Source organism: Bombus flavifrons, chromosome 8 (assembly GCF_040668555.2).
Source record: "Bombus flavifrons isolate JBK064 chromosome 8, iyBomFlav1_principal, whole genome shotgun sequence".
In the NCBI taxonomy this organism is placed as follows: domain Eukaryota; kingdom Metazoa; phylum Arthropoda; class Insecta; order Hymenoptera; family Apidae; genus Bombus; species Bombus flavifrons.
In genome coordinates, this window is record NC_138449.1 from 1733794 (window position 1) to 1805882 (window position 72089).

A 72089-nucleotide genomic window follows, 5' to 3' on the forward strand; every position below is an offset into this window, starting at 1 on the left:
GACCACCTTGCGAACATCTACAATTAATGGCGCCTCAGCAGGATGTTTATTACAATATCAGAGAGTACGTAAGGGCTGCGCTCGTGGCTACTTCCGGTATTTCTGTGGTACAATGGTTTAACTGCAGAAATTGGGAAACAACGTTAACTTGGATTTACGCTGGCTGTAGATCCTAAAATTCATTCGTTGCTAGTATTAATGGTAAACTGATTAATGGTACACTATTGAGTGATTAGGATCAATAAATCGATGCATCGAACGCAATGATAAAGAGCGAAACTTTAATTAGTTTCATAGGTCAAGGTTCTCTATTCAAAATCAAATACGATTTATGCTTAATCGGACTCCATGGGATGGTATCTCTAAAAGGTAATATTTTCGAATGAACGAATATCGACAACAGTGATTAGTATAACAGAAAGTGTACTTATTGTTTGTTCGTATAATATTTATATGTACCCATTTCCAGCTATTGGTAAATTACGATTTTCAGAGAGGACTTTCTTTAATTGTACCTACTAAATAATAATATAATCCTACTCTATAACATTCTGAGATTTGAAGTTCAACTTCGTTTCCTCTCGAACAATTTGATCATGTAATTTTATTTATTTCGATCGACTCGACTGTATCAACAGACTATAGTAGTGTAAAAGTGTATATATTCAGAATCAAATGAAAATACTGTTCCATTTTCTTTATGATAAATATTATGAGTATTTACGAACGAGCTAGAAAATGCTTGGTTGTTATACGATAGCCTTCCTCTCAATGAAGATTTGGCTGGTTAAAACGGAATCTACTGTATTCAAAACAATATTAATCGTGGAATGAAAATTCTGAGACAAGAATCGCAGCGTTAAGAGATCACCTGGATTCACGGTGGATCAAAAGCGTGCTCCGCACTCTAGAGACGTTAGTACCCAGTTTCCTCTCGGTCCGACTGCTAACGAGTGTAACGAGGCCTGGCCCGTCAAATTAAAGGCGGGCCGCGCGAGAGGCGAAGGGAAATTTATCGCACCGCTTTCGGGAACCGCGGGTAAAGGCCACTTAGCTGCCCGTAAATGCGTCGTCTCTATGACGACACGGCGGCAGATGTCTCGCCAATAGATCACCCCGTACGAGCAGAGAAAGAGGCTTTGTGAACGCGTGTCTCTCATCGCAAGCACCGCCAATGGACGTGAAAGAGCCGCGTATGAGTTATGTCGTAACGAGTCGCGACGTTTTTCTCTTACGCACGTGCTCTTCGGCAACGTTAAAAGATTCTTGGACCAGGAAAGATCGAGATTCATTGCGGTTACGGCGATGAATTTTAATCACTCGCCATCAGACTGCGGATATTTATCCATTTAAAAATTTTAGGAAATTTAAAGATAAAAAAATTCATAGAATATATAAGCTACATCTAATAATATTCCAGTAACGATATTCAGTGGCTGAGATGATTCTCCGTATAGGTTCTACATATCTTTTTACTTGCGCTCATAAAAATACAAGTGTCCATAAACACTTGCATTCTAATTACAATATTTAGTATGACAAAAAAGCTTCTATTTAAATTCCATTATCGTCATAGAAATATGAAGTTGCATTAAAATTACTAGTCTACTTATTATCCACACTTCAATTTTAAATTGATACGATTCAGTAAAAATAATTCTTACTTGAAGAAAATATTGTAATTGTCTCGTCATAAAGTATAGGAAAAGGATGGCTATACCAGCAAGAACATCGTTCGTGTTTTGTACGGGATTCGAAAATTAGTAGGAAGATTTACTAGGAAGTTAAGAAAACGCGATGTTGGTGCGAAGATGGCGAGACGGGGCGTCGTTAGGGTCATTGGTACCGGTTGCATCGTTGCTAGACTGTTTTTCTTAGTAGGAAAAATCGTTTGACGGGAAGTTAGCGACGTAGTAACCGTTTTATTGGCATGCGTGTACATCGACGCGCCAGAAGAAAGCTCTTTGTTCGTAAAATGTCACTTACATCGGTTTAATACTGCATCCCTCGGCTTGCGCCCCCTTCGGTTATCCAGACACCGAAACCAATCGCTTCGTCAAGCAGATCTTCGACGATGCATTACGCACTTTTCTCGTCTCTGACATTTATCGATACAGGATACTTTGCAGGTCATCTCTCGGGACCTTTGCGTCTTAGTTCTTTCCTCACAATGTGTGAGCATCCTTTTAAGCATCCTACTGCGTCGGGATATTTCCTTTGATCGTGTTAGAAGAGTAAAGTAATTTGTTAAGTTGTTTCAAGCTTCTGCGAGAATATTGGCAAATAAAACGTATTTGAAAAATAGAAACGGTAAATGATTCATATAACAGCTACAAAAGTGGAATGAAGATTCTTAGTTTTACGTTAGAAGTATCCATAGAAATTTTCATTTGGTTTTCGTAAAAAAAAAATAGTTTTTCTTACAGCTTCAAAATTGATATAAAGATCGATTTACAGAAATTTGCTATTATTTTGGATATAGGACAAAAACAGTTAAAATAGAAACGATTTAATTTAATAAGTTTATTAGCGTATTAATAATTTTTATTGAATTAAATTCATCAATAATTTTTACCCACAATCGGTCTTTTGATATCGTTAACGGACAAAATAAAATATCGTAGCAGTCGCAATATTTAAATCTGTGATATATTCAGCATAAAATTTAACTATATTTTTCCCGCTAAAGAAATCATTCTTCATTTTTTCCTCAATTACATCGTCTACCATTTAAACTAAACTCCTGAATTGCGAAAGGCAACAGTGTAAATTTCGTAGAACGAATGAGAACGAAACGGAACGTTCATCAGTCGTCGCTACGATCAGCCAGATTAATCGGCCGATTCTTTCGTTTTTGGACACTCTAAATCTTTCTGGAAAAATAGAGCAAAGGATCCAGGCAGATTGCTCGGTTGCTCGATGGCTGTGTGTGCAGGCTCCGCGAATTTTCATCGAGCCACTCTTCTCGAGAGCCGCGTGCTATTTCAGCTCGTTAGGATAACGAGGATCTAATGTCGCGTTCACAGCCCGGCCAATTACGCGTTACGGGCCGAGGAGCGCATCTTTCGGCGGATCCGCATTGCGACCGTGCTGTCCGGAAACGAAACGAAGATAACCACCAGTCCAACTTTGTAATTAATTAAGAGTTTTGCCTGATTTTTTGCCCACTCTGTCGTTCCCATTCGGTTCTACCAATAGAAAGTTAATTCTTTTTTCACATGGCTTTTACAACGACCGAAATTAAAATACTTTTTAATTTCATGAAAATAGTTGATTATCACGATAACGATGCATTTTTCGCATAAAGAGTTGACCAAGTCGCAAGTCGCATATAATGCTACATATAAAATACTTATTGTCTACAAAATATTTAATACTAGAAATGCAATAATCCTAAGGATAGAGAGCTACGTAATTATTTTCTAAATTGTTCATTCGCAATTCATCGTTAATGAATTAAAATTCAATTAGCTAATAAAGAACCCTGAATTCAATGATCAAACTGCCATTACTTGTTAAAAATTTGGTTCTGAAAACGAGACAGAAGGTAAATAGTTCCTGTTTCAAAACAGTGAGACGATACAAGCGGCGTTTCTAGTCCACATCCGACAGTTCGATGAAAAACGGAAAAAGACGGCGTGAAAGTGGGGTGTCCGGGTGGTGCGAAGAAATACGCGGACGCATCTGGTTACCTCGGCCCCCCACGCGTTCCCTTGCGCTTTGTCGCGAGTTAGCTAGCCACGGTACGTGAGCGCCTCGCGTTTAAGGTATAAGGGCATAAAGGTTTGCTTTCGGTTGTCTGTCGTGAAGGTCCCGAACATGGTAGAACGTGCGCACGTCTCTCGGCTATATGGGACCAAGAGTCGGTAAGAGTAGAGAGACCACCCAACGCGATCGCGCGAGACTTCTGAAGCGGGAGAGAACCAGAGGAGAAAGAGAAGAAGAGGAAGAGGATCGTCAGAGAGGAAGAGACAGAGCCGATGGAGAGACAGAACGACACAAAAAGGGGAAGGAAAGAGAAGGAAAGTGGGAGAGGAGAATAAAGCGAAGAAAAGGAGAGGAAACCACGAGGTGGATGGAAAGAGAAGAATCTTAAAGGGACGAGGCGAGAGAGGATCGGGCATCTGGGCAAGGAATGCTTGTCGGGTCATTAATGCTCCTCGCTATGCACGCTCCTTATGGATCTGACCAAATCAGTGACCGATTGCCCTCCCCCTCTTCCCTCTGCTGGTCTGTGGCCGCAAAGTGGACCGCGCTCCATCGCTGCAACTGGTATATTCTGATGCGAGAAAGCTTCTGCAGGCTTCCTGATGTTCGTATTTCCTTCTCTCCATTTTCGTCAATTCTTAATTATCGGTTAACGAACGGTTCCGCGAGTTTACCCCCGCGCGGTTGCCAGTGGTTTTCCATTCTTCATTTCCAGCTACCAGATAGTCATTTACCACGTTTATACGACATCGCATATACATACCTCCGTGATTCTTTGCCGAGTGTTCGTGTCCAGTTTGAGTTCGCGTGTTTTCATAGTTACCGACAACTTTCTTAAGTTTCTCGCGCATCAGTGGAAAAACTTGTATAACACCGTGGATTCAATTGAAATCCGTAAGTGGATTTGGTTGGAGATCCGCGATAATTTACCTTTTAGCGGAACAATTAAGTTTTTATCGAGCTTGTTCTCCCCTCTGGTCGCCGATCGCGATCGTTCGAATGGTTCTCGAGCGGCAAGGCGGGAAAGAAACCGCTGCGCATAAACAGCGCGTTCACATGGCATCCATGAACTGAGAGTAAGAGTGAAAGAGAGAGAAAGAAAGAGAGAGAACCAAGTCTTGCGCGGCTCTTACGCGGAACAGGTGCTGCTCGCGATTGTAACGGCGCGCATTGTTACACTGTAACCCTGTACTCGACGAGATACGTAATCTTAGTACGTGGTCTTAAACTATGTTGAAGAACGTCAGACACGAGGACGATAGACGAAGAGAAAAACGCACGGAGAAAAGGGAAAAATGGTAATGATCCTAGGTTGGTCCTAAATAAAGCTTTATGTCGTATCCATTTCATGCGTAATTGCAGCACCGTCGGGTAGATAGAGCAGCGACGCGACGGGGTGGCGGAGCGTGGATACCTGCCATACGCGCCGGTAATTAAATTCTTTGAGAGAACGATCGTGGAATGTACAGGCCGGAGCGCGCAATTAAAAGGGAAACGTTTCGTTTCGTTGCCCCAAAGGACTCTGGTAATTAAAAGAATACGGCCCGTAATCGAGCCGAATCCTTCGTCAGTTTTTCTTTCTCTCCCCTTCTCACCCCATCCTTTCTCATTTTTGCACTCTTTTCCTCCCTCTTCCTTCGGTTTAATTTCTTCCTTTCTTGCTATCGTCGCCCGAGTCTGCCTTTTACCGTCTGTAACTTTTCGCGAAAACTGTCCGCTAGGGATGGGAACGCAGCTTCGTGGAAAGCTCGTCGAGTAGCATGCTAATATTCTTTTTCACCCCTCTCACCATTTCTCTGATGGTGCTCACTTTCCTTTTTCTTTTACCTTTTATCCGTGACGCCTTTACGAGAAGCGAGGGTACGGACCGATTGAAATAGTTCGCAGCAATTATCACGCAAGAGTACCACTTCGTCGACGACTGTTTTCCACCCTTATCAAACGAAGGACCCCTTCGCCATCCGCCTAACCAATGGCGCGAGAGAAAAAATCATTATCTCAGTCCAGTCGATGGTCTTTCGTTTAACGCGTACGAAGAACCGTGCTCTCTCTTCATACGAATGGTCGATTTACGATAAAACTTTTATGGTTCCTTTCAATTCATCTTCTGCCTTCCCTTTGAATTCTTTTTTATTCGCTTAACTTTTTGACCGGCCATTTCGACATACGGTGCTTTCTCGATCGAAAAAATTTGGAAAGCGTTCGCTTTCCATCGAATCTTCCTCTTCTTTTAAACGAACCTGCTTTGCACATAACGCGTCTCGACAATTAAATTAATTTAGGTTAAAGTCGTGTAATTCACTTATTCGAAAATTTAACGATTTTTGCTGGCCTGAAAATGGAACTGATGCCGAGAGTCGAGTTCAGAGACGAAAATTGTCTACGGGGGGTAGGGGGGGGGGTTGCCATAAACGCGAGACGAAGAGGCGACACTACGAAGCGAGAGAGGGAATACTTTCAAGTTTTATTGGCCTGGCGTGACTGATTCGTCACGCTTTCAGGTGCCGCTCAAAAATTCGACTTGATTAAATTTTTGATCAAATTACTTTCAGTTAAATAAACATGCAGCAGCGAGTCAGCTTTACAATGCTGGTTCTCTCGTCGCTGGAAATTCGAAAGTGGAGATTAGTAACCTTCCCCTGTTCCAATTTCCAATATTTTTCCACTCGATTGATTGTTTTAAAATCAACGAATCTTTTAAAATGATCGATTTCTTAACTTTCTGTTACATAGATAATAAGCAAGAAAATAGGAGAAAAATAGAATTCTCTCGAGATATCTTAATTCCTTCGACTTTTTCTTCAAACGACTGTTCATATTTCTGAACGAAAAAACAGCAGTAGTTCGCCACTAAAACAAAACGCAATTACCCGAGGCCGGTTGCCGGGTGAAATTAAAAAGTCGACGAATCAACAGAAGATAATAGAGGTCCGGGCAAGCCTCCAAGACTAAGACGTACTTACATCTCTACAAGAAAATTGATTTACAGGATCCGTTAATTAATCACCAGACTAATGGCCTGCGAGAATAAAGCTTGGCTTGAATCATGAACTGCGAGAAGGAGTATAAGCTGAAATATCATTCCGATCCATTACTCGACGACTATTCATTTTTTTTTCTTTTTTTCGATGTGTTTGAACTCCGGTGACACAATCTCCATGATCTGGAGTACACTTATCATAACCGCAGTGCGTTATGATTTTAAAATGATTTTGGATACGAATTATTTTATTATATTTGTCAATGGTATCATATTTATGGTTTATGGTAGATGTCAGAAGATTGCGTGTTCAAATCACGTCAGGGTCATCAATTTATGGTGGATGTTAAACGCGTTGTTCCAAATGATGAAACGAGTTAATACTTGATACAGTCAGATGTATTTAAAATTGTTCTAAGCACAGAAAACAGAGTAATAATCACTGAATACGGACTACCATATACTCGAAACTAACTGTCCTAGAGAGTATGCTCGTTTATTTATACTGGCCGGGGGAGTACCGGAAAGTTTGAATTCGACTCCGGTTGACGGTTGCACGTAGCGGCAATATTGTTTTGTCTGGAGTTTGTTTATTATTACATTTCGCACATGGAAACGGTGTCAATGCCCCGAGGCAAAACAACAACATGAGTCGATCTCGATTCGCATCGTCCTATGACTCATGTGCCGCTGCAGGTTCATCCTAACTTTTAAATGGCTTTAATAAAAAATGAAAACACTTTTATCCTGCGCGACTTATAAATGATTTAGACTAGAAATAACGTAATTTCGAAGACTCTATGTGACTTCTGAACGACTTAGAAGAGTACTAATAACGCGACCTCGATAATCATTCTAAACACTAGATTGGATGGATTCTGGATCGCAATGAGTAGGTGCAGGGAAAGGAGTGGACAAAAGCTGCTTCCTCGGCTTAGTTATTCGCGCTTCGTGTAGAGGGTGGAGCGTAACAACCTGCAATATAACGGGTGGCGTCATTTTCCGCCCCAAGAGGGTTGTGCGCGCCAGCGAGGTCTGTTGCGAAGGGCTGGTAATGAGACTAATAGACACGTACCGCTCGTAAAAACTGCTTGCGCGAGTTACTAAAGTTAAATGTTGGCCCGCCGCTAGCTAGGGGCTGGGATGCAATTTTATTTTGCGGTACTTTCTTGCCAACACTGCCACTATGCCACATTGTCGATGAATGCAAATTAACAACGTTTTCGTCCCTACCTCCGACGAATCATTGCCGCATAATTAACGATCATTCAGTAGTGACAACGCGTACGCTTTCACCGAATTTGATACCTGATCGTTTTCGGTTTCCATTGGGTAAACAACAATTTTGATTAACTGGTCTCATCGTTCAATCGCTTCGGATTATGGGAGTCGAGCTACGACTGTCATTCATCGTATACTTAAACGGCATGTGTATATCATTGAGTAGAATTTAATAACTGAGAAAGAAAAATAGGGCATGAAATTTTGTACGATGTGTTGTGTATAATGAAAATTGTTTTGAATGTTCCACGGAACACCGAGTAAACTTACGTCGTTGGAATCTGAAGATTAGCCACCCTCGTTTCACGTCAAGGGGTTCTTAAGGCAGTTAATGAAAAAGCGGCAAAGTCGAATCATCTTAGGGAGCAAAGATGCTCGTGTCAGAGGAAGCTCTACGTTTTAAAAGCAATCAACGTCATGATGTAAAACTTTTTCTTCCTACTTCTACGTTTAAATTAACCAAAGAGAAATAAACACGGAACAGTCTTCTGTCTTTTATGTGAACGATCTGAACGGAATAAAATGTTTGGAAGTATCTTCCCCTTAGAATCGCTCATTGCAATGCACCCCCTCGAAAGCACAAGTCATGCACTTCATCGCTAGTTTCTATTCATCGATGCGGTTATTTAATCAAACATTTCTCCCTGGTCGGTGTTAACAGTGGAGGGTGCGACCCTTCTCAGCACCCATGTACAATCGCGAGGGATAGAAAGCATTTCATCCGCAGAATCCGACCTTCCAACGGCAGTTCACCTTCCCCCGAACCGACTGTTACCAGTGAAACAGACCGATAACGTTGGATCACGATATAACACTTACTTTTCCGGCCATTTGTCGGGATTTGTTGGAACTGGGGTTCGCGTGGACTCATCTTGAGGTCACCAAACAATATGCTACCCCTCGAGGGTAATTCTTCCACCCTCACACTTATATATCGTCAAAATAATCGCAAACCGCGAAGTAGATTTCTGACACTGTTTTGGGATTCTATTTGCATACTAATTTGGTATAATAAAATAATTTATAATAAATTTTTAACCCTTCCATACTTGTATCCTACGTAACGTTGTATTGGATTGCCCGCAGAGTTCTGTGGAGTACGATTAAACGTGTTGGTGTATATAGTGACGAGACGAGTTGATACTTGGTGTAGTCAAATGTATTTAAAATTATTTGCAGTACAGAGTTAGTCGTCGTTCGCTCAGTGTTGCTCGATAGGCATATACAAAGTAATGTTTACGTTCGCTCGATATTAATTCGCTATGAAAATGCTCGATACTCACTGATTGTCTTTAACGATCATGTTCGTTTATTTATATTGGTCGGGGGAGTACCGAAAAGTTTAACCCCTTAACCTACAACTACGGGCATAGCCCGTAGTACGATGATCGGGCCAAATATAATATATAATATAATATACAGGGTGGTTGGTAACTGGTGGTACAAGCGGAAAGGGGGTGATTCTACGTGAAAAAAGAAGTCGGAAATATAGAATAAAAATTTTTCTTTTTTAATTTCTTTTTTTTTTAATTTTTCCATCGAGACAACGATCTACAGTGAGATCCGTTATAATGTACCGCACGCGTACCGAGCGAAAATTCAAAGTCGATTTTCTCGAAAACAAAGCCTCAAACGAAAAATTTCTATTCTATATTTTCGACTTCTTTTTTCGCGTAGAATCACCTCCCTTCTGCTTGTACCACCAGTTACCAACCACCCTGTATAATATCTTGCTTACGTTTTTGGCCCAAAATTCTCGAACGTAAATCGTAGGTTAAGGGGTTAAATTCAACTTCGATTGATGGTTGCACGTAGCGGCGACATTGTTTTGCCCGGATTTTGTTTATCGTCACGTTTTGTACGTCAAGACGGTGTCGATGTCCCGAGGCAAAACAACAACATGAGTCGCTCTCGATTCGCATTATCCTGTGACTCATGTGCCGCTACAATTCGTTCCGATTTTTAAGGAATTTGGTCGACGTGAAAAATCATATTGAAAGGTTCTTCGTCGAAAAACCTGAGAGGTTCTAGAAGAATGGAATATTCAAGTTGCGCGAAAAATGGAGAAACGTTGTGGAAGAAAATGGCACCTATATAATTCAATAAATGTATATAGAATTGAAATGTAAATCGGAACGTGGTTTCCGGCCGACTCGATATTTAATTTTGCTGTGGTCTTCGAATATTTTATGTCTCTTTCTCGCTTTAATTTCTACCGAAAAAAGATTTGTAACTAATTCTTAATTCTAATTTTTGAAAACATTTTTTATCGTAAGATACGATTTAATTGAAAATGATCCAAACGAAAGAACAGAGTTAGTTATTGATTAACTGCACGATAAATGTACGTATTCTCGGCAAATTTAGTTTCAAATTTTAATGCGTTACATCTTCTTTACTAAACACGAAGAGACATGTTTCTATTAATAATTAATAGAAGATCATTTTTTTCGGACTAAAAGAATTTCGGTCCTGAAAGAGTTTTCACCTTCTAAACGTTAGCTTTTAATTTACCAGAAATATGTTTTCGTTCTGTTATCGAATTATTTTATTGATTTAGTAATCGGTCGCACGTAACATTAGAATCAACATAATCGACACCTAGCTGTCGTAAAATCAGGAGGAAGTGTGAACGAAAGGCGTAGAAATTTCCATAAGAAGTCGTAAAAACGTCGGACGCGGAGATAATCGGTTAAATATGTTCCATGCAGAATAGAATTTGGTATTCGACTATTTGAATTTTACGGACATCGTACTTTCTACGAACAGTCGATAGCGAGTAACACGTTTGTTTGAAATTCCTGTTCTTTTTATTTCGACTCACAGCTGGATTCCCAACTGTGTCCACATTTTTCTAACCAAGGTTCAAGGTAAAAATTTACCTCTTAATTTTTAATTCTTAACAATGACAATTCAGATTCGTAGTTCTCTTTTGCTATTATACAGCAATCGAGCCTTGAAGACACAGGAAGTTGCGACGACTATTTATAGTTCGTTAGCTGTTATAAACGGAGCTCGTAAATATTACTCAACAATGAAGTCGACGTAATAATCTTTAATGATACGATAAACGAAGAAGACACAATGGGTCGATAATTAAATTGCCGATAATTTCTAATTTATAAAAATTATCAAATTAGTAGAATCGTTTATTTAGAGTAATTGTAAGTGAATGTAATATGGTCTAGCATATGATACTTTGAGTCAAAAAATATAAAGAAAAACATTATTATATTTTCAGCTTTAGTGTAGACATTTGTCGAGTAGTAACAATTTAGAATTAGGCAAGTAGGTACATTTCAGAAAACGAATGAGCTACGTAACCCGTTTTTAACGATATATATAAATTAAAACGATATAACAAATGCGATCTAACAAATATGTAACAACTGCTAGTTTTATTCACTATTTTAAGAATCATCCGATCATTTTCCTATGTTCTGTCGAACCACACATTCATCGCATCCACATAAGAGGAATGACATATCAGGAATAAATATCAAACAAAAGACAAGTATTCACCCTTACTTAATTGCATAAATGCTTTCTAAAGAAACTCGCGATAGTTTATCTGGCAAATGAACTCCAACCTTTAACAACGTTCATCGTTTCATTTAAACAACAGTCGAAAACCCTCTGTTATACCTATGTCGAACGTCTAAACAATTTTCTATTCGGAATTCGACCAGTGTATTTCCAATGGCCTGGTACTATCGGCGGAGCAAAACGTTTATATTTACCGGCCGGTTCAAGACAATAAATCGCTCTCGGCGAAGCATGTCGTCGCGATGGCGCGCGCTTGCTCGTCGTCGGGGCGGCGATCGCTGAGCGTGCAACAATCAACGCGTCCTCAAAGAGAACGTTGTAGCGAAACCATTAAAGCTCGTTCGGTGACGTTTCACAAGAGGGGTTTAATACGTCGGAAAGCGCATCGCCTGGTGCGTTTGCGAGCGAAGCGAGCGTGCATCGAGGAGGTCGTGCAAAACCAGCGCGATTTCCGCCGATAATTTATGGCGATTATTATTTTCGCGCGGTCTAGAGAGAAAGAACCGAGAGACAGAGGAGACTTGGCTCGACGAAGAGAGTCGAATTGGAAGATAAAGAGAGACAGAGAGAAGAAAAGGGGAAATGGAGGGGAGGTAAAAAGGAGCCCGGTGAATCAGATTTATCGCCGGTTTCTGAGTTATAAGGCGGTATAGGAACCGAGTCTAAGGCTCGTAAGTCATTCTGCATGTACGTGTGTACACGCTCGAGCACTTGGTTATACGCGCGTCTCTTAGCGAGCAGAAAGTAACGAGAAGATCCGCGAGAGGCAAGGGCAAGGAGCTCTTTGTTCCTGATTGCACTGTCGTGCTTATAATTAGCAACGGATCGCGGGAATTCATTGTGAATAGTATCCACGTGTACGATGTCGAATCGCTTTGGTGTCGTATGCAAACGCGCTGTCCCCTTCGGTGTAAATTCCTGTTCGATGTACATAAACGACCAACTAGCTATTCGACGATTCACTTTCATTTTTTCTTTTATTCTTCGTTTTTCACAAAGAATAAAATAACGAAACGTATAATTGTATAGCGTACAGACAGACCAGGGTTCACGGGCTAAATCTCTTCGATGGAATAATAAGACTAGAAGAGTATACGAATCATCGTTTTGTGGAAGGACGGTCGGTCATCGTAATCGCGGCTCGCGGGGTCACAATCATTTATCACACCCCTCCGGCCGACGTAACCCCCTCGATGATAGATACCTGGCGGAGTGTACTTCGAATTTTCATCGAGAAATCAAGAGAGCGCGGCTGGTGTATTCTTCTCGCGGCGGCGCGATAAATCGCAGGAAAAAAGCACGCCGAGCAGAGAAAATCAATTTCTTTGATAGATAAATCATACGTGGTCGCGGCAGAATGCCTACGGAGTGCTTCCTGAACAAATGTTCGTGGAAGCCCGTAATACATAGCGATCCTTCGAGATACAGAAAGTCAGTCACTTATCACTGGGCCCGTACTGCAGCAACAGAGTTTTCTTCTTCTCTCTGGAAGAGAGAAGAGGAATAAAATTGGCCGAGACGTTGCGTGTACCTTGAGAAATCGCGGGGGCGGCTTGGCCACGATAGGGGAGGTAAAACACAAAGGGGGAGGGATAGCGAGAAGGAGGGGGTGTTGACCGCGCTTTACAGATCGGTGAAGTGTAAGTTATTGTTTATGGGACCGACGGGATGATCTATCGCGATGGTTGCTGAGTCACGATAGCGCCCAGCGCGAAACCTAGCCAACGCGGCCACCGTATCTAACCCCATTACAGTCACCGATGCCGGGACACGATCTCAAATACATAGACCCGGGGTGCTCTTCTTATCAAGCGAAGAACAGTCGTATACACTGTGAACCTTGTCATTAATCAGCTGGAATATTGTATTTTCAGTCCACGAGACTGGTTGGAGGTTTTGACAGGTTACAATTTCTGAGATTCTCTATAGGTTTTGCAGCGGGTGTTTCAGAAAGTTGGTGTGAAACATCAGTAGCATATCATTCATGGGAATAATACACAAAGTGTGAATAAACGTGAATCCAAATACCATTAGCTTCGGAATTATAAGACGTTTTAAACTGGGAATCCGTAACACTATCCTAACCCTAACCTAACCTGTAACGCTTTAACTACTTCAGAATCAAAATTCAAACGAGACTTGGACTACTTCGACGGCTCATGAAGAAGGACAGTGAAAATTCGAAAAAGCGACTCAGATACGAATTGCAAGCGTGATTGGTTCGCCGAGCACGAAAATACGCGTGTGTCGTTCCGATCATGAAAATGGTTTCGCGGAAGGCGAATCGGGGCCACCGTGAAGCCAACGGTCAGCTCACGTTGACCTGCGGCCAACTAAAAGAACTCGAATCGCGTAATGCGTGTACTCGACGCCGGACGACGACGACGATGAAAACAATGAGGACGACGATCAAACGAGAGGCGCACCGAGTTTTCGCGGCTGGTTTCTTGCGGTCGTTTCGCGCGGGAACTGCCGTACGTTCCCCGGATGACACTCGAACGCTTTTATTACCCGTAATCGGCAGTACTTAAGGCTCGTACACGTGCGCGATAACGTGCGGCGCCTTGAAAGAAATGCCAACCGTCTAATTCCTGCCGACCGCCGGGAAACATGGCGTTGGATCCCCAACCAATCCCTCCTTGACCAGTGATGTTCGCTTTTTTCGTACACGAGATGATCGCACAACGACACTTTCAAGAGAAAGAAATTAATTTTGTATCAAGTGGAAGAACAACTGGTAAATTCATTGATATACTAAAAAATAATCGATCGTTTCGATCTTGATTAAAATTCTCATTACTGGAACAAGAAATACGGAGAATCTTAACAGATACGAAGCGGTTAAATTCTTTTTGCTACGCTACACAGAACTTGGTGTAAAGTACCGCGTTAGTTAGTCTCTTTAAATCGCAAACATCGGAGGACACACGATACGATCGCACGAAATGATCGACGACGACAAAAGGAAAAAATACAAGAGAATAAAAGAGAGAGATACGGAGATTAAATGGGAGTAAAGAGAAGGAGATCGAGGGAGGCCAAAAATTCTCACGCGGATCTAACGAGTGGTAGGAAAGAGCGACGCATTCCGGTATTCAAATCTCACCGCTTGGCAGTTGGAGGGGGAGGGGAGGCAGTAATGGAATGAGATTTCGCGTGTAGCAATATTTAATAAGGTCCTTAGTAAGGGAGCCACCAAGGGGTATAATAGCGAGAGATGGGTGTTGTGAACGCGTCAGCGGAATGGGACCACCCAACTGGGCCCCGTGCCAAGGCCCGCATATATGCGGCTCTGTATACGTGCACACAGGGCCGCCTGTAACCCGTGGAACTCATGGGGTCCCATGGATCACTGCCGCTTCTCTTTCTTCCTTCCTAGCTGGAGGGAATGTCACTCGAGTCACCTAAGTCGGTAGCCGAATTGTTTCCATGCAAACGAACGGGCTACGATTAAGAAAGTGTCCGACCGCGGGTCTTTGGAATGTCGGGCGGCGAGCCACGAAAGAAACTTATCGGAATGTTCATCTTCGTCGTTCTTTTGCGTCTTCTTTCGTCGTTGTCCGTGGTCGACTCCGCAGCGACGAGAAAATTCCGCGACCTGCGCATTATCCGACCAAACGATTCACCTAAACGAGCCGATTCTACGTAGCTGCGTGGAAGGATTCTGCGTTTTTATTGAAACTCGCCGATCAGGTACATGATACTTTTCCTCGCCAACGACTCAATCGCCAGTTTTCTATCGGACGTATCTCGAACGTATCTTAAAATCGAGGGTCGTCAATGTTTGAGAGTCGGAGATGCGAACTGGATGTGGAACATTAATGGCGGTCATAAACGGCGATCGTCGTAAATACGATAGAAAACGTGCTCAGCTCCGTTTATTTGACTTGCAAATGCGACTATTCGGATCTCCATACGCGACGATTAGGCGCGAGGAATGTAATCACCCCGTTACAATTCGCTAAATACATAAACAGCTCGGAAGTAATTGTTCGTAATGGAATAGTAGCACCTTGAGACTCTGATAATTTTCGTTGAGCCAGTGCATTATATACGCTTTATAAGATAAAATAACCGGTCTTAAAGCAATATACGAGTCAAGTAGAAGTCGAATTGATCAACTCCATCAAGATAAATCGTTTGATTTCTGAGAAGTCAAGTGTTGATCGTATGCTGTGATTCTACGAACTGATACTAAAGTTGACAAATTTTGCAAAAATGAAGTCACTCAGTTTGATTGCCGACTGGTTAGTGTAATGATAGATATGTAATATTCCAGTTCTTGAAGCAGAACTCGAAAGCCAGAAGCAAATCACTGACGATGGATCTAATCAAATTCTCGCGGTTCCCTTCGCCATTGCGAATCGATAATCGACGAAGACGCGGCGAATAAGACGTTGCCGTGTCAAACACGAGTTCTGTCCGCCCAATAACTTTAACGATGTCGAATACTCAGAGGAGAACATGTTGGGTTCGTAAGAACGTCTTGGCAGTGCATGCCACATGCGGGTAATTAAACAGAAAATGGACGTTAATAAATTTTCATATACACCGACCGATCAGATCCAGCATCGTGAAATGCTCCACGGGAAGAACGATGCTCTTTCTCATTGGCACAGATCTTGAAACGAGGATTTCGGTAGTCGAGAAATCGATTTCGTACCTCCTTTGCCAAACGAATTAATGACGGTCGAGGATTTTGCAAAATATGAAAATTCAATTCCGAGATAATTTCACAGGACCTGCATCTGACTATCGAGGAACCTAATTCAGTTTTCTAGGAATACAATATCGTGCAAGTTTTAGGTCTTTATGCTTTATCGAGATGAAGTTTCATCTTTGCGATGAGATTCATTTTCACTTGATCACTCTACCGTTCAATCCTAGTCAATTGAATCAAATCACTTCAATATTCTCCTTTAAATAGCTCTGCTTTTAATCTTAAACTCTCAGACACCACATTGAAAAGATTAATTGAAAAACACGCGAGATATTCTGTTCATAGCGATCAACTAAATTACCTACAAAGTTGATTAATATTATTATAATTTATCGTAACTGAGCTGATGAATTTCTACATGACTCCAATATCTCACCCACAAGTACCAAAATGTTAACGCCATAAGAAACTAAATTCTTTTTGCCTAATAAAAAATCCCATGCATTCGTGTTTAAGGTATATGTCGTTAAGCTTTCATCTCTTTTTCATAGCGAATAGATTAACTGTATGACTCAAACATCTCGTTCATAAATGCGAAACTGTTGATCTTCTAAAAATTAAAATGTCTTATTGCCAATAAGATCGTATTCAACCATTTAAGATATATTTATCCTATTTAAAACATATCGCGTCAGATTTTCGCCCCTTTTTCGTAGCGAGTAAGTTAACCCTTAACACTGCGACTTTTAATTGTGAATATCGACTGGCAACTCCAACTTATTCTCATCATACTTCGACTTGCAAATTTTTAAGTGTCAGATTGTAAATGCTACAATGACGTATAAATTAATATTAGAGTTATTCGAAACAATCTTCATTCGTCTTAGAAGTAATATAATTTTGATTACAATATTTATATTAATTATAATTGAGCAATATGTAGAATTTTTTAAAAAATTCATTGGGATAGACACACACACTTGGAGTAGAGTGCCGTACATCGGTGGTGCTTGAGAGACACACTTGGAGCGTTAACACTTTGACTGCCACGCCGAAATCACATGTTTCGCTCAGGACGCCACAGGAGTATTTTTATTATTCAAAGCATATAATGGCAAAATAATAATAAATTGATGATGTAAGACAACATTCTTCCCCAATGGACCGTTTATCTGATTGGTGGTCACGGGTGACCACCGTGGCGCCTTGGTAACAGTTGATAGCGACGTATTGTAACAAAGTTTCGTTTATTTCAACAAATCATTCGCATTCGTTATTTCGTCGTAAGCAAAACGTGCAGAATATATTGTTGAAACGTGTAGAAGATATTAGTAAACGGTATTTGCTCATTCTACATATAATAGTAAGGTGGAGAGACAAGCGTGACATTTTTATGATTTCAACGAAACATTCGGCTGAGATGGTAGAGGCCCGCAAAAAAAATTATGTTTGTGATAAACCAATGGTAGTGGTAGATCACAACAGAGGAAAATGTGCTGTAGATTAATCAGATCAAATGATAGCATATTCTACACCACATAGAAGAACCCTCAGGTGGTATATAAAATTAGCTTTAGAGTTATTGTTAAATATATCAATTTCCAACGCGATGATACTCTATAAACAAGCAACAAACACAAAAATCAAAGTATCAGATTTTAGAATGGCACTCGCAATGCAGCTTACACAGTGCTGTTTACCAGAGCCGTCAAATATACTTATTCGACAAAAATTGCGGCAGGAAATGCAGAAGAAAGAAGGGCAAGCGTACCTGGCACGAAAATTTTGCAGAGTGCTATAAAAAAAATGTTAAACAGTCAGGATCAAAAATAGCTAAGAATCGGACCAAAAAGGTGACCACCTATTGTCCACATTGTATTGATGAGTCACATTTATGTTTAAACTGTTTTAACACAGTGCACCGTTAGATGCAAGATTCTCATTTCTTTTTTATTGATATTCTAATAAAAATGTTTAATTGTTCAATGGGACACTTTTTATTTCAAAATATCTTCTATTTATCGGTTATATTCAAAATGCCCTAACTGTCAATTTTCATACAATTTTTACAATTAGAAGAAGTTCAAGCGCTCCGATCACCAATGACCACCGTCGCGTCACAAGGGAAACCGTGGCTGGTCATATATGACCAACGTGGCAGTCAAAGTGTTAAGGGTTAAAAAGATCGTCGAAGAGGGCGGTAATCATTTTCAATGGAATGGATCTCGCAGGCGAGCAGCCGACCCGTGTGTTTCGTACCGCGGCTCGGCACATAGGAGAAGAAGGGTAATTGAAAATGTAAATGCCTGGCGAATTAACGATCCGAATTGGAGGTACTCGGAGAGGGCGGGCGGCCCGGGTCGGACGTGCGCGGTGTTCGATGATAATCCGCGGATACCGACGCCGGTGGTACTGGTTCTGTGCGGATAAACGATTGCCAATTACGGAGGTGATAAATTCCGGCGGCGCAAATCGCCGGTTATGCGCTATCGCAGCCGTATACTATGTGCACGCCCGTAATAATTAAGCGATGAACGGAGGAACGGACGATAGGACGATCCGGCGCACACTAGACTCCAGATACTATGGAATCGATTACGGGTATCGATAGATTGCGATCGACGATCCCCGCGAAACCGACTTGGGTGTTCAAAGGATGCGTTCGGTAACCTTGAATGTAACTTGCGGAACACGTTGTTGCGATTGTTGATTAGAGAATGGTTGCGGAGAAAATGAATGTGGGCAGTTTGTTGGGTTTAGATCTGTACAATTGTGGGAAGCATTCTTCATTTAGTTAATTCGAGGTTGTAGGTATATTGTGAATAGCTTCTCTTCTGAATAGATAATTTTGTCTGTAAGGAAATTTTGTCAACGGTTATTGGTATAAATTTAAGATGAATCGTGAATCATGCAGTATCCATTATCTGTTCTTTTCTTGTGTTTTATAACTCAATCTCTGTTGATGTGAAGCGCTAACACGGCTCGTATACAGTAGCAACTGGAGCGAAGAATTTTATCGCAAGATTGCCTCGGATATCGACAAAACATTCTAAAATAACCATAAAAGTGATGAACTTCGAGCTATTCCAACTCCAAAAGCAAGAAACACCACGAGCCAGTGGTCGCCATGAAAAGAAGGCGGCTGGATGAAAGCCGGCGTCGCGGTCGGTGCGAAATCGAAGCGTGAAGTCGCAATTCCCGATCGAAATAATCATTTCACAGGGACACTCTATATATAGTATATCGCGAAAATCTGGGTTAACGAGCGTTCTCCTTCACTCGAATGTGTCTGTATATACACGATCGCGTGCATGTGTATCGCGAACCGCGCTAATTAACTCCGATGCTACCGTTCGATCTCGACACCAACGGAAACGATATCGCTAGTGTAACGATCACCACCGAGAGCAAAAAGTACGACGATTCCTTTTTCGAAGAGATCCACGGTATGCACAAGACTTCTAAGTATCCACGATGGAAACACCTGCTTGCGATTAGCGTGCATCGTTAATCCGCCATCTGAAGAGGGATCGCGAGTTTCAAAGGTAATTGAGAATCGTACGAAACCGTATGTAATTCAGCCTTGAGTCCAAACGTATCGCAGGTAATTACGAATCTTCTGTGCTTGGACGATTAACTCTCCAAGGACCAGTATATGCGTGTGTTTTTTTTTCTTCGTCTTTGGCTACTCGGTAAACAATTATCTTTTGCTCTATTAGTACGTCCATTAAACGAGCGTCTTGTTCCATCATGCTAAAACTGGGAATGATTACGTCCCATACTGTCTTACTAAATAAGCGTCTGATACTTCATCAGACATTAAATCACAAGCCATAAAATGTACGTATCACTGGTTAGGATTAAATGAGGTCCGTTTCTGGCTGTACGATGTTGGAATTTAACAAGAATGTGGGACGCGGAAGAACGGAAAGCACGATAAACGCTAGGAAGAAAAATCGTCGGGCCGAATGATATTAGGAGAAGCGAATCACGATGGGTGAATCGAAACGGATAGGTCGCCGAGTAACTCGGATCCATCGGTGGCTTCGGTCGAGAAACTCGCGAGATAATGGTCGATTTTTTGCTCGATCCGGAGACACAGGCCGAACCGGGGGCTTTTATTGGGGCTTAAGCTGCCGAGAAAAGAAGGTGGCTCCATGATAGATGCGAGCGAACAACAGCTACATGGGTGGCCCTCCCGTCACACGCGACTTACTAGCCACCCCGAAGACATTCGCCGTGGCTGATATCAGACCGCGCCGCGCCGCGCCGCGCCGCGCCGGCTTCGATACGCCCGTCGATCCTAACGACGAATCTGCGTCGACGAAACCTGACGGCCAGGGCGCCGGCGCTTACGTCTCTCGTTTCACTACTTGCCTTCGTAGTTGGCCTGCTCTTGTTACGGTTAGTTTAGATTCTTTTGAAATATAGATACATACAGTATTTTGATTCTGATGAATGATACTAATTAGGTTAATGACTAATCGTGTCAAGGTAGTATAAATTGTTTTAAATGTGAAGATTGAAACTATAAATACGTTGAGAATTCTGTTTTAGTAGAATGGTTCAATTGAAGTCAAGTATATTTTTATAACTGGTCTTTTCTTTTTTTTTACCGAAACTCGATTCTTCAGAAATACTGGTAAATTTGTTACTTTTTTAAAGGATAGAAACTGTGAGTACATTAAGAATCTTGATTTAGTAATATAATTCATTTCGAGTCAAATAATATTCATTTATTTATAGTAGAAATTTATTGTTAACAATACTGGTAAATTTCTTATATTTTTGAAAAGCTGAAATTCTGGGAACATTAAGAATTTTATTCTGATAATATGGCTCAATTGGAGACAAGTATATTGTCTAAATGTTTTTTTAGTGGAAGTCCATTGTTAAAAGGTACTGGTGAATAATATTATCTTGTCTATGGGTTAAAGCTGTGGAAGCATTAACTATCTTATTTTAGTAATACTTTCTAATTTAAAGAAAATATGTGTGTAGTTGTTCCAGTGGAATTGGTTGTTAAAAAGTACTAGTGAGTCTTTTGTACTCTTTGATACAAGCTCTACAATGCGCCATTTTATCAAAAATGGCGGACCACTTCAAAATTTTGTTCGCGTCTAGACAAACTGAATACACGAACGTGTAGGTGTCGATAAATGGACAGCTATAATTTGTAGGGTCAGAGACAAACCTAGAAAGTGGCCCGAGTCGTGACTAAGAACTTTTTTCATAAGAAAAACGAATTGAAGGACAAGATGACAGAAATTTCTTTGAATATGCAGTGAATTTGCAGTGAAAGGAGAAGGATCTACGCGGTTCAATATGTATTATGTATGTTATATTATATACATTCCTTACTTTGAAAAAACGATAGCGTTATTTTCTTGTCTTCGAAACGTCTAAAAGAATTATCATCTACTCAGAAGTTCAAACAGCGAACATTTTTTCGATGCACTATATCGTAAATGATCGTAAACCGTAAATTACGAACGAAAGCGAAACGTTGCTATAACTGTACCGAAAGCACGTGAAAATGCACGCACGCCATATTTACTGCGTTGGTTTCCTGGCCCCTTTGGCGGGCATTTATCTCGCGGACTGTCAAGAAAATTGTAAACAATAAACAGGAGGTTGTAAAAGAGCACTCACCGTTGACTGCGTGACGAATCCATAATCCATGGCTAGCGTTAATCTCCAAGGCATAGTTTTCCTCGATTTAATGGCACAACTTTGCACTTTCATCGAATTCGCTCATTACGTGCGTTTTCTTTTTGGTGCTACTTTAATTGATCGCAACGCCGCATTGTATGCACTGTGTGACGTTGTTATCGACGTATGATAATCATGTCAGTCACGATTAGTCGAATCTCATCGATATTGTCACGAGATCGAAAAGAATAATACAGTAAATACATAGTAGATATATTGGAAAATATTGAAGAAAGGGTATTGAGAATATTGAAGATGCTAATCCGATCTAGTGTGTTATACTTTTCATTTAACGTATTATCGCATCACAGGTTATTAATGATATTATTTAGTTCGATATTACTGAAGGAACGAACACACTAATATACGAGCAGACCGTATCTTGTGACGTATATATGACGGAATATCGAAGATGTTAATGCACTTCATCGTGTTATATTTTTTACTTTCCCGGTATTGTCACTTTACGTAAAAGAACACACTGATAGTTACAACAATAAGTATCGAAGATGTTAACGCGATCTATTGTATTATATTTTTCACTATTGACTGGGTTGCTTCACGAGATCGATAGCATTGTCTTCACGCAAACCGAGACAATGACAGTTGTAAAAATGAATATCGAAGATGCTTACGCGATCTATAGCGTTATATCCTTCATTAGTGTTCACGTATTTGATATCACTTCATGAAAATAAACACATTGATATATGAATCGTTAAGAAGTATCTACTACAATGTTATATACTTACTAGTAGACCATATTTTATATTAACGGATAATAAACGATGCAGATTGTAATGATATTACTGCAAGATGGGAGTAAACTTTAGTATGGTGTATCGTGTTATACTTTTTCGTTTGATTGGGTATCGTCATCTCGCGAGTCTACTATTGTTGACTTCACGTAACAAACACACTGATACACGAGTAGATTGTATTTCAGGCAAAAGTCTAGGTAATTTGATTGAGGACGCGTTTTGGAACGTTAATTGCGCAGAAGGATGCGCAGAAGGATGCGCAGAACGTCAGTCAGGTGGTAAACGTCGAGAGAGTGCGTAAATTTCTTAATTGCTCAAAATTATTTAAGAGTCTGACAGTTTAATTATTATTTGTCGCAAGTGATTTCAGAAATTTGTTGGAGTTATTTTTGATGCTCGAGACGGCGGCAGTCGAGGAAAATTTACTACGCTGCGGAGAATGTCGGTTGGTCAACAACACAGAATTCACGACGCCAGCGAAATCGACATAACCAATTGATTGGAGATCTAAACATACAAATAACAAGTATGTGACTTATTTTACTTCATGATTTCTTTCTATATCAGATAAGACATACAACCAATAACGACTAGCAACTTAATAATAATAATAGCTTACTATTTCTTCTTACATCAACTAATGCACATAACCATTAATAAGAATATCGCCGTGAATGTGTCTCTTAGAAGCCACACTCATCAACTTCATTTTTTATTAATTTCTTAATTTCACTATCCAATATAAATATTCAATCCTCAAGAGATAAATGACTTATTTCTATAAATTAATTTATTATGAGAAGATAACATAAATAACAGTAAATTACAAAATATATTTAAATTTCGTCTCAAATGTGAATGCTATATAGTTGATCACGTTTATCACATGTGTAATTTTGTAAAATATTGTTATAAATGAAACGTTGATGTAGTTGTCGATTCTATAACGACGTTTATATTACAACACAAGGATATGATCTGACTTCGATTTTAAGAATCGAATTAATTAATTAATTAATTAATTCGAAATGTTTCAGGCAAGATTTAACAAAAGAAGTCGAAAATCACTTGGGAATCTTTCACAGCATCGCTGACGGGATTTCAGAGGTTCGTCAAGATAATGATACTACAAAAGCATGAGGATTTGAAGAAATCTACTGTTGCCTGTCCTTTCTTCTACATTTACAAAACCGTTCTACGTATGTATCAAAGATTATATATTATATTTTTGCATTATTTTTAAAGGATCATAACGAATAGTTAACTTGTCTATCACGAATAATCTGCAAAACAAATCCTTAAATTTTACGCCATGTAAATTTTAGTTTAATATTATCGTCCTATAAGCGTATAATCGAAATGCTACTTGCAATTGTTGCATGCAATAATTTTCCTACTTTTCATCTAACACTGGATAATAATACAATTGCATTAGTTTGATTTCACCGATTTGTAAAATAAAAAGATATGTACGGACTGAAATTTTGCTTACGATAAAATTACCGTAATTATTTTCGACGATAGCCTCTATGGGTTAAGGACTATTCAGCAATAAAATCGTTTAAACGAATCATGCATATCCCAAGTGGGATTTAGGTAAATAGATACGTTATTCCGTGCACGCATTAAAGTAAAATGAATTTTGCCGAGGCCTTTTTCAGTAACATTATGTAAGCCTATTAAGCGGACACTAGACATCCAAGAAAGAAGGACGGAATAATGTTTGAGGAATGCCGAAAAGTAGAGGAAAGGGAGAGGTCACAACTCGACCGGCGGAAGCCACGAGGTAAAAGAGGAGAACGAAGAAGACTCGATGAGACTCTGGTTTTAATTAGTTGGAACCGCCGCGCCGCAAGGGAACAATCGATGGCATTAACGATGTTGCAGATAAGAAATCAGGCTTCTGAACTCTTGTTCGTTATCATTGCCCGAATACTTCTGACGCGAGCCCTCCTCGAATTCTTCTTCATCGAATATGATTAAAATCTTCATAAACACCTGCTCCAACTCTGATTAACAAATGCTACGAATCGCCATTTATTTCTTCTTTTCTTGAATGAATTGAAATTTCTTCGTTAATTTGTATTCATTAAGGGAATTTACCTTCTATCTCGTAATTTCTAGTACTTTATTACAGACTTATTCGGTGGTTCTTTAGTTTCAAAATGAACAAAAACATATAACTTTTTTGGTACTCTATTATAATTCTTCGACGTTAAAATTTTATTGATAATGATATAAAAATTGTTCCAAAACTAATTAATGTTGAAAAGAACGGAACATTTAGTGCGCAGTAAAGGAATTAGAATTTCTATTCTATTTCTTGAATTTATTTCGCAGAAATTGTAACGGTAACGATATAGAAATTGCTGTCCAATTAGTCAGTGTTTGAAGAGCAGTGCATGTAGCGACGAACGTACTAATCGCAAAGAAATTAGAATTTCTATCTTAAAATAACTTGAGAAGAGTTAAAATGTATAAACTGAGAGAAGAACTTGAGAACCACTGGGCCGTTTACAATTAAGCAATGTAACCGAGTCGCAGACGCGTGGAGCGTCGTGTGTGGTCCCGGGGTTCGAATCCCACCTCTCCCTTTCCACTCTTTCCAACCGGTACCACCACTCTACCACGATGTCCCCACCACTTGAAGGTTCTCTTCAGCTCCTCTCATGTTCGTTTTTCTCTCGTTTCTCCTCTCTTGCTCGCCGCGGCTCTTTACCTTCTACGCTCGATCCCGAAGGTGGTGACTCATCCACCTATAGGCTACCACGGATTCGGGAATTCCTTCTCGTTTCTCGTCGTTCCTCGATCTAACACGAATTTTTGCACAACCGTCCAGATTTCTATCGAGATCACGAATAACAGACCGAAATTGCGGTTCGTTAGAACGGCGAACTTGCTCCGTGCAACCTTTTTCGATGATCCTGAAGAAAACGTTTGCATACGCTTTAAGAGGATTTTCTCTCAGATATTTTAAATTGTATATTATTAAAGATTGGAATACAGTAGAACTTCATTTATCTCATCGATATTTATTTAAATGAATTAATGAAATAGGTAATGGGAGGCGGGGAATTAATGAACCTTTTTTATGTAAATTCCAGTTACAGTTTGACTTCGACGAATTCAAATAGAACTGGATTTCAAATAGTGATTTTTTGATTGGTGCAGCTGCAAGGTAACTCTACTCCAATTTATCTGCAAGCTAATGAAATTAAACAAGCTAATGAAAACGAAACTATTTCAGAATTGAAACTATCTGCAAAACAAGACAGCTCCTTATAATTTCCCTGGTCGATCTCTCTGTAATCCATAAAAGTTAGCGTGGCTTAGGTTTTAAAACTGGTTCCGATTGTCGAATAGAGCTGTGACGCGCGAGAGTATCCACGGCCAGACATGTTTGGAGTTCGGACTTGTCGAGAGGCGCGGATGCGTAAAGGTGGACATGACACTAGGAAACTAAATACCGGTCGACCGATCCTATGATCCCCGCAGAGAGTTTGACCGCTGTCAAAAAGCATTGGCCCGTCTGGACCTATCTCACTTAATTTTCGTTAAAGTCACCGAATCGGGGATTGGATCGTCGACAGTCCGGAATCGTCTTACCAGTATCTTTCTGTATTCACACTGAGCATCGTGTCGATCGATAGTAACGGTGGTTTAGAATAAATTGGACCCGATGTCGTAAGAGGAAATCTGTAGACGTAATACGAAAGTGTGTCTCTTAGTGCTGTCACCTTAATACTTTTTCACTTGAATTTGAATACTCGCAAACAATATATGAACAGTTCGTTGTCTATTTGTCATCTTTTTTGCATACTGTTCGTAAATGTGTTTGTGAAATATGTTATGTGATATCACTTACTGTAGTCATCTGTTTGCACACAGCTCGCGGACAGTGTTCGTCTTAAGAAATCGTTCAATTGTTCACATTTTCATTTGAATTTCTTTTTTTCAGGGTGAACATTGAAATTCAAATGACGATAAAACCGTACAACTGCAGATTTATACAGAAGATGACAACCTTTCTTATTACTCTCGGATACATCATGGCTTTCATCACCCATATGTTATCGCGGTCCAATTAAAATTCAGATTTACTGGCGGCAGACGTAGTAGCAATATTAAGGACCAGGGAACCATTTCACGAGCGAAGACGACGTTTCGTTCTCCGTAACCCCTTGAACGGTTAATGAAGAGTTCGCTATATCCCGGGATGGCAGCTGACGTTGCATTCATGCATGAGAGTGCCGCGTCCCGGTCATTTGGCCTGTGGTGCGACTAAAAACAAGGCAGCGCTCTCGAGTTTTGTCCCATCGGTGGCCGGTAACGCGCCTTCCATGGGGACCAGCAGCAAAAGAAAATTTCAAAGGGGACCATCGACCCGCTGGCCCACACATCGAGTTGCCGGAACATGCGGATTAAGCCATTAAAGCCTGCTTCAAGCTGTTTCGGGGAAATTCACGAGACAGAGAATTCGTTATTGTTACTCTGTCACAAGCAAAACTGCTGTCCGCTTGTTTCGATACATGCGACGAATGAACCGTCGTGTCGCCACGAAATTATTATTGAACCTGCACCTTGATTCTCTTACTATAGGGTAAGGGAGAGATATTTGAGTCAAGCTAAGTAATTCGTCAAATTATTTTGTTTACCAACAATTTTTACGATTTACATTTGAAAACACATTATTTGGCTTTTTTTAACTGACGTGATATATCCTTGTTAAGGGGGTATTCTGGTCTAGAGGCATGAATTTCGGGCGATTTCTGAAGCTCTGTACAAGCGAAACAAAAAATATTTTTGCTATCCTTCTTTTTAGCATTTGTTTATTGATATTTCGAGATTACGTAAAAAATTCACTGAAAAAACTTAATATTTAAAGAGTTATGAGCTGGCAAAGTGGGTGCTGCCAAAAAAATGGGGTGTCGTGGCGTGCATGATATCAACCCTTCTGGTCATCCGAAGCAAAAAATGCGAACGGATTCTTAATTAGTATGGATGCCGCTATCGTCTGAAATTTGGAAAAGTCAATACAACATTTTTTCACAAAATGACGGCCGTTTGAAAAAAAAATTTTTTATTTCGCACGTTTTTTTGACAATTCCGAACGTTTAAAAAATAGTAATATTAAAGATTTTGAGCTGAGCGTAATCCGGACGATAGAGAAGTATATAAGGAATATTCAGACCAAATTTAAAATAAATCGGTTCATTAGAACTTGAGATATCGTGCACGCCAACTCGAAAAAAGTAGTTTCGAGAAAAACGCGTTTAAAGTTTTGGGACGTAGGTACTCGGGCAGCGTCTACCGTTTATCGCACATTGATCCCGGTCGGACCGGAGCAGATGCTGCGTCATAAAAGTGGCTGTAACTCATAAAATAATTGAAATTTTGAAAAATCCTTTTAAGGGCATATTCTTGAATGTCTAAACTTTGGAAATATGAAAAAAAAAATTTTCGATTTTTTCAAATTTCTAGACCAGAATACCCCCTTAATTCAAATAGGGCTACCATAGGGTTATTTGAATCATTTTCTCATGCATAAGCATGTATGATATTTTCTCATTCTTTCCTTATTATATCCAAGATTAATCACATTTCATTTGATTATTCCATGCAAAATTAAAAATTAAATTTTAAGATGTTGAAGATATTGACACAGGTAACCCTAACTTACTACCATACTTAGCTTTAATATTCATAATTCTACCTTTAAGTTATGTTCTGATGTGCATATAACAATCAGGTACTGATGTGTTTGTGTAATCCACCCTTCGGTTTAATTTCGTGATTTTCAGTAAATTTTCAGTAAAATGTCTATGTACATCTTTCATGTACTAAGAGATACCTTGGTGTTTATTTGAAATTTCTACGAAGATTCTTATCGACTCCTCAAGCTCGTAAAAGTATGCCTTCGTTTCACCGCGTGAAACGACCAACAAATTACACAACGGTCAGACTTTTACTTGAATGAGCAAAGAACCGCGAGAACAGCGATGGTCAAGCACGCGCGAGACCTTCCACGAGATAATTTATTGGTCAATCAAAATGACGCATGGAGGTATAAGGTGACACGTCAGCGTGCACGGTTGACCATTAATTTTAATACCCGTCACCATCAGATCTCCCGACGCTGCTTTCCACGTTGGCTCCCCACTGACGGTGGAGCGTATCCATCGGCATCGGCTACCGTACGACTAATGCTCCGTTCACTAACGACGATCATCCTTGAAGATCTCGGTCTACCGATCTCTCACGGTCGCCACGAATTATTATCCTTCTCTTAATCCTGCGTAGCTGACCCGCCGCACCATCCTATTGGGTGGCGATTTCAATAATGGAACAAATCGAAGGATTAAGCTTTTTGAATATATAGAAAAAAAATTGAGGAACTTAGAGAAACAAACAAATTTTCGAAACGGAGTTAAAGATTAGAGACAATCTTTTATGTGCAACTTCCACAAAATAACAACAAAAGAAATGACTGTGAATATAATACACTGATAAAGAGACAAGAGGATAACGAAGAAAAACGAAAAGCGGAATAAACCAATAAATACCTACAATCTTGTGAAAAATCATGCAATTAAGATACGATCAGACGAAAGCTGCGAGCTGCCGTCCGAATATATCAATGGTACGCCAAGAACGCGTCGAGAGGTATGCAAGCACGGTAAGTGCAACGTCGATTGATAGCGCGCGTCCCCTTATCTATAAACCATTTTCACTTTTTTCCGTTTCTCTAGGTGCTTATCTGGTGTCCGAGGCGCGCAACTAGAGAATTCTAGGACGTTATTTACGGTTGATTAACAGGCTCAATAATTCCCTTCCGCATTACTTTATTGAGTCCCATGGCCCACGCGCGATTTGCCTGCGATTTATGACGCAAGATAAACCGATACCGCTGCCTCCTGATCGGCTCGTTCTATTGGGCTGATCTCGTATGTAAACAGAGGCCGAACCAAACTGACCGGTAATCTCCGACGAATTTGCATCTGGTTCTTTTTCTAAACAGTTCGAGCGAACCAGGTAATATGCAGCGTGTTGCATGCATAAAAGGGAAACACGCATACGTTGAAACAACGAAACAGAATTGTCTTTCACGAGGATCAAATCGTGCGACTCCCGTGAAACGGAAACCATTTGTTTCCCAACGATTCAGGGATTATTCCAGCCGCATCTGTTTAACGCGCATCATCGACGTTTCAATCGGTAACACCAGCATCTACGGTCAACATCTAATCCCTATTCGTTTCATCGACTATTCCAAAGTGGCGGAGTATACGTCAACGTGGAATGAATCACGGTATGCTGACGGTTCTCGAGACGGATGCATAATTTCGAGGCTCGAAGCTCCCAAGGCTGGTTCCTGTCCCCGCCGCGTTACAGAAGGCGCACACGGTTGCTCAGGAATGTCGAACGGGTCGGTCACAGGGTTAATGTTTGCTGCCTCCTCACGTGCCTCTGACTTTTCTCCCTGGTTGTATCTCATTTGTAAAGATTCCGGGACAAAGGAGCCACCAAGAACCGTTTGTGTGGCTTCGCGGCTCGCTTCACCCATAAGTAGTCTCGACTTGGGCCATGTACGCCTGCCGGACAGACAGAAGCGCGAGTCTGTCAAGTGGCGCGATTATAATCTGACAGGGACGTATCGGTTGCCGGCCTTTCCTCCCGATTCCGAGCAATCGACAATATATTTTGGAGTCAAGCGTTACTAAACGCCGAGCATCGAATATTTCCATGACTTACAAGTGACGTATCGCATTACAAACAGGGCCAAATATTTATTTTTACGTATACGTCGCATGCGAAGGACAGACTGCACGAAATATTTGTTATTGCATATTATGATTTGCACTCACTTTAAGGTTGTCAAGTTTAATTACAATGACTTATTTCAGAATATACGTGTAAGTAATCGAATTTATGAGAATCGATGGAGTTGAGCCTACGTTTGATGTTCACGAGATATCGTTTAAATTCAACTGATGAAATATTACGGGATGGTTCAGGTACTCAACTTCTGTCCGTCTCCGACCATCAGTTCTTGTAAAAAGAAATAATTGTCGCTTATTAGTCATCACGACGTCGGCATCGGTACGTTAACGTCGTCTATTACTTACCAGGTACGTTCCCGAAAGCGAGGCTGATCCTTCGGACATCCTGGACGATCCTTGGCCGACAACCTTTGGGCTCCATTATCGAAAAAGAAAAATGGGCACACCAATACACGAAGAAACCAATGAAATTATTTATTCTCCAACGTCAACGAACTCTATCTTCGATCTTCTTATCTCCGGCCCTAACGACGGCTATCTATCTTCAACATGATTTCAACTTTTCATCGGTAAGTTGACTTAAAAGCTTCGAGTCTACTATGAATTTTCAATTTTCAAGGACAAATTCGTACAAACGTCGCGAGTTTCTCATACTTGTAAGGATCGTCTACGACCTATCTTTTGAACGATTCGTGGGAGAGACGTAACAAGGGAGGTTGGAACAACGCTAGCGGAGGTTAAATGATGTATAAAGTGCGTTAACCGACACCATTCACCGTGCAACACACGCATATCGCGTTCACGGTATAAACGTAGGCGTGGCTGGTTTGATATCAACGATGGCCACCTTTCGACTGTAAATCAATCGATATCACGCCGGCAGGAGGGGCTTTTCATAGGGTTTGCACGGGCCTGAAATACGACTCGAGGGTGGAAGCATGCGCCAAATGCTGAATGTGAATCGACCCGCCCCGAAACCTTTTATCCCGACACCGATCGCCTCTCGCCACTGTCTTTCTCTCTCGCCTATCCACCGGTTCGCCAGTGTCGCGCCGATAAATTTCGATAAACATCTGGCTCGATTGATTCCGTTCCCGGTGTTAATTAGCTCGCGTCTAGTACCGCTTTCACAGCATCGATCGATTCCGCCGCGTTAATGTCTTGAGATCGCGATCACCTTGTCTCTCGTTTCTTCTTTAGAGATCTTTTAATTGGATTGTTTATCGAGATTGTTTGCTCTCTTTCATTTCTTTCCTTATTTTTTCCTCATTAAGGTGGATTTTCAGTTTCCTTTCCCATTTATGAACGGAAATACTTTAATTTCCTTTTATTTATCATAGTTTACTTAAGTAAATAACTCGAACTTTGTAAAATTATAATTATATTATTAGGAACTCTACACAATATTGACTCGACGTTTGTATCTTTGATTAATAATCATTGATACCATTTATTACAAAACTGAAATGTTATTTCAATATACACAGATATGTAAACTTGGAGTATACAATTTTTATGAAATACTATTCCGAAATTAAATTTTGACCAGGGTCGATTCTTGATGGTTTACTACGAGGATTTTAATGCAACTTAACTCTTCAATGGGACCTAATTTTGAGACAGTAGATTGACTGCTGAGGAAACTAGTGAATTATTGAACTTTAATGTTGACATCATCTATCGGAGTACGTTTAAAGTACAATTGTTGGTTTTGTTTTTAGCCTAGTGTAATTCAGTTCTTGAACAAAATTTTTAAGTTTAATATGCGCCGTATCTATAAGCAAACATCAAATTCCAAGTTTCAGTATATTGCTATCTCATGCAAAGTCGAAGCCTTTGATCTTGTAAAAAAGGGCCGTATCTTATTCGCTTATTAGAAACGGAACCGCCGTTAATTACTTGGATAATTCGGTTCATTGGTGCCGCGTAATTATTTAATCGACTATTTATCAGACCGCAGCATCGTCGGTGTATTTGTACAAACGTTTGAATAAGGTTTATCCTGACCGGCGACTAAACCATACAATCAAGGAATTATCCAGGAGCAAAGGAACAGGATGGATGTTGAAGATAGAACAAGTATACGTTGATACGTGGCTCATGATAGTGGGAATATTTAATTCGATCTTTAAATAATTCTTACAAGGTATAAGTGCCCGATATTGTATCGAGCCTTCCGTATTAGCATAGGTAAATAAATAACTAAGTTATTTTTAAACAGTCTATCGAGACGACGTTCTCGCTAAGTTGCACTTTATTTACACGACAATTTATATCAATCTTTTTTATATATACATATACGTATATATATGTATATTTATATATATATATATATATATACCTATACATATACGTTGTTTCTATTTACTTCTCTTCATACATACATATATGTATAATGTTTTCTATTGCACGTCGCAATCGTACGATATCTTACATTTTTACAATAAATTAACGAAACGAAACTAGAACTTTACATTTTCACTCTCATTCTCATGCAAACTTCTTCTCATACAAACTTGTCACACTTGTCCTTGGTTAAAGTATCTTCATTCTCTCTTTGTCTCTCCCTCGAATACTGGTTCCTTTATCAGAGAACGATGACTTCTATTCGTTTTTTTTTTTTTTTTTCGATCTACTGTGTTCGCGAGAAAACTGTACAAATGGCACTGTACAACCCATTTCATCATCATTTACACGATTCGCGTGTAATCACGACGATCGATCGATTACTCCGTTCATTCCCCTGGTTCTAAATACGACATTTTTATTCGTGATATAGGAACGTACGTGCTAATTCCTCCCTTACAAACGATGTTGAATGATAGCTATCGTTGCGATCGCCGCGCGCACGACCACCATCATTCGATTCATAGCGCCGGTAACTCATGAGCTTTCCTGTCGCAGGATACGTCGCGTCGCGGTTTTATCGGTCTCAAGTTAAATGGGAAGCTCTAAGACAACGAATTACAAAAATTCGTTCAGCAGTCGCTTAAATATTCGGTCGGTGGCATTGAATTTTCTTTCCACGAAATAAATATCCGAATTTTTAAACATAGAATAAACAAAGGCAACCGACTAAGTTAATCTTAATTTGACTATGCAATGATTTTCGAATTTCAGGAAATCGAAAATAGAATGTAGATGTAGAATCTTTGGAGCGCAAGTGGCTGTGGTCTCGATGACGATCTTTCGTACAAAATTTACGGGAGGAACGTTAAATTATCTAAGACTAACGCATTCATACAACCACTCCCGTTTTCACGGTTCACCAGATATGTTATCAACGACACGTTTTCATTCTCTCGCGATCGACATTCAACGCGAGAAATGAGAGTTCTTACAAGATCTCGAAACGTTGAACGAGCTCGTCGATAAGTTTAGCTTCAATTATTCGATCGATCCTATTGCCGTCATTTTGCTTGAAGTTCCGCCGCTTGTTCCTCTTCCTCTTTCGTTAGGGGCACCGTCGAATGATTGTAAAGGCCCTGGGCCATCAGCTGAAGGGCGAGAGGATTCTTCTGGCCACTGGCCTTCTTGATCTTCGCCCTCTTGTTCTGAAACCAGATCTTGATCTGCGCCTCGTTCAAACCCAAATCCCTCGAGAGTTGTTGCCTCCTTCGTTCGGTCAGGTATCGATTCTCCGCGAACTCCCTCTTCAGCCTGGCCAATTGTTCGCCACTGAACGCGGTCCGCGGACGCTTTTCCTCGGGTGTGCCGCCATTGCCACGGCCGTCCGACCTCTTCACCCTCCTCGTTCGTGGACCTGCAACACGGTAGGATCCTATCGTCAGCTGATATCTGTCGAAGTGGCTGAAGAATTGGGATTATTGCGGTTAGGAGGTTTAAATGTATAAGAAAGAAATGTTATATAACAGTATTATAATTTAATATAAATCTAAGAAGCTAAGATAAGTTAAGTTTTTGTTTAACGATTAGAGAATGTATTTATGTATCATCTTTTAACTAGGTGTCGACCAGTGGTGGAAATTGGTTCGCGTCTTCTTTGCAAATTAAACATTTCTTCCTTCAAATTTGAATAATTTTTAAAAGAAAAATGCATTAATAAGTACACATTCTCTTGTATAATCATGAACATAGGTCGTAGAAATTGTCATTATTAATCACACGAGAGTGTAATGTACCCTAAAATATGAGTCTGAAAATGTTAGAGATAAATGTTACGTATACAAATATTTATATACGTGAGATGTAGCTTTCGAGTCAGAAGCAGAAGGTACATCGAAACAATAGATTCTACGCCTGATCATTGAAGTCAAGCATCACTCGACAGGGTTAACGTTAGAATGACCGATCATATTTCACGATGAAGATGAAATATAATTAGGACAGTTCTTCGTCTGTCCACTGCTCTCGTACACAGTTTGGAAAAGAACTGAATAAGAAACTAAGATACGAACTGATTGAAATAACAATAAGCGATGAAACAGATGAAACATAAATGGCGGTAAAAGGTTCCATTGTATTGTAAAAGGTAGAGGAGTAGAGGACTATTCAAATCATGTTGTTGTTTTGCCTCGGAGTATCAAGATCGTTAGGATACATGCAACGTAAGAATAAATAAGCTGCAGGCAAAACAACGTCGCCGCTACGTGCAACCATCGAACGAAGACGAATTTGAATTTTCCGATTCTCTCCCGACCAGTATAAATAAACGGATGCAACCGAAAAGAGTTCAGAATCGACGAGTTATCTGAGAGTTATCAAGAGTTATCTACCGAGTTATCCACGAGTATAGACTTATACACTGTACGAGCGTCTCAGCCAATATAGTCTGTATACTAATTTATTATTTTTAAATACAGGGTGGTTGGTAACTGGTGGTACAAGCGGAAAGGGGGTGATTATACGCGAAAAAAGAAGTCGAAAATATAGAATAAAAATTTTTCGTTTGAGGCTTTGTTTTCGAGAAAATCGACTTTGAATTTTCGCTCGGTACGCGTGCACTTTATCACGTATAACGGATCTCACTGTAGATCGTTGTCTCGATGGAAAAATTAAAAAAAAAAATTTTTATTTTATATTTTCGACTTCTCTTTTCGCGTAGAATCACCCCCTTTCCGCTTGCACCACCAGTTACCAACCACCCTGTATATTCGACGGTTTCAACAACAAACAATAACATTTAATAAATGTAGTAAAAGGTTCTATTCTTCAAAAGATTTTCAACAAAGTACATGTCCAAGGAAATGAATATTTTCGTGCAATTACAAATATTACACCGAGCTGAGACTCGCTTCTGTTAGAAATGACCATCGACCTTCGCATCCCTCTAAACTCTAAATCGTCCCCTCGAACAAAGGTCTGCCCAACAAACGCTAAGGGTACATAAAGCAATCAAAAATTAGCCTTACATAACGATTCATAATGGTGTTTCGCGGTCGAAGAGAACATTGATTCAACAAGTTTACGCGCCAATAAATCTGAGAAATTAACGAACCGGCGCGGCGGCATCGTGCGCGCACGCTTAGTGACAAACTTTACGACAACTTTTATTGTCTAGTCGGTCTTAACTGCTATTCCCTGGCTATTCGTGTACAACTCTACCATAACGAGAGAGGTTCGTTCGGAAGGAGGCCTCACCTCCCGGACGAAATAAACGTCCGTTCAAGACGAGAGGAATAGTTGGTCCACGAGGCTGAGTCTTTCTCTTCGTAGGTCCTCCTCGCCGTTTATCGTCGTCCGGCGAAGCTGCTAGAAGTCCTTCACGCACTCTGCACCACTGGTTATGCGAAGTTAACAGAGACAACTTAATCGTAAATCAAACGCGTTATTGTTGTTATATTCCAAAGCGAACTACCAACATTATTGGCTGATGGCTTGAGATATTCTTTGGTGAAGGAGATAAGAAATTATTTTTTCCTCTACGCTGATTATTTGTTTTTGAATTAACGCTACCTTGCGCGTTACTTTCGCTTTCGATGCAATTTATTGGTCGCTGGCTTTATCAATGCAATAAGATTGGAATAGTTGTTGTAATCATCGAATTCAACACGAATACAAATTTCTATATAATATATATAAGAAATCAATTATTTTTCATCTATGTTAAATAATGCTGATTATTTATCGTGTTTTAGAGTTGACGCGACAGCGACTGGAATACAAGCTGGGAAATAAGCGAATAAATTTTCTGAGATATTTTTGCTCCAGAGTTTCTTTTGTTTTCGATGCAATTTATTGGTCGCTGGCTTTATCAATGCAATAAGATTGGAATAGTTGTTGTAATCATCGAATTCAACACGAATACGAAGGTATTTCTATATAATATATATAAGAAGTCAATTATTTTTCATCTATGTTAAATAATGCTGATTATTTATCGTGTTTTAGAGTTGACGCGACAGCAACTGGAATACAAGCTGGGAAATAAGCGAATAAATTTTCTGCGATATTTTTGCTCCAGAGTTTCTTTTGTTTTCGATGCAATTTATTGGTCAGAAGCTTTAACAATCCAATAAGACGCTGCAACTACAATATATAGGCGTTACCATGCTTTTCGAATGCAAGAAGAACGCAAGAGTGGTTCTTCTGGACGTTAATAACTCGTTATAAATATCGTAATGGTTGCCACCTTGCATGCATGTATATGTACACCGAGAAAGCTTTTATTAATCTTCTAGGCGGAGCATCAAGATACAATCTAGAATGATTATTATACGAAACGACTTATTGTTCCGGATCAGCTCTTAAAAAAATACGCATCCATCGAAAGAGTATCAATTTCTTCTAAACGCTGCACTTGATCCTATTTGATCGAAGGAACTGGAAAATTGCCAGTTCGGAATATGAAGTTTTGAATGAAGAATCATAATTAGAAGAACGGTCTGCTATGTGCTTATACAAATCTCAACAATTTACCAATCCCACCAACCACAGCGGTTATTAGTATTCATGATTCTAGGCGTGGAAACTAACAAACGGACGAAGATTATTACTTTTCAGATTCTCGACCGTTATCCAGGATATTTAAGATCGATTATTTTTAGAATTGCAGAAGATGACTATGATACGCTAGAACTTCCTTTTCGTTAGTGCAAATATTTTCTCGTACGTTGCTATACTTATAAAATGGGTAATTTTTTACTTTTATTTCTAGTACATGGAAATTTTCAATTCTTATTTGCTTGGTGGATTCTTTCATAAAGGAATGTTCTCGTTTCAAACGGTTGAAAAAGATATATTCTTAATTTTCTATATTTGATTTCAATAACAAATGTATAACAAAATTAGAATAATTTCAAGAAAGCGATGTATCATTTGGACAAGATAAAATTTCCATGATAAAAAGCATATTTTTACTTTTCATACGCGCTGTGTTTTGTCAAAATACATTTTTCTTGTTTTGTTCTAGTGGATTATATCGACGTTTATATGAATTTTAATTATATTTAATTCTCCTATTTCGGATGGATAGAATAATATAAATCGTGGGAGACCATCAGACTGACACATTGTGAAAAACATGTAATAATTTAAATAGTGCTAAAGATAGCTGTATAAAAATTATGCTGTATTTTCTCGAGGTATGACCAAACATTTACAAAAAATTTCAATCCTATTCATCTACGATTACTTAACAATTTTTCATTTTATAGATCGCTCAAAAAATAACATCTTGAAATGCCGCCTTAAGGGAGCTTCCGGCGAAACACAAAAATTTCTAGAACGCTGAAAACGAGCGATCGAGAAAGCGACAGGGCAGCAGCCAGTTTCTTGTACTACTGCTCAGAAATGACTGAGGTAACGAACGGTCGGCAGTCTAATTACTTAAGCGAAGTAGTCTCGTTGTCAGTGGCAGGAAAGAGGCATTCAGGAACCCACTTCTCGCTCTCTCGACCCTCGTTCCGCTTCTCGACTTCTCTCTGTCTCGCACCATTGCACGCTTTCCATTTAAGGAACAACCTCCCCCTCTTCTCAACAGCTGTAGGCGTCTCGAGGGGTAAAACCAATAACGCTAAGACGTCCTCGAGAGAGTGAGTACATCCCCGAAAGTACCTCGCATACCGAGGACGTGCGGCCGCGAACGAACACTAATTTCCTCTCGACCTATCCTTGAGTTAGACGTCAGCTACCGACCTGGCTGCGCCTCGCTCTCCTCGTCGCGTCGTTTCTCTTCAACGCTGCCGTCCTTGATTAACGCCGCGAGTCATTGTCAGTTCTCGTCACCTGTCGTCGTTGTCGTGTTTCCAGCGGAACGACAGTTTATCTTGCGACGACGATTCCCTTTTTTAGGGAAAATGAGAGTTATTGAATAATTTGTAAGGGAATAATATGATAGTTTATATTGCTGGAATTTTTTTATTATAATTGTTAATAAAGTTAAATAATCGGCAACAGAAAGAGATGCGCTACTAGACAAATTTAAAAAAAAATATAACATAATTTAAAAAAAATTGAATTACTAGAAAAATTTAAGACAGCCCAAAGATAAAATAAGATAAGATATAGACATTGTTTGGATTGCAGGTCGAATGAGGGTAGTATGATAGGATAAGGGAAAATTAGTCACTGTATGACAATCCGTTACAATTAATTTTCGTTACATATTCACTTGTACATGAGATTATTTTAAGTTTGTGTTTTACAATTTTTAATTAAGCATTACGTGGTACGCAATTTCAGTCTGCTAGCGCGCTTTTACCGTTACAAAACGGAATTGTTTCTTGATAAACAATTCAATCTAAGAACTTATGAATTGAAGGACAAGTAAGCATCATACAAATCTTGCCTCTGTGTCACCTGATAGTCATCTTTCCAATTACTCATGCTACAAGAAATAGCTATTGAACTCTGTTTCACTTACTACACTTGTGTCGAAGAAAAATATACTAGCAGATAAAATGGATTATAATATAAATCACAGAAGAAACAAGATAAGGTAATTGAATCGTATCAAATATTTAAACGTATTTCTCGCACAAGAAGAATAATGGCGCGCTGATTGGTTTTTGCTTTCTGTCCAGGTTCGTAGGGACGCGTCTTCAACTATTCGCTTCTTGCTCAGAATTTTACCGATGTAATTCAATTGGCGGAAAAACTCGTCGGATCGAGAACAATTAAACCGCTTCATCATTGTCCTGTCATCCAGGCGACGAAGCCGAGAGCGTTTTGTCGCTGAAGGACGACTAGTCGTTTCGTACCATCATCCACTCGATTCCATCCTCGAAACGCAGCTACACCAATACATATATCCCTCTGTGTCTCGCCCCTGCCTCTCGCAGAAAGAACAGAGTTTCCCCTGAACCAGCGTTCAGCCTTTGCGTAACAAATCGTAGAAACCGTCGGGATCGTTCTCTTTCAGTTTTGCTGGTTGGCTCGCTGGTCACGTTGCTTTTAATTGTAGCTGGTATCGGCGGTGAGCCAGTCGAGAGACGAGAGGGGCCTGGCCTACGCTTCGAATTGGTTTGGAGGCAATCGATGGATTGTCACGGGATTCCGGAGATTGGCGGAAAAAGTGGGAGAAAGATGGAACTTGTAAATAGTTCGTCTTGCATCGACAACCTCTGCTGATGAATTTAGCGAAATCATCTTCTCTCCGTGTGACTAAAAACGATCGATTCGCTGGATCATTCGGCCATCTCACCGTGATTCAAACATATATCCTAATGTTCTTACAAAGGGAGTGCCACGTTTTTGTCAAGGGTTTATGCTCTTGGTCGATCAAGGGAAGAAAAAGAAGGTACCAGCTTGAGAAACGCCCCTCGCGTTTCTTTCGTGTCATTCGAGGATATTTGCAGAGGCCGTCGCATGGTCGGCCGTATTGGAAACATTACTGAACGTCTTTGAGAGTTTACGAGTTAGATACTCGATGTACGGATCGTACCAAGAAAGGAGACCGTTTCCAACGGATTCTTAGAAGCGAGCGTAAGAGGAACGCCGCGCTGGGATCAAGTCCTCATAAATTTATCGATCGTTCTTGCAAAACCCCGCAGAGAGCGGCGTGAACCGATGAGGACAGCGTTTCAGGACTTTTTCCCGTCCCCAAGGTGAATAGAAAGTAATCAACTATCTCGCGTGAAACGAAATTCGTGAAATGTTACTTAAACAATATTTAAATTCCATGTGTCGTCGCTCTATCTCATTGACTCATTTTCATAATTTCAGTGCTTGTATAGGGAGAAAGTTTGCGATCTGAAGCTTTATCGATTCTATCACATTTAAACGATGTCTAAACTCTATCTCTTGCTCTTTTCATTTAAAGGCTCATTTTCGTCATTCCATTGGTTCTGCAGAGGAAAAGCTTGCGATTTGAAATTCTACCAGTGTACAACGTTGGAATCATAAAGCATGGCTTGATAATTACGAGTCTTGGACACGATCGACTCGCACGATTGACGTCGAGTCTTTCTCGATTGCGATCGAGCCAACGATCGACGAGGGCTGCGCGAGGTGAGTCGTACCACTATGAATCGCGCGGTGCCGCGTACGTGCAATGATCCGACTCGTTCTTAAAGCGCCACTAAACTTGCGCGTCACGTTCCTTTTAATTACGTCTGCCAACGACGACGGATGCGAAACGGCCGCAGAGGGAGGGACGCAAAGAATTCATTAAACGATACTCTCTGGAACAACCGAGAGCTATACCAGAACCGAAGTGGGACAGGTGCTGGATCATACCTCGAGAAACCGCGAGCTCAACCACGTCTACGACACCACCGATCTAAAAAGGCAGTTACGTATTTTTGCAATCGCGCAGGTGTCTGTTCTGTTGATGAAATGAAGTCGGGAAGCCAGATCGGTGGTTGGAATAAAGTTGGTTTATTTAGGTTTGTAACAGATTGAAGAAGGAAGAGAAACCATTATTTTTGGATAAAGGAATTTTATATGATTCAACGGTGATTTGTCTGAATTTGTTTGAATTTATATGAAAGGCTCTTTTCGAAAAGGAGACAATTATTTTTAAATATTTTAAATCACTGATCTAATAGTTGGAAAAATTGACTTCGATTTAACAGAGTACATATGTCTGAATATCGTTTGGTTAGATAATTTGTGGTACACTTTACGAAATGTGTTAACTACTAGTTGGCAAACCATACTAAACCAGAATCGAAGTGTGCGCATTTATTAATTAAAACTTCACTTTCCTTGCTTCTGAACACATTCACGTACACGCGAAATCTGTCAAATATCTACATATATTATCTAGAAAATAAATTTATTGAATTAATACATTCACTGTAACATATCAAAGAAAGGCCAATGCACTGTAATATTTCATTTTTCCAAATTTTTTAGGTGCAAATACGTTGGAGTTAAATTGCAATTAAATCATTCTGAAATATCTACGTACAGAGGGCCGAGAAAATCTGACTGGTTCCACGACAACCTCGTATTGCAGTCGAGTGCTTAAATACCTGCGGAAGGTAGCACGTTACTCTGGCTATAGCAGAAATCAATTAAGAAGTCGGAAAATTTATCACGGGTCTACAAGACCGGCTACAGGAACAGTTTCTCAATACTGGCTAACGTTCGTGCCGTCCCGCGGCCTGTCGCGATCACCACTTGCAATTATCAATTCTAATTAACGATCGTCGCGTCCAGAGTTTCATTATTGTTTTTAATTACCAGTCCTACCGGTCGTTTCTCTAAATCACCATTAATGAAACTATCTACCGGCCTGTCACTAGCAAACGGATTTTTCTACGGAATCAGCCCCCGAGGCTCGTGAATCGTGACGTTATTAAGGGAAACCATCGTCCTCGACTTTTCCCGTTAGGACTCATGCGATCAGTTTTATAGCGATTCAATAGCATTTTCATAGCGTTCTCGTGTCAATTTTATAGAATTTTCATAACAATTACAGAGCAATGCGCACGACAAATAGCGATAATTTTACAATGCTGTAGAATCGATAGTAATTTGTTATGTCAGCGTTATAAACAGTATGAATAATAATCAAAGATTGATTTGGTTTTGTTTAAGAATTACATTGGAAGACTTATTTGTAAATAGTTTATTTTAGGCAAATAAGAGGATAAAATAGGTAATGCAAATTATAATCAAAAAGTCGATGGAATTTTTCTGAAAAATCACGTCGGTGCGATCAGTTGTGCGTAAGAACCACATTTTTCAATTATTATCCACCGCTAGTACGTTCACTCGCACATGTTTCCCAATATAATTCAGTATAACGCGTGTAAAAATTCACTCGCTTACATCAAACATTAAATTTTTAAGTCTTCGAGTCAAGTATAGCCCTAAATCAATCTCAACAAATTTACTATCGATAATCATTCGTGTTCATCGCTAAAGGAGAATAAACCCGCGGCTATGAAATAGCGTAACGATAGAATGGAGGAAAGGGTGCGTCGTTAAAAGGACGAACACAGCGGTCGGGCGCTCGGCCAATTTCCACCGATTAGCCACGTAAACTCGTTGAGCATACGCTAACGATGAGAACATTCGAGTAGATGGTACGTGGAACGAGCTCGTTCGCCACTGTGCCTCGGTTCGTATTAAAATATTGGCTTCATTGGTCTCCCGCGTGGAAGGAAACACATGTAATTAAAGACGCTCGCCACAGGGGAGCTCGCGAGTTCCATAAACGGGAAATGCCCATCGTTGCCTACTATCTTTTACCTGGGAAAACTGTTACATAGATAGATTTGCAAAAGAAAGGAATTCTCGACCGGTATCGATAACTATTCCTATAAATATCGTTTTTCTTAATCAGCGTGGATTGGATCGAATCAAAGTTCAGCAGCGACCAGTCGGTCTACATGGAAAGGCACGTGATTTCGACAATAGCTGTCTGTAACTGTCTGTTCGATAGAAATTATCGTGTCGCGTTTCTCGAAGACGGAACTGCTATGGAGAACGTGCTCTTCTGCGAAGGTTCGATACTGGTATTTTAAAGGAATGTAGAGATATCCTTGATATCCGTTTATCGGGTTCTATCTGCACATAGTCGAAGAGAAGAAACAGCAGAGAGAAAGATGGAAACGTTCAGGTTGCAAGAACTCGAAGACACTGGCCATCGAATACGAGAGCAACGAATTTACATTCTCACGACGATTTGCGATCGTCAGGGTTTCGCCAACCATTCCCTAGCGATTATCTGTTTGCATGAACAAAAGATACACTTTCGAAGGCTACTGAGACGATTCGTGCAGATATTGCTTCTTCTCGATCGGTTGCGCGATCGTTCGAAGGGAAACGACTCGATCGACTTGTCGTTTCCGTGAATCTGATCTATCCTGCTCATTCGCCGAACGAGATCGGTCGGTCGCGTGTAAGCGTCACGTCAAGCAAGCAGAAATGACTGCAGTCAGGTCCTCGACTCAACCGAGCGCTCGATCCTCGACTCGAAGTCGCGAGTTGAGTTATGACTACGGCCATTACTCGGGACAAACGAGGCTAAGCGTGTCGACACGGCCGACCGACCAGCCTTCTCCACTTCTCCTCGCAGTCATTCTTGATTCACGAGAATTACGAGTCCAGCTACGTGTGCAGCTTCGTCTCGGGACTTCGATTCGCACACGATTGACAGTTTTAATGCTGGAATCGGCCTTCGTTATTAGGGACAAGGGAAGTATCGTTGGTTTCCAAACGATATTCGTAGACCCAAGGGGGTCTGGTTTAATATCGCGAACACAGGAAGGCAACTCGTAACCCACATTTGATGGTAATTTACGTCGAGACGTCGGACGCTCGTTAGTTTTCGTGTTGTAGCAGATGAGTCGCGTTTCGCGCTAGGCTATTCGCAGAAACGAACGGGAAACGCGACCGACTAAGGAGTGAAATGTCATTCGTGGAATTAAGACCTCTTCGTCTCCAATGGTGGCCACCTGTTCTCCGACATCATTTTCGTGTCTGTTGCTTTCTGCCGTGACTGGATATTGTGAGAAAAAGGATTAAATTACGGATCGATGAGCTATTTATTAAACTTCATTAGATGAATTTACGGTATTTTTTGATCCAGCAAATTTGTAGCTAAGTGGGTAAAATTGATAATACAGTTCCTAGTTAGTAGGTAGACATGTTCAAGATCATGTCACATCTATCACTGAAGGAGACAACCATTCCTGGAATTGTTGACTGTTATCTTTCTTTCTTGAGTATTTGAACACTTAGCAGAGAAAATTTTTATGAACACAGAATACTTTTTGAAATTTCATTAGCACTGTAATCAAACACGACTATGGTGATTACATTGATAAAATTTGAAACTAATCTGTGAATGTATATGAGTTTTACCGATATACCGAATAATTGACCATTTAAATACTTTGATGATATCTAAGCTAAGTATATGCTAACTATACTTGCAGTAAGTATGTCGTAATTTGTATATACAATGGATTGAGGAAAAGTGACACGCGTCCACGCGGTTTTAGCAGGACGCCAGCCGATGGGCAAGCTTGCACAAACAAGCGTGAACAGTAATGGCTTGGAAAACGCTCACGTTTGTCCGGTGCCGTTTTCGTCATAATCGTCTCGCCTATAGCACTCGAACGTACGGCCTGTAACTGTCGTGGCTCGTTACTTACTTCGTCCTGAGAACAAAAAAAGAAAAAACATACCGGTTAAAAAAGCATGATCGTGGACAAGCATTTCATTAATAATAATCAATTATCCATTCTCGCGTGCCCGTGTCGCTTCGTTTCTCGCGATAAAACCATGGAAACGAAACGGGACATTTATCGCGTTCCTCCTATCAGCCCTAATGTCAATTAACGGGACAACAATAATGATTTACGATTGCACAGAGTTCGATTCGTTGTTTTCGAGTTGCCGTCAATTGGAAACGGGACGAATCGAATTCCGCAGCGCGTTCAATCCCAGTTTCTATTCACCATTTGTCCCCTTCGAGCGTATCACGAAGAAACTATATCGAAGAACAATTCACCGAGACTTTGAAAAGTTAAATTAAAGTTAGAAATAACAACCGGTGTAATAAATCAAACTTTACGTCGTACAAAAGGAATCTCAATACGTTTTTTCCTCCGTCGATTGAACAATACCGAAATTCCTTAAGAACCAGACTACGCGTTTCGAATCCACAAGTAAGCAACAATAATAACACGTTTGAAAGAATGGCTCGACCGTGGGACAATTACGGCCACTCACAACAGAGACACACGGAGAACATGCGACAGAAGTTCTGTCGATTAAACGAATCGACGCGAATTTTATTCGGTCTACGCATTCTCCGTGATCGCATAGAGCAACCGCTCACATTTTTCCGCGGCACTCGTTAAGGTGTAACTGCCGGGACCCACGGAATCGTACGAAAAGCAGTCATGCCCCGTGGTTGTATCCATAACCATAAATAATGACCATTGATTGGTCACTCGTCTATCGTTACCCGCGAGTACGTGACTGCGTTTACGTTTCCACGGGTCGTTAGTTCGTTTCCATTAAGGCGCGGTTCTCAGTTGGTCTCGCTTCTGTTCGTTCTCCTTCAATAGCAATCGTTTTAGTCTGAGTAGTCACCGCCGATAAAGATTCGATAAAACGTTGCTATTTCAAACGATTTTAAAGTCAGGTACATGTGTAAATGCTAGATACCACGTCGGTTTCTCGACATAACTTCCGGTACAGCTTTGATACGAATTGCTTTCCCTTGTAATCAACTTACGTTTATCTCGTTCTCGTGAATTCCATTAGAATTCTTGCGATTGCTGTCTAAAATTTAACGTTTTGACGATATTGTCGTACGATCGAAGCTCAATAATTGCAGAGATCTCCTAACTGGCGATGATAGATACCAAGAACGTGGTAACAAAAATATGATAAGTGCGTCTTTCTTGACTTATCGATTTTAATGTCATTTTATGATTAAACAAGAAAATTGTAATACAATGTCGTTGGAAGGTTTTGAAAATAGCTGGCAAATTGGCCAAGTTTTGCAGAAGCCAAAGGTATAATTATCAAGCTGAATGGTATTTTAACAGCCTCGATATCCTAATATTATGACTGTTGAGAATTGTGCATCTTTGAAGCCGAAATAATGTTATAGGAATACTAAATTTACACTGAGGATTCATATTAAAATAGTAATATATTTATTTCATGGACGATTCCTTATATATTCATCGATACACACTTGCACGCGTCTCAGCACTTTCTTCTATACCCGACTGTTAACCGACTGAACAGTTTACATTCATCTGTTTTCGAGACGCCACGCACACACATACCTCCACACACTGATATTCACATACAAGCATCTCTACTACGCATTTAACCCAGTCCAGCACAGAAAATTATACATATCTCGACAATGACCAATAAGATTTTGAAAATTTCCATCAAGAGGATTAAATCAGTTTGCCAGTAAAAAACGGGAAATGCCAGTTATCATGTGCTTCTCCTTAAAACTAACAGGAATCATCCATTATTAACTGCAAACGCTTTAGTCTTTTACCTTGTAGATGATTCGAGCTGTTTCAATCGCAACTTTGCATGCGAGATGGTAAAATTCATGCAAAAGCCAGCACGCAGAACGACCGAAAGGCAGCTTAATTACATCTTCGCGAGGCTGCCAATTTCATCGCTCAGGCGAGCGGATATTCGTTTATACACGCGGGAGAGACGGTTCCAATCGCGAGAACCATTTCGCAGTTTAGAACGGGCAGATGGTTGACGGCGCGGCAAGCGTTAAGAATAATGAGAAATGGAAATTTGTAAATAATATATTGCTGGGGAATACGATTAATGACTTCATTCCTGGCGCAGCTCTTGAGAGGGAGCCGGTTCTTCCGGTGTCAGATCGCTACCAACCATCTTCTCTTTCATGATCCCATGCGTTTGTGATTTTTTTTTTTTCTTCGTATTTAGATCGAAGAAAATAGAATACGAGTTTAATTGAATTTTATTTGTTATGTATAATATTAGTTTTAAATCGCTCTGTAATCGTGGGAAAGTTGCATTCACTTCTGTGAGTTGGTAAAGAATTAAGAGTAGAGCTAATTTTTCTGTTCTGATTGGAAAACCGTTCACCAATTACAATAATTCAAAACTTGCGGAGAAATTTCACGTCGAATCCCCGAATAATTCAATTAGCAAATTTTTGAAATTATTTCGGATTTCAGGGATTTTCAAGTATTCGAATCTTCAGGTTTTCAAATTCATTAATTAACACTAGGACCCGTTAATTTGACGGGTTACAAACTTCGAAATGAAATATCCCAAAAACCATAGCATTAATTTTAATAATTTTTAAAAGAATTTATACACACAATTATTTTTTCCTAAGCTTTCTAATTTTTCAAATTTGTACGTATCTCTACGAAAGTATCCAGAAAGGAGTTCATATTTTGTTTAGCCGAGGAATTAGCTGGAGAAAACAAGGAGAACATTTGCCAAAGATCAGGCGCTTCATTTCTGTCATCTTCAACGTCAGAATTGCGAAAAAGTTGTCAATAGAAGCAATAATTGTATTGCAAAAAGATCGTATGCGGAAAATGCACAAACAAAATTCAGCATATTTGTAAAAAAATGTGTTCGATAAATACGATTACCCTATACCTTTTTTACTTATTAATAATTTATTTAAACGCGAAGCCTAATATTCTTCAATTCCGATTCAATTTGAATAAATCGATTTTTTAAAGAAAATGCGTATTTTCGTTTGCCCGTCAATTTAACGGGTGCTCGTAGAAATAAGTACAAAAAAAAAGACCCGTAAACCTAGTGTTAAATAGAATTGAATGTTTCAACATTCGAATGTTCGAGGTCTCGAGTTCTCGAAATAAAAATTTCTCGAGCTATTTTAATTTTCTATCTGAAATTATACTAAAGAAAATTATTAGCAAAGATCGTGTTCGAATGGTATACGATCATGCAGGCTGATACGCAGAGCGTTAAAAATAGACGCTATTATTGAAATCGATTGGCCCGCGGTCGTGCATTCAGACCATTGATCTTTCGTCGCCAGTTGCGATATTCGTTCCTGTAGCGAGATAACAAAGATACGAGATAAACGAACGATTCTGCTATCCACACCCGGAGCGCGCATAATTCACCGCGTTACATGTTCAATGTTCTACTTACATTGTTCTAATCACGATACCGCAAGTAAGAAAATCGTTCGGTTATCTTTATTATTAATTATTACATTAAATCGCAGCGTTATCGCAATAGATCTTCAATCGTTACGATATCGATCCCATTGACCCTTATCTGATTTCTATCTAATTGTTTGATCAGAGGATAACAGTGTTACCAACAAGGAATTGCCGTTATGTTGCCATGAATTATTACAACTACTCTTATTCGAATGGAGACTATTATTTATTTTGTTACTACTTATTAACAAAATCCTCTTATAAAATATAAATTCTCCTGCCCCGCGGCCTAAGCGTCATTTCCGGTTATTTCTTACAATTAGCAGGTAATCTAATTATTATCTGCAATAAAAAATTATTTTTAATCAAATACATTTTGATTGTAATTAAACGAAAACTAATATTTAGCAAGGTAAACAAATTTTACATAGTTTCCGCTCTACTTTTTTTCTTTCTTTCGTTATTTATTATAATATTAGATCGTCTGAAAAGTTTCTTTCGTTTTATAAGGAAATAATGGATGCACGATATTTTTCGTTTCATATTATTTTATCGAATTACGTATGATCCATTTTGTTCTATCAAAATAAAGATCACAACGTTCGACAGATTAGGTTTCACGTTTGTATAAAGATGCGTCGTTGTAAAAAACGTGTCTGTAAAAGAAAGGCACTTTTCGAACAACCTAATATATTACATAATATAAAGTAAAATTTCACAAAGTGCAAAATATTTTGTGGATAGCTCTCGTTCCATCTCTCTCCTTTTTTCCTATTTATCTACGAAAAAGATTTCAAGCATCGATATTTTCTTTTTCTCATGACACCGTAGTTATTTAGTCGTTACATTGTTTCCCTATTGGTGCGTACCTCGACTATCGAAATTCTTTTATTACTTTACGCTATCGAACTGTTCTTTTAATGGTACCTGTATTCCATGGCGGTGGAACGAGCGATTTCTAAATCATAATGCATACCGTGCCGATATCGTCGATCATGGAGTCGGAGTTATCCAGCCAGCATATTAATAACCATCATCGATGGCGATTACGGTTCTCCATGAACGATGAATAGCTGTCCATTCGACGTCGACTGATAGTCGTTCCCACGATAACGTAACCGCTGTTTTCAATAATCCCGAGCTTTAAGGGAGGTGTTCACTCATGAAATCGTTCATTCGAATCAGCTGCGGGCGTGCGTGCGATGACATTTTCAATTGTATGCCTATCTAATGACAGGTGAAAATAGTCCCTGTTGTTCGGTATTTTCGCACGTGCATTCCACGATAAAATCGAGATCACGCAATTACTTCGAATCACCTTGAAGTTTCACAAGCTTAAAATTATCTTTACATAAGAGTATGTTGTGTGGATAAAATTAAAATTGCATTCTGGAAGAATTCCACGAGACAACAGAAAAGTCTTTATTTCTTTGCAAACGGTATTTTAACCATAATTACGATCTCTTAATGGCACGAACGAACCTTAGGAATACGTCGTTAATGATTCGTTTACGCACGCAAACATCGGAATTTAGAATATTTAGTCGTATGAGAACTGCATAAAAAATGGTTATTACGATAATCGATGCGCATGAAATGATGCAATTTTCTTCGTCAGTCAGAATCCCAATCACAAGCTTCGTAAAACGAATTTCGTGGACAAACATCGATTGCGAACAAATCAATTAGCCATTTCGTCGTTAATTTCAGTGTCTCATAATGTGATGTATATTTACTTGCGACGTTTACACGTGTAGCCTGGTCGGTTAAGCGCATTTACAACTACAAATCGCAAGAGACTGGTCACTGGTGCCTGTCGTCGCTCTGTCTATTAGTAGCATTTTTGCGTTTCATTCGTTTGTTCACGGTACTAACTTTCCAAAGTTTTTAAATTGCCAAGACTATCAAAAACAAAGATGCGAAGATCCTTTCGTTAAGATTGTTTTCCATGCTTATTGAGTATACAATTTTAGATTTTATGCGATAAATTTCAGCTGCATTTATTCCGTGAACATTCATTTTCTCGTGGTTAAATAGCCATATAATTTACTCAACATAAAATACTCGTTGTAATATTTACCGGATGAAGCGAAATCCTTTTACTTATGTTCATAACAATTTTAAGTTGTATTGAACATTCCCAATTGTAATACTCATCTTTCTACTTACGTTCATAACAATTTTAAGTTGTATTGAACATTCCCAATTGTAATACTCATCCTTCTACTTACGTTCATAACAATTTTAAGTTGTACTGAACATTCCCAATTGTAATACTCATCCTTTTATTTACGTTCCTAGCAATTTTAAGTTGTATTGAACATTCCCAATTGTAATACTCATCCTTCTATTTACATTCATAACAATTTTAAGTTGTATTGAACATTCCCAATTGTAATACTCATCCTTTTATTTACGTTCCTAGCAATTTTAAGTTGTATTGAACATTCCCAATTGTAATACTCATCCTTCTACTTACATTCATAACAATTTTAAGTTGTATTGAACATTCCCAATTGTAATACTCATCTTTCTACTTACGTTCATAACAATTTTAAGTTGTATTGAACATTCCCAATTGTAATACTCATCTTTCTACTTACGTTCATAACAATTTTAAGTCGTATTAAACATTCCCAATTGTAATACTCATCTTTCTACTTACGTTCATAACAATTTTAAGTTGTATTGAACATTCCCAATTGCAATACTCATCTTTCTACTTACGTTCACAACAATTTTAAGTTGTATTGAACATTCCCAATTGTAATACTCACCTTTCTACTTACGTTCATAACAATTTTAATTTGTATTGAACATTCCCAATTGTAATACTCATTCTTTTATTTACGTTCGTAACAATTTTAAGTTGTACTGAACATTTCCAATACTTTTGTTTTACGGTATTTGTAATACTTATCACTATTTAACAATTATTTTAAAAACAAAAGAAGAAACTATAGACTAACGTGTATCGCGCTTATTTTTCAACACGTATTCGACGATTCAGACATTCAGACCATTCACTTACACGATTCCAATATCCAACAACTCCCATCAGACAGAAGAGAGAGCGAGACTTCAAGGAACACGAGCAACAATATTTTGGACCTCGGCCATTTGGACGTCAGACCCGAGTCTGTCGATGGTCCTGATTGCTCAATCGACCTATACGCTTACACGAAGAAGAAATTCGTTTTTCTGACTATGATATAAACCCACGTGGAAGCATCAAGCGTATATTATTGCTAATTAACCGGTCCTGCCTAATAGGATCGGCGATTCGCGTGCAGAGCGATAAATCACGTTTCGCGTGAAACCGCTGTTATGCCGTGCTTCGGCTATGCGCAGACATTTTAATGAAAACGTTGGAAAGAATCGCGCGGAACCATCTCCGAGCTCATGAAACCGGTCGCGTAATTACAAACGGATAGCGCCAGCGTCGGCCTGGAACCCGGCAACGATGCATGCGCCTTGCGATCCCGACGGGATTTCCACGTGGACGATCCGTGCGATCCACGTCGATCCACGAAATCACGACGTTAAATGGATCACGGCGAGGAAAGCGTGAATCACGAAGATCACCGGCGGCTTGTTACTCGTGTTCCTAATAAGGCCCGCCACGTAGTCGGCACTTTACGTATTTGCCAACATTATCGACTACCTATAATTCCTTCTTGGTGAGATGCTTCGTGTAAATCAGATACTACACGATTCAAATCTTAGACGTAAATACATTGACAAGTATATAAATGAGGAAAAGCCTACTAATTAATTTTATTTCATTTACTTTGTAATTATTACTTGGAGTACAAATTTGTAGACTGTTTTACGCTTATACTTTAAAGCGCAAGTGTTTTAAAGTGCAAGAAATGTTTCTTTAGAATCATATATTATAGAGAAATATTATATAATATAATTTTTATAATATGGTTAGTTCTTAGAGTATTCTTAATTGAATTATAATTGACCAATCGACGTTGCATCAGTCGCTGAACAAATCTCTCTATCTCTCACTTTTTATCTCTAATTTCTCTTAGAATCTTCACTTTTATTCGATCAATCTACACAGCCCTAAATATTCTTCAAAACGATAATGAGAATTCTCTTATCTTAATTTATAATTAGTACTGTTTCTCGGTTTTAACGTCTTTACGCTAACTCGAGAAGTATTATAGTTATTCCTTTCACTGATTCCTATTCACAGTAAATTTGACGGCAAGTGGCTAATTTCGTTAGGCACCATCGAGCGTCGAGCGTGTCTTACCAGTGACATATTCTACTGATTGCACTTTGTGTTGTAGAGCATTCTATTTTCCGGTCAAACAGAAATCGTTTGAAGTGGAATAGGAAGGATAAGAGTCAGACCTTAAAACGAGCAAATATCGATATGCATTCGCGTTTGTGTCTCAAATAATTACGGTGTACATGGCTCGGCTTTAAGGGCTGTCTATCACGTTACGTCGATAGATCTCTCACAGTCTTTCCTCTGTTTGACCACGAGCAGCATTTTCGACGAATCTCGCGAATACATCGTGTACGCGTTTCACTTTCCCTTAGCCAGGTACTGATTTATCTGATCCGACGTCAGGTCAATACTATAGGAATGCTGTGCAATTAGTATCTCATTAGACAGTGCGACTGTTCTAATTCCTCAGTTTCGCATTAGAAACGTCATCCTGTCTCTGGTCGGAACGTGACGTTCCCCTTTGACTGCTCCTTCCTTTTCCCACCTTCTCTTCCTAACACACTCGATCGTCGTATAGCGTTCTACACGCATTAAACTACCATTTCTGCAATTTTCTATTATCAAAGATGAAAGTTAGATATTCCGCAAAGCGACGTTGTTAGATTCATAGGCTCATGAAAGTATTCGAATATGTACTGAGCACATAAAGTACGTGTACTGGGAAGTGTTAGGTTTAGGTCATTTGAATTTACGAAGAAGAACTATATAGGAATTTACGGGAGATTTAGTACAAAAGCAGCGAGAAAGAAAGACGGAACTATTCCCGGAAGTAAGTGCGAATTGCCTGCCTCATTACGGAGGCATATACGATCTTCATTTTCGCTGGTGCCAAAATTTCATTCGTACTTCGCAAGTGCGTGACAACTTCAAAAATATCCCGGTGATTCTGGCTCTTCCGCTGCCTCGGCGTGTTGCATCATCTCTTTTCCTCCTTCTTCACCGAGACAGTCGCGTGTTCTCGAAGCGTGTGGCAAGGAAGTCGATCCAGCGACAAAGTAAACTACTTCTGCTTGTGTACAGAAGCGCGACTCGACTGAGACGAATTAGCGAGCCAGGCTTGCTGAAAATCGCGAGTATTAGCCTGCGAGTGTGGGCCGTGTAAAACCAACGAGGACAGAACGGTTAGAAAAAGAAAAAGGAAACCGGAATGAGACGTGACGAGGAGAATACGGGAATAGAAACAAATACGAGGCTTTCGTTCTGCCGATGGATAAATATAGAAGTTTCGTTGAAACAATAAACGTTTCTCGGCCGCATATGCAAGAACAGCCACCTGGAAAGGCCTCTCGCGAAATCCTTTTTTCTCAGGAACCGAACAATCTGCTCTTTCATTGGGACCGTGCAGTTTCCCGCGATAACGTTCCTGCGAACGTTCCAGCTCTTCGACCGACTGAGAAAACGCGTGAACAAATTGACATAAAAGACTTGCGTTTTTCTACTTATTAGCTGGTTTCATGCTAAACGATTCTGCTAAAAGCAATTGGGAAAGAGTCGTTAAGGAACGGGCGGAAAGAGATAACTCATTGAGCCCGACGTGGGTAACGCTGCCACTGTGCTTCACGTTTTAGTTGTGTTAACTGTTGATTAGTATAGTGGAATGTTTGGTGTGTAATTGTCTGGTGGAAATAGTGGAAAACGAGTTTTAAATTCTCCATTGATATCACTGGGTTAAGCCGCTTCAACTTTGGGATTTAATTTTTGTTCTTATTAGATATTTTATTCTTTGAAAAATATTAATAGGTAGTTTTTTTCTACAGGTAATATAAAAATGCAAAATTTCATTTAAAATTTAGTAAAATTTAGTGATATTGACATTAGAACAACAATCCAGCATTTTATATCTAAAAATGCTATAGAAATAATTATAATTAAAGTAGTAGGATGAAAACAAAATAGGTATACGCGTATAATCATGTGTTGAACTTTAATAAAAATCATCATCAATTTTGCAAAAAACACGTGGTTTTAATAATTCCAAAAGTAGTAAAACTTTGACAGTTTTGCTGTAAACCTAAACTACTTAATGTCATCTTGGACTTAAAAGTTACTTAAACGTCTTAAAATTACATCAAATTACAAATTAGATTTAAGTTCCCTATAAAAAAACAGAATATTCACTATGCATATCGATTTCTACGTGACAATATCGTCGCATAGGATCACTGTCAAATAGTTGCCTTTGAAACGGAATTGTCCATCATCTTTGACAGAACAAGTTCGCTGAATAATGCTGCGTTAGGTTACAAAACGGCCTGATTACGCAAGAATATCGCATTGAACTATTAACGAAGACAAAAATGTGTGTTCGGTAGTGAACAGTCCGGTTGACGTGTTTGTGCGTGCGGAAGAGCGAGAGTGGAAGCAAACTGCGACGGAAGGCAATAGTGGAACGAGGAAAGACGAGGAAAGATAGAAAGAGAGACAAGGAAAGGTCGACTAAACGGCGGGTGCACGAGAGAAGGAGATAACCGCGGGGTCGGACCGGGTGGTTGAAATTAATGTTGCCCGCTTAATTGGAGCCACCGAGGAGTGTGCGTGTGGTCAAAGTGGTTCTCAACCGACGCTTTCGTCTTTCTGTTTTGCGTACAGCAAGTCGTCATTTGGAAGACTGACTGACAGTCGTCGTTTTGATTGCTCTATAAAGTGATGAATTAAGTAGAGAATTGAATTATATAAGTTTCGGACTTGAGCCGATTTCCATAATTTTCTTCGCATCTTTTACATGGCTTTTTGAGACGCTAGAGCTGCTACAATTTTTGAGCTTTTTGTTATCTACCTCAGAATAGCTAGAGATAATTTGCTGTTGCTTTATATGCGTTTTACATAGAACATAGAAAAATGTTTATCCGTTTTTGAAAGTCGAGAACTTGCGAGTAACTACACGCGTTAATGAGAATAAACACTTTGAACGATTCGTTGATGGTTTAAAATAATCTGGCTGACCTCTTCAGTGTTATATAATATACTATATAGAGCGTAACACAAATTGATTGTCACGATAACTCGCTGATTCAGAAAATTTAACAAGCAGAAGAAACTTTATTAACTGAAAAATCTGTAGCATAAAATAAATTGTTAAAAATATCTTCTTCCCTCGGGAAAGCTAAAACCATCTTTCATAAATGACACTACGTGTTTTTCTTTTCATATCCTTAACTTATACGATCGGTGTATGTCTGAAGAGTTTCCTGGTAATGATTATAAACTAGGATTAACGATCGTAGTTTAAACCCTAGTTACAGCAGTTTTGAATAAAGGTGTGTCAGATGCAAAGTTTGAAAGAATAAATGTTCTTCGAAAGATCGGCGGCAGGTGCATTAACTGACTGCTTGGAGTAGTGGCAACGAATATATTTGAAAATATGGTGCACAATAACTTGCAGACCTTTTGCTTCGAGACACGTTTACTAAGACAATTCTAAATACTCTGCTAGAGGAATATTTCCACAATATGTTGTAATTATTTAAACGAATTTCTGTTAATGTTCGATTAAGTGAATTATTGACTTCATTCATATCGATGTAAATTTCTATTATACGATGAATTGCTTGTCCGCCTACATGTTTGTGCAAAGAGACTTCTACTGTATTTGTAATTCGCAATCAATCATCTACCATTCTTCCACTTGTCAAAGGAATAAAATCTAAAGAACATTACAATATTATTCCAGACAGTGTTCTTTCTCTGATATGATTCTTTATTAACAAATTTATACAGTATCAGATATTCTATGAATATTCCACAGAAAACTGACTGTTCCTTTTATTTGATCAACATCTCAGATAACGTGGAAATCGAGCATTTTCTTAATTTTCTACTACCATACACATTGACTTTAACGTTCCACGCTGTAACTGCCAACTACTCGTAACACTATTAACATTATAGAAAGCGACCTGTACGTAAACCTATATTACATCCCTGAAACTTGTCTAACACTAACTTTATTGCCCATTTTCGAGCTAAATATACCATCGTCCAATTGCTTAACCGCTATTTGGCGGTCCGTAACTCTCACCCCGAAGGCAGCTAGCACTACAAATCCCGAAAGGAAAAGTGGTTCTGTGGCGTGACGCGTGTCGTTCCCCGAAAGACAGAGTCAGGCACAGAGAACAAGCGCGCAGTGTACACGCGTATATCGTGTCGAGAACCCTCCCTCGAGGAAACCCCTTCTTTCACGATCCTCATCTCGCGACCATCGAGAGGGGACCACAGGCCCCTTGCTTATTGTTACTTACGGCTTACGGGGTTTTGGCACGCGAGCGGACCTAATGTGTTAATATAACGTATGAGGGATTGCCAGCCGCGTATCCGCGCCTACGTACTCTGTGTGTACGCGCGATGTGTATTGGCCGCGCCATAAAATCGACCCACCAAATCCACGCCACCATTCTCCGCACCGATTCGACTCGCCACGATTTTATTCATGGAGGTTAACACGTTTGCTGCGTACGAAATAGATTACAGTTCACATGTACTTTGAAATTATCATTAGACTGCAGATTTTTTTAATACGTGTAATATGCACAGGTATAAGAAATATTCAAAGTGAAGTGGTTGTTACAGAATCTAACACTTTGACTGCCACGCCGAAATCGCACGTTTCGCTCAGAACGCCACGAGAGTATTTTTATTATTCAAAGCATATAAAGGTAAAGTAACGATAAATTGATGATGTGAGACACATTCTTCCCCAATGGACCGATTATCTTATTGGTGGTCACGGGTGACCACCGTGGTGCCTTGGTATCAGTTGATAGCGACATATTATAAAAAGGCTTCGTTTATTTCAGCAAACCATTCGCATTCGTTGTTTCGTCGCAAGCAAAACGTCCAGAATATATTGTTGAAACGTGTAGAAGATGTTAGTAAACAGTATTTGCTCATTCTATATATAATAGTAAGATGAAGAGACAAGCGTGACATTTTTATGATTTCGACGAAACACTCGGCTGAAATGGTGGAGGTCCGCAAAAAAAATTGTATTTGTGATAAACCAATGGTAGTGGTAGATCACAACAGAGGAAAATGTGCTGTAGATTTATCAGATCAAATGACAGCATATTCTACGCCACATAGAAGAACCCTCAAGTGGTATATCAAATTAGCTTTAGAGTTATTGTTAAATACATCAATTTCAAACGCGATGATACGCTATAAACAAACAACAAACACAAAAATCAAGGTATCAGATTTTAGAATGGCACTCGCAATGCAGCTTACACAGTGCTGTTTACCAGAGCCGTCAAATATACTTGTTCGACAAAGATTGCGACACGAAATGCAGAAGAAAGAAAAGCAAGCGTATCTGACACGAAAATTTTGTAGAGAGTGCTATAAAAAAATGTTAAACAGTTAGGATAAAAAATTGCTAAAAATCGGACCGAAAAGGTGACCACCTATTGTCCAGATTGTATTGATGAGCCACATTTATGTTTAGAGTGTTTTAACACAGTGCACCGTTAGATGCAAGATTTGTTCTCATTTTTTTTATTGATGTTCTAATAAGAATGTTTAATTGTTCAATGGGGCACTTTTTATTTCAAAGTATTTTCTATTAGTCGGTTATATATAACCAAAATATCCAGAACATATTGTTGAAACGTGTACAAGATATTAGTAAACAGTATTTGGCCATTCTATATATAATAGTAAGGTATGCTCACGCTTCTAACTTCAATTATATGATTATAAAGCAGCATTTACGATTATTTTTTAAGGCGTGTTTATAATAATATTTGTAGATTACTCTTGAAAGATATGGATGCAAACACAGTGCACCGTTAGATGCAAGATTTGTTCTCTTTTTTCTTTTATTGATGTTCTAGTAAAAATGTTTAATTGTTCAATGGGACACTTTTTATTTTAATGTATCTTCTATTTATCGGTTATATTCAAAATGCCCTAACTGTCAATTTTCATTCAATTTTTACAATTGTAAGAAGGTCAAGCACTCCGGTCACCAATGACTATATTCCGCACAAACGCATAAATGCATTGGATATGCACAAATCCGCAATCTAATTATTATTATACGAAATCATGAAACGTCGAACCAAATTACTAGATTCTTTTCCAAATGCGTAAAAGAGTTTGCAGTTTAGTGATGAAAATCAGATCTACAGTGAACGAGTTAATATATTAACTGCTGCTAAAATATAACCAATCTTTCCTATACATTCGTTTTTCATCAGAAATATAATCAGCAATACGTATTATTACAAATCCTGCAAAATGTAGAAATTATTTAAATCCTCGAAACGATAACTGTTAGTTAAGTTGTAAAAGAATAGGTTTCAAAAGGGCCATTCGTAAATGTCCCGGCGGAACTTTCTTATTAGGAAAGAACGAATGGTTGATGGATATTTAGGGTAGTTACGATTTCGATACAAATATTCTTCATTCTGGAAGATACCGAACTATCCACAAGTTTAGGCGGCGAAGTGTTACCTCACGAGGAACGATAATTTCGCAAAATGATGATTGATGCGTCGCTGTAATCTCTTCCACGGTGACGCGAAAGATAAATCTTGATAGCGATTTCATGTAAATGCAATTCATGCAAATTGCCCTGAAACAACTCGCGCACTGCTATCTAGATGCGACGACAGAAAGGAAACAAAAAGAATCAAGATGTCCTCGTTCGATGACGCCGTCGTAATCAAAACTTTCAGAACAATTGGCAACAAAAGTTTCGAATTCCAGCGCTAGCTTGTGTAACCGGTATATCCATAATTCTGTAATTAATTTCATCCGTTTATTTGTCGTAAATTTTCAGCGCGCAAAATCATCAAGATTTATGCTGCTAGTGAAAACATAATCCTATAAAATCGTTCATCCTACGAGCAGTTGATGACACGTCAGCTTATTGCATCCCGCGTAACGTGTTTTCAAGGAGGCAAAATTAACATATTTCTCGCTATTATTAAATAAAGAGTTTAAACTGTCATTCTTATTAAATATATAAATCTTTTTTCAATAGCAAGAAATTTTTTTTATTTTATTTATCAATTTATCGATAAATTAAATTAAAAATTATGTCATGTTAATTAGTTACTAATTTTTATATCTCAAATGACCTTAATAAAGTAAGCTGAGAATAATGTGACATATATAAGCACATATATATCTTAAATTCAATCTATTTGATCATCGTATAAGTTAATGTAGTCTGATATACTGTACTAGCTTCATCTTCAGAAATGTTTATAGTCATCGATATTTGAAAAAAGACGATACTATAAAAAGATAAATATTATAAGAGTTTACTATAAAATAAATAATAATAATAAATATTATAAGAGTTTACTTTAGACAGTAAAATGTTTGAAATGAATGAAACATTCATTTTAAATTATTGATGAGATTAGAATATGACCAAACTTACTTATATTTGAAAAACTAGTTTGTAGCATAACAGATTATTAAGTTATGCGACTCTTCATATAATAATTGGCAGTTTTATGAGAATAGTGGCCTTTAATAACTTTACCACATTTCTTAAAACATATTAGTATACATCCTATAGTATCAAATAAAATGAACTAATTTATTAATAGCAAGAAATATGTTAATTTTGCCTCTTTGAAAACACGGTAGGCGGCATCTAATAAACTGATGTGTCATCAACTGCTCGTAGGATGAACAATTTTATAGAATTGTGTTCCGACTACCAGCATAAATCTTGATGATTTTGCGCGTTGAAAATTTTTATATGTATAATATATAGTACATAATAAACAGTACAATTTTATGTAGCTAGTAAATAGTTCGCTTTTGCTACAAATTATTTCTTGAGAAGATGTAAGAAACAGGAACTCAATATATAAATCAAAAACACATAAAATTTTTCAGTGATTTAAAAACAGAACTTACCAATTTTTACAAATATTAGGTCGTTCGAAAAGTTTCTTTCGTTTTATAAGGAAATAATGGATGCACAACATTTTCCGTTTCATATTATTTCATCGAATTACGTGATCCATTTTGTTCTATCAAAATAAAAACCACAATGCTCGACAGATTAGGTTTCACGTTTGTAAAAAGACGCGTCTGTAAAAGAAAGACACTTTTCGGACAACCTAATTTCTATCACAGTTTCTCCAAACTTCATAAAAGTGAAGTGTAAGGTCTAAGTGAAAGAAGAAAGTATTAACTACAATACTGAGAAACAGGATTCAGTAATGTAAATTAACTATAAAAAATGCCAACGAATCCTGAATTTTATTCCTAATGGATTAATTTTATTGTTACTCCCATGTTTCTTTTGAGCTCTCCATATTATTTATATTAATTTCTTTGTAACAGCCTGAACAGAAAAAACACCATCGCGGCCCGATTGGTCACGGACCACACAGATAAACATGAGAATATACATATATCGAGCGTTCTTCGCGATCATAACCGTGACGTGCCCTCTAAATGTGTCGACTCTTAAAACCGTCACCAAGCATCACAGTGATCGCCCTATTAAATTGTAATTCCCCGCGATGCGACGGGACACGCGTGCTCTATCTACAAAAATCACGGCCACAAATTAGACAATGACGGGGAACACTTTTCAAGCCGGAACGCTCGTTGATGCATCCGGTTGTCACGTTCCGGGTGATGCTGTGCTTTTATTTCCAAGCGACGCTATGGAAGGAAACGAAATAAACCCGCGTAACAAAATCTGAAGAATATAAAACAAGAAATAACAGACGATTAAATTCTAAATCTTCATATAATAATTGGCAGTTTTATGATAATAGTGGCCTTCAATAACTTTACGACATTTCTTAAAACATATTAGTATACATTCTATAGTTTTAAATAAAATGAACTAATTTATTAATAGCAGGCAATATGTTATTTTTGAGAAATATATCCGATGAATGATACGCATATTATAATTGAAAATATGTTTTGAGATTGAAGGGCTCGTAACAAAAACGATACTTGTTTTTTTATTCTCTTTTTTCCTAGCAGAGCAGAAAAATATTCTGTGAAAGAAAACGAAATAAACTCGCGTAAGAAAATGTGAAAAAAATGAAACAAGGAGTAGATATATCCGATGAATGATACGCATATTATAATTGAAAATATGTTTTGAGATTGAAGGGCTCGTAACAAAAACGATACTTGTTTTTTATTCTCCTTTTTCCTAGCAGAGCAAAGAAATATTCTAGAACCTCTAATATTTGTTTCATAGAAAATATTCATAGTGTGAATATTATTTATAATCATATTACAGTAGCATTGTATAGAATTAAGTCATAAATCAAAGCTACTCTTGAAGCAAAACAAATTACTTTCATATAAGAACAATATATATTATCTCCTATTCAATTGAATATTCCGTATTGAATAAATAGAAGAACAGGCGATGCTATATACTTTGAATTTTTCTCTTCGTCTTAACACCTAAGTCATTATACAAGACAAGTTCCAATACTGTGATAAGATAAGAATCTTGCTTACACGAATATAAAATAGCCCTACTCACTGGACCAAATTTATTCCGGTAGACTGTAGCTTTAAATAAATAGTACTTGGCAATTGTTATTCATAAATAAATCACAACGTCAATAAAAAAAAAATGAAATGATTGGACAAAGATTATTTCAATTGTTTCGAAATATAGCTTTATTTAAGACAAAATCGAATATGAAATTCAATATACAGGATATAAACGATTAATCAGATGCTGTATATACAATAGTACTGCATATTGTATACTGAGAACAATTTAGTCGGCGAAGATCACCGGGCTGGAGAGTATTCAAGGCTCGCAGGATCGGTCGCGATTTCAAAGAGTTTGCTGAACAATCGAATGGGCTACGAATGGGTGTGTTTAGGCCGCAGACGGGTGGGCCTGAACGCGGAGGCGGAAAGTCGCGTAGGCGTCGCGACGGATGCAAATTGCCCGCACCAGATTCCGACGATACATCTTAATTTTGTTCCCTGCCAAAAGCGCCGCCATGTAACACCACATATACAATTCGCGGAAGGATGGCCACTTAACGAACCGATAGATAACGATTGAGAGCTTTCCAAGGTTGATAATCGGCCAAACGAATGGCATCGCTCGATCGAATCTTTTTTTCTTCTGCCAAGCCTCGAGGGGTGACGTCTATATTAAGCGTCTCGATGTTTCAACGTCCAGGCAAATACGCGAATTACCACGGACGATTTAATCATACTGTATAAAGATCAAGCAAATTGCAAAATTTATCATCGAAACCGATGGATGAAGGAAAAGATTGTAAGATGAGTAAACGGACCTTTTTTTTGGAAACACGTATCCTAAGGGTATGTGAAGTCTATAAAGTGGACAGTTAGCGAGTTCTAAAACCTCACGTCGCCAGCGGTCGCGTGAGAAATGACTTCCTGATAGGTTGAAATTAAGCTATTAATTATCCTTACCAGCCTCGGGCTACTGTCGTGCTTTTCACTCATGAATCCTAGTCGCACGAATTACCTACGCCATTCAGATGATTCCTCTTTCATTACGTTTCGAATATCGCTTACGGAATCGCTCGACATGCTATGCGGTATATTCTGAACGGAACGGAAGCATAACGCATACCGCATCCGAGCAGATTATTCGTCTCTGTCTAAACAAAAATAGAGAATGATTTCTTTTATAGAAAGATTAATACGATTATATTAAAAGATTGTGTGTATACACCTTTTTCATCGGTCTAAAAATATTATTAACTGATGCTGTTTAGTCTTATCGCTCAGTTGATTGTTTCTTCAAATTCTAAATTCAGAAATTTAATTTTCAGAAGCACTTATCCCTCAGTTCGTCAATAAAGACTAATTGTAAGTTCATCACTTTTCTTGCAAAAATTTCGCTTATATATAAACTATCGACCAAAAATTTCGAATCAATTTTTCACTTATATTTAAACCTTTGAGCGCTATGAACGCATATATGCGTTCTCACACAACCATTCAATTCAGACTAAAGGTGGCGTGATAAAAAAGACGTATGGATGTTATCCACCTCACATTCTGATGATTTCGATGAAACAAAAAAAATTAATTATTAAACTAGCAAACCAAAGCGAAAGCCAAAGTGTGTAGCAGACTACGATGCCTTGATGAGCGCAATTGATAAAATCCATATGATTTTGAGTTTACTTCACTGCGTTCGAAAAAGCTCAAAATGGCACAAAAATATTTTTTCTACCTCTTAAACCTCGCTATATACAGGGTGGTTGGTAACTGGTGGTACAAGCGGAAAGGGGGTGATTCTACGCGAAAAAAGAAGTCGAAAATATAGAATAAAAATTTTTCGTTTGAGGCCTTGTTTTCGAGAAAATCGACTTTGAATTTTCGCTCGGTACGCGTGCACTTTATCACGTCTCGTTATAACGGATCTCACTGTAGATCGTTGTCTCGATTGACGTTATTTTTAAAATTTTTTAAATTTTTAAATTTTTAAATTTTTATTCTATATTTTCGACTTCTTTTTTCGCGTAGAATCACCCCCTTTCCGCTTGTACCACCAGTTACCAACCACCCTGTATAATGCATATATTCTTTACAAAGGTGCTAATAATAAAAAACTGGAACGTTTGAAAATTTTCATCTGCTTCTCATAAAAGATATTTTGCAAAAATACCCACCACGCAGGGTAAAGGCTAAAGGAGGAAGAGTTCATTCGGACGATCTTCCATTTCGGTTAACGGGGAGGCATTTCCTTACTTTCTGCATAACTAAATAAAATAATAAACATTCTTCGCGACGAAGATGCGCTGTTTACGTTAAACATAATCGTAGAACTGACTCGCGTTACGAATGCAAAAAATGTAACATTGGCTTATGTATTGAATCCTGCTTTGAGATTTACCATACAATACAAAATTATTAAATGTTCAATTTAAAAGATATAATTTAAAACTTTTATATTTTTCATGTTATTATTGCTTAATGAAATAAATGGTTATTAAAGCTTTTCAGGTCACTACATAATTTATTTTAGTTACAATCAATATATTTTCCAATGAAAATTCAGTCTTCTCAACTTGCGCTCTTTCGTAAAAAATACGCAGCCCATGGTGTGCTTCTTCGTAAAGAGTGGACAGTCCACGGCGCACGCTTAAGGGGGTATTCTAGTCTAGAAATTTGAAAAAATCGAAAAATTTTTTTTTCATATTTCCAAAGATTAGACATCCTAGAGTATGCCCTTAAAAGGATTTTTCAAAATTTCAATTATTTTATGTGTTACGGCCATTTTTGTGATGCGGCATCTGCTCAACTTGTGTCAAAATTTTAAACGCGTTTTTCTCGAAACTACTTTTTTCGAGTTGGCGTGCACGATATCTCAAGTTCTAATGAACCGATTTACTTGAAATTTGGTGTAAATGTTCTTTATACATTCCTCTATCGCCTCAACCACGCTGAGGTCAAAATTTTTGATTTTACTATTTTTAAAAAATTCGGAATTGCTAAAACAACATGCCAAAAAGGAAAGCTTTTTTCAAAGGGCCTCCATTTTGTGAAAAAATATTGTTTTGACTTTTCCAAGGTTCATGCTATAGCCGCATCTATGCTAATTAAGAATCCGTTCCGCTTTATTGCTTCAGATGACCAGAAGGGTTGAAATCATGCACTCCAGGACACCCTTTTTTTGGACCCCCCACTTTGCCAGTTCATAACTTTATGAATTTTGAGTTTTTTTCAGTTAATTCTTTATGTAATCTTAAAGTATCAATAAACAAATGATAAAACAATGGATAGTAAATATTTTTTTTATTTCGTTTGTACAGAGCTTCAAAAACCGCCCGAAATTCATGCCTCTAGACTAGAATACCCCCTTAACGTCAGACAACGCAGCGCTCAAACGGTTAATGCACGTAATTTATAGAAATAATTCATTACATTATTAAAATACATAATCGCAATATCTATTCTTCAACCGAATTCCAACACAGTTGCGAGATATTTCATTCGTACATACACGAAGAGAATCAGCCGAAAGCTCGTATCATGAAAGCGGTGTACCTAACACGTGTCATCGGTATGTTTCTCATTTTCTTGTCAGTGGAGTCAGTGACGGGCGAAATCCCACGATTCGCGGGTACGGGAGCGGTTTTCATGCGAGCGATTCCAAGAACAAGGTTTCCTAGAAGCGGTTCCTCCCGAAACTGTTCCTCCGGCGCTGTTCTTCGGCGCTTCCAAAAGCGACCAGCAATTATGAAATATTTTGCCATGTGGTTCGCTCGTGCACCATGAAACAACACCATCGAACGCCTCGAGAACGTATAGATTTGTAAACGTTGCCCGAACACGGTAATCAGAGTCCGCGACAGAGCGTCCTTCCGAGCAATTTCAGCCGAGTTAATTAGCCACGTAACGTCTCGTCGGTATTCGTGAAATTAGGTCAATACAGGATTACGCCAGCATCTAATGTTACGTAATACCCATCGCGGCAGAAGAAAGTACTAGGTAATTTGGAGAGTTTCTAATACTTTGTAACTGTTCTGAAAACTGATATTTTATCCTGTTTTATGTTTAAGTGATATAAAAAAAGACTGTTACAAATGTGATAAATAACGAAACGTAAAGTTCAAACTAATAATATTTCTAGTTAGCCGTTAAATGTAATAATCAAAGAAGAACAATTAGATATTGTTTATAAAGAAGACGTTGATTTTTAACAAAACAATATTAGGCCAAACAGTGTCGCAAATATGTGCACGAACTACAAACCTAGTATTGTCTAAATGTTATTTACTTTGATCATTTAATACTAGAAAAAATTCGTCACTAAAAAACGATTACAAAATTACATTATCGAAAAAGGAACAGACCATACAATAAATATTAATAAAAATTCCCAAAGGCACGTTGCCTTTGAATTTATCCGTGTAATCCGCTACGAACCTTCTGATAATTTGACAAAATCATGAATTACGCAAAAACGAAGTTCCCTTCTAACAGTTTAATTCGAATTTCTTTTCTTCCTAAAGGTCCTTGACTTTTAGGAATAGAAACGAGACTTCCAACAAGAGTACTAAAAGCAGAATGTTAAAATACATTCGACAGCGTCAGCTGTTTGTCGGAAGCAGCAATTACAGCCATATCGAAATGTGGGTCCCCATTTTCCTCGGCATGAACGTCGATACGTCTTAGGCAAATGGCCCCACGGCGGTGGTCGCTAAGATTAAGTTTAATTGGCCGGTGGACCCGGCTGAATTAAGATTTATGAAGTAAATTCATTGTTTCGAGTCGCCATCGTGGACCACCAACACCGTCTCCAGCCCGGTCTTCGTGGATCCGCTATCAAATAATGTCCCCTGCAACGAAGGCCACAACATCTGACAGTCAGGCTACTGTCGGCCCCTCGAAATAAAAAGGGAAGCAATAACCGTTGCCTCTATATCATCTTTATCCCTGTTACACGGCACACTTGCATCGAGCTAACTTTTTTCGTCAACAACACAGTGGCTCGAACTCTTTCTCTCTCTTTCGGCCAGTGCATCTTCATTTCGAGCCGACTTTCCGGGACCAAGAGAGATCCCCTTTGCTTCCCTCGTTGAGCAGAACAACGAAATATATTGTGATCGTAACGTTCGATCCCTCGCCACAAATTCGTAGGAACCGTGAACGATTTTCAATTCGTGTGAGAATTAATTGCGACGATTAGGAGACTGGATTTCGGGGAACGTTCGTATACAATGTCAAATGATTATTCGCGTTGGGCTCTTATGTTAAATTACGAGGTATATATTTCTGTAGAATTACTTCTTGAGGGCTAACGTTCGATATTAAATAAGTATTCAATTAAACATTGAATAAGTTTAATAGCTCGTTAATTGGGAAGAATAAAATGCAACTAAAATCCATATTGGTAGTTTGATTAATTATTTATTTCGATTGCGAATACATTTATAGGAAATTTGTAAATGTAGAGAAGCTATTTTACATTTATTTTATCGTTAATCGAATACACAGTGTTCAAAATACTTTTGCATATAACTCTAAGACCGAATGACAATTACACGTATGAGAAAACTTGTTCAGTAGATTAACTTTCATACATCGTGTTAATTCTGACAGTATATTTCATGTTCGTCAAAATCTATGAGATGTCCCCTAGCCTAGATAATTAGCAAAGAAATATTAATTTTGTTGAGGTTATTCGATGTATAATCAGAGAAAACTAGTGGATAAATTGTAAGGCAGAAAATATATTTAAATATAAGTGTAATTATAAGTAAGAATACAATTTGAGCTGGTCCAGATCCGCACGCTAGCTGTGTTACCCAATAACTGAAAAAACCCCGAAGCCAACGTCGCTTGTCTACTGTTTATGGTTTGACTTCGTCGCAGTCTTTTGTCTACGCGCTGTCGATGGCTTCAGTGCTTGAGAAACTAAAAAGACCAGATGTAGAGTTTTCTTATAAGTGGTGACCACTTCAACAAATTTTAATAAAAATATTAATTGATCCTTTATGGATTAATTTCATCAATTTGTCGGAACTGTTCTCGCGAAAGCGTATCAGCTCGTTCGAATTTGCAGCAGCGTGGCAGAGCTGCGTTTAAATAGAAAGAGCCGCGACGCACCGCATCTGGCCACGTCGTTCCGGTTTTCCTTCTGGGACCGGGGAACGACGCGAGGAGTAGAGCGGAAATGTTATACGCTGTCGCGGCGAATTAATCCGGAATTAATAATCCCGTCGGTGCTCGCTTAATTGAAGCACGTTACCAAGCTCGCTCCACGTGCTCCCGCGAAATCGCTTAATTTCGTGGCTCATATGAAGCCACGGCGAATTTAATATACGCAACGTCGCTTGACGATTGCCGTTGGAACGTGGAACTTAGGGGAAAGCGAACCGACAGAAGAGAATGGAACGCGAAGCAACCGACACGAACCGCAAAGACGGACGCCACCTTCCAAGATTTATCTTCAACATTCATAGTCATCCTCGTGGATTTTCGAGCTAGCCTTGGATGTGAAACTCGAGATCAACTCGACAACTCTGAGGATCTCTCTCCTTCTAACAGAAAAACTATGACGAACCGAAATTGAAATTGTATATTTCAGGGACGAGAAAGTTTTATTAGGTTTGGAAGGGATAAGTGTTGTTTGATATAGATCGATGGACATTTGATTTATAAGCTTGGACTGTTGCTTGGGGAAGAAATATGTGAGGAAATTTAAATCTTACGTTTGAGGAACGAGAAAGTTTTGGATGATGTATGATGGAGATATTTTTCGGTATTCTATGACGAAGAAACACTGTAATTTTACGAGATTACGAATCAAATGAAATTATAATTGACGGAAGCGATGCTATAATATCTCAGATTAGGAGATTTAGTATAAAAATTATTAATAAATAATAAAACTGTTTTATATTCCCCATTTGCAATTAGGTGAATGAAAACTTGATTAATAACTATTTTATAATAAAGAGAATATTATGAACCGAAATTAAAGCCATGCCTTTAAGGAATGAGAAAGTTTCGAGCTATGAAAGATACAGATCGAGGAACATTTGATTTATAGACTTCTATTTACATATCAGAGTATAAATAAATACAGCGTGATACGTGGGCAATTACTATGCAGACTTATCAATCACCTTAGAAACGTTAAATTCCAGAAACCCAGGTGTCTCGAGAGATATCAGCAAAGGTTGTCATTTATCCATTGACTTCTGATAATTTCTAACAAGCTGTGCAGAATTAATATCGATCTAATGTTACAAATTAATTTGTAAGTTCACGGATCGTGACTAGCTGGACGATTATAATGAAAACTAGAAAACTAGTCGGCACGGCGTAATAACGGCAATTTCAGATGGTCGGTCTCGTTGAAGCGTAGCACGTTGATAGGAGGCAGCCGCGACAGCAGCACGCGAAAGAATATCGCGCGGCACGTTGACTTCGCATGCCGGATAACATTATATTGCGTGTCGACGGAAGCGCAGTATGGGCGGTGCGGGTCTCAAATTGGAGCAGCCTCGGTTACGAGCAGAGACACGCATGAACGCACAAACGCACGGCGCCACACGCCGCTTGGTACCACACGCATGCTCTACGACTACCGCCACGCAAATTCGTTTCCACCAGTGCTCGTTTCTCTTTCTCCTCGCGATTTTGCGATTTCGATACACCACGTGTAAAATTTTATTTACTTGTCCCTATAGCTATTTACAGTTACAAGTTCGAAAGAAATTACACAAATTGTCAGGTATTATATTCGATACGATTTGTTTCAGACATTTTTAAAAAGCAATTCTATATTGGAAAACAAAGAAGTTGCTTTGAAAAACCTTCTTCTTCCATTTACAGCTGTTTGAAGGAAATATACATATGGTACACTTTCTTGAGTTTTTCAAAACAAGCTTCATATTAAAATATTATTGGGTTGAAAAACCTTTTTCTTCGATGTACAGCTGTTTGAAGGAAATATACATATGGTACACTTTCTTGAGCTTTTCAAAACAAGCTTTATATTAAAATATTAAAATGAAAGATTAGATTTGAAAGATCGTATCCTTTGTATACAATATCTGTTAAGGAAGAATTTATATTACGCTTCTCGAAGTATGAAGAAGAAAAAGAAAGAAATTACGCAAATTGTCAGGTATTATATTCGATACGATTTGTTTCAGACATTTTTAAAAAGCAATTCTATATTGGAAAACAAAGAAGTTGCTTTGAAAAACCTTTTTCTTCGATTTAGAACTGTTAGAAGGAAATATACATATTAGGTCGTCCGAAAAGTTTCTTTCGTTTTATAAGGAAATAATGGATGCACAACATTTTCCATTTTATCATTTTGTTCCATCAAAATAAAGATCACAACGTTTGATAGAGTAGGTTTTATCTTTGTATAAAGATGCATCGTTGTAAAAGACGAGTCTGTAAAAGAAAGACTTTTCGGACAACCTAATATGTTGCACTTTCTTGAGTTTTTCAAAACAAGCTTTACATTAAAATATTATTGGTTTGAAAGATCATATCCTTTGATATACGATATGTGTTAAGTGAGAATGTATATTACGCTTCTCGGAGTATGAAGAAGAAAAAGAAGAAGAAGAAACAGATGAGACCAAGGTGTAACCTAAGAAACTTCTTACGAAAGAGCTTTCATTGAGGCGTGAGGTAAGGCAAACTGTAATTCCAGATTGCACGAAGTAAAAATATTATGCTAGGTAACGCCGAAATTTCACAAGCAGTCCCTCGCTCCTAATCTTCTTTCGTCGATCACACTCCAACGCTGGCGGATTAGCCGAGTATTAGGTGACCGGTCGTGGCAGGAATTCCCGTGGAATTTCGGGGTTGCTGCGGCCACGGGACGCCTTGAAGAATTTGCTACAGTGAAGGCACTAAGGGACTTTTATGGTTGCGTTACGGCGTACCAAATCCATTAAAGATTTCGTCGCTCCTCTCCTGAGTATCTTCGAGGAATACCGAAACTCGTTCGACATTTATCGCCAACTTTTTCCAGTCACTCTTCCATATACATATCCCCTAATGTGCCTTCTTACCTTACAATATCTACTCGTGGTCGTGATGTGGATTAACGATCGAATACACCGAAGATAAAGTACATTTTTATTGAAGTTTCATTTAAAATCTGATTTTACTACTAAATTATAAGCCTATGGATCATTCGATACAAATAGTCTGCAATATTTTAATATTTTTCTTTGAGTAGTGAAGCAATAAATAGTTGAATAAAACAATAAATAGCTAAATATTCCAAAATTATTGGCTATTTGCTTTATAAATCAAATTATTACGACCTGTAAATATCTTAAAATATTCGGATTATACAGGGTGATTGGTAACTGGTGGTACAAGCGGAAAGAGGGCGATTCTACGCGAAAAAAGAAGTCGAAAATATAGAATACAAATTTTTCGTTTGAGGCTTTGTTTTCGAGAAAATCGACTTTGAATTTTCGCTCGGTACGCGTGCACTTTATCACGTCTCGTTATAACGGATCTCACTGTAGATCGTTGTCTCGATGGAAAAATTTAAAAAAAAAAAGAAAATTTTTATTCTATATTTTCGACTTCTTTTTTCGCGTAGAGTCACCCCCTTTCTAACCAACCACCCTGTATATCTTAATAAGATTGACAGAGAAAATAGGCACGTCACTCCATCATGGATTTACGTTCTCTTTCGTACTAAATTATCTGTTAACGAAATTCTAATTAAAGAAAATAGCTAGTTTTTGTAACTTCCTTCTATTGTCCAAAATTAAGTCATCCAGATGATTACCAGATGATGATACTAGATGATGTATTCTCGTACTATCGAGAACATTCAAAGAACCGTAATGAATTTACTAAAAATTGTCTAGAAAGATAGGATATCCAGCAATGATTCGAGTCATGAATAAAAGTCATTTACATATTCGTATCTG

At 38.8% G+C, this 72089-nt stretch overlaps 4 long non-coding RNA genes across 12 annotated transcripts; all 4 read left to right on the top strand.

Moving 5' to 3' along the window:
* The first annotated feature begins 22888 nt into the window (after positions 1-22888).
* Positions 22889-27371, top strand: LOC138182426 (uncharacterized). 2 transcript variants are annotated; one of them, XR_011173783.1, is made up of 4 exons: positions 22889-23174; positions 23686-23847; positions 23974-26363; positions 26607-27371. It is a non-coding gene; the product is annotated as an uncharacterized LOC138182426 (long non-coding RNA). The 2 variants fall into 2 exon arrangements; XR_011173782.1 differs by having other exon boundaries at positions 22890-23174; positions 23974-26087.
* A 778-nt stretch (positions 27372-28149) lies between these two features.
* On the top strand, positions 28150-36445 carry LOC138182427 (uncharacterized). Of its 2 annotated transcripts, none has more exons than XR_011173785.1 (4): positions 28150-29324; positions 29398-30700; positions 30778-35219; positions 35586-36445. It is a non-coding gene; the product is annotated as an uncharacterized LOC138182427 (long non-coding RNA). The 2 variants fall into 2 exon arrangements; XR_011173784.1 differs by having other exon boundaries at positions 29398-30663.
* Positions 36446-36591: 146 nt separating this feature from the next.
* Positions 36592-41680, top strand: LOC138182428 (uncharacterized). 7 transcript variants are annotated; one of them, XR_011173788.1, is made up of 6 exons: positions 36592-36701; positions 36781-37497; positions 37802-37973; positions 38046-39328; positions 39414-40436; positions 40566-41679. It is a non-coding gene; the product is annotated as an uncharacterized LOC138182428 (long non-coding RNA). The 7 variants fall into 7 exon arrangements; XR_011173789.1 differs by having other exon boundaries at positions 40683-41679; XR_011173790.1 differs by having other exon boundaries at positions 38046-38423; positions 39073-39328; positions 39414-41677.
* A 15710-nt stretch (positions 41681-57390) lies between these two features.
* LOC138182429 (uncharacterized) lies at positions 57391-58675 on the top strand. Its single transcript, XR_011173793.1, has 3 exons — positions 57391-57525; positions 57573-58190; positions 58501-58675. It is a non-coding gene; the product is annotated as an uncharacterized LOC138182429 (long non-coding RNA).
* Positions 58676-72089: the final 13414 nt, after the last annotated feature.